At 31.0% G+C, this 71,272-nt stretch overlaps 7 protein-coding genes and 1 non-coding gene across 12 annotated transcripts; 6 read left to right on the top strand and 2 right to left on the bottom strand.

The window, feature by feature from the left end:
- The first annotated feature begins 1,311 nt into the window (after positions 1-1,311).
- Positions 1,312-4,774, top strand: LOC114179288 (IAA-amino acid hydrolase ILR1-like 4). Its single transcript, XM_028065565.1, has 5 exons — positions 1,312-1,718; positions 2,590-2,715; positions 2,800-3,114; positions 3,242-3,370; positions 3,559-4,774. Exons 1-5 carry the CDS (start codon positions 1,353-1,355, stop codon positions 3,913-3,915), a joined length of 1,293 nt encoding a protein of 430 aa, XP_027921366.1. The 5' UTR covers positions 1,312-1,352; the 3' UTR covers positions 3,916-4,774.
- A 12,718-nt stretch (positions 4,775-17,492) lies between these two features.
- Positions 17,493-18,397, top strand: LOC114179735 (gibberellin-regulated protein 2-like). Its single transcript, XM_028066159.1, has 4 exons — positions 17,493-17,665; positions 17,751-17,804; positions 17,893-17,932; positions 18,033-18,397. The coding sequence occupies exons 1-4, from the start codon at positions 17,501-17,503 to the stop codon at positions 18,215-18,217; spliced, it is 444 nt and encodes a 147-aa protein (XP_027921960.1). The 5' UTR covers positions 17,493-17,500; the 3' UTR covers positions 18,218-18,397.
- A 6,633-nt stretch (positions 18,398-25,030) lies between these two features.
- TRNAR-ACG lies at positions 25,031-25,103 on the top strand. Its single transcript has one exon. It is a non-coding gene; the product is annotated as a tRNA-Arg (tRNA).
- Positions 25,104-25,930: 827 nt separating this feature from the next.
- LOC114178813 (DEAD-box ATP-dependent RNA helicase 22) lies at positions 25,931-31,997 on the bottom strand. Its single transcript, XM_028064915.1, has 8 exons — positions 31,560-31,997; positions 30,801-31,088; positions 30,602-30,715; positions 30,064-30,503; positions 28,678-29,005; positions 26,910-27,062; positions 26,622-26,673; positions 25,931-26,462 (listed from the first exon to the last, which is right to left on the bottom strand). Exons 1-8 carry the CDS (start codon positions 31,869-31,871, stop codon positions 26,410-26,412), a joined length of 1,740 nt encoding a protein of 579 aa, XP_027920716.1. The 5' UTR covers positions 31,872-31,997; the 3' UTR covers positions 25,931-26,409.
- A 5,487-nt stretch (positions 31,998-37,484) lies between these two features.
- Positions 37,485-44,310, top strand: LOC114178965 (probable inactive purple acid phosphatase 1). 3 transcript variants are annotated; one of them, XM_028065122.1, is made up of 14 exons: positions 37,488-37,713; positions 37,848-37,913; positions 38,049-38,237; positions 38,356-38,447; positions 38,550-38,616; positions 38,704-38,826; positions 39,350-39,442; positions 40,014-40,143; positions 40,347-40,428; positions 41,578-41,710; positions 42,052-42,257; positions 42,345-42,470; positions 42,766-43,075; positions 43,627-44,310. In XM_028065122.1, exons 3-14 carry the CDS (start codon positions 38,049-38,051, stop codon positions 43,930-43,932), a joined length of 1,857 nt encoding a protein of 618 aa, XP_027920923.1. In that variant the 5' UTR covers positions 37,488-37,713; positions 37,848-37,913; the 3' UTR covers positions 43,933-44,310. The 3 variants fall into 3 exon arrangements, with proteins under 3 accessions (XP_027920925.1, XP_027920923.1, XP_027920924.1); XM_028065123.1 differs by having other exon boundaries at positions 37,502-37,713; positions 37,833-37,913; positions 43,627-43,932; XM_028065124.1 differs by lacking the exon at positions 37,848-37,913 and having other exon boundaries at positions 37,485-37,713; positions 43,627-43,932.
- A 9,163-nt stretch (positions 44,311-53,473) lies between these two features.
- Positions 53,474-56,730, top strand: LOC114176572 (uncharacterized protein At4g14342). Of its 2 annotated transcripts, XM_028061652.1 has the most exons (4): positions 53,474-53,631; positions 53,774-53,859; positions 53,984-54,107; positions 56,314-56,730. In XM_028061652.1, exons 1-4 carry the CDS (start codon positions 53,626-53,628, stop codon positions 56,359-56,361), a joined length of 264 nt encoding a protein of 87 aa, XP_027917453.1. In that variant the 5' UTR covers positions 53,474-53,625; the 3' UTR covers positions 56,362-56,730. The 2 variants fall into 2 exon arrangements, with proteins under 2 accessions (XP_027917453.1, XP_027917454.1); XM_028061653.1 differs by lacking the exon at positions 53,474-53,631 and having other exon boundaries at positions 53,768-53,859.
- Positions 56,731-60,177: 3,447 nt separating this feature from the next.
- On the top strand, positions 60,178-62,429 carry LOC114178165 (protein PLASTID REDOX INSENSITIVE 2, chloroplastic). Its single transcript, XM_028063914.1, has 3 exons — positions 60,178-60,482; positions 60,586-60,681; positions 62,004-62,429. Exons 1-3 carry the CDS (start codon positions 60,219-60,221, stop codon positions 62,196-62,198), a joined length of 555 nt encoding a protein of 184 aa, XP_027919715.1. The 5' UTR covers positions 60,178-60,218; the 3' UTR covers positions 62,199-62,429.
- Positions 62,430-62,859: 430 nt separating this feature from the next.
- On the bottom strand, positions 62,860-69,151 carry LOC114178164. Of its 2 annotated transcripts, none has more exons than XM_028063912.1 (9): positions 68,669-69,151; positions 67,772-67,930; positions 67,165-67,242; positions 66,478-66,558; positions 65,874-65,966; positions 65,654-65,797; positions 64,196-64,303; positions 63,520-63,571; positions 62,860-63,426 (listed from the first exon to the last, which is right to left on the bottom strand). In XM_028063912.1, exons 1-9 carry the CDS (start codon positions 69,002-69,004, stop codon positions 63,398-63,400), a joined length of 1,080 nt encoding a protein of 359 aa, XP_027919713.1. In that variant the 5' UTR covers positions 69,005-69,151; the 3' UTR covers positions 62,860-63,397. The 2 variants fall into 2 exon arrangements, with proteins under 2 accessions (XP_027919713.1, XP_027919714.1); XM_028063913.1 differs by having other exon boundaries at positions 65,874-65,963.
- Between the last annotated feature and the right edge of the window lie 2,121 nt (positions 69,152-71,272).

Below are 71,272 nucleotides of genomic sequence, written 5' to 3'. Positions count from 1 at the left end.
TTATTTTTTTATAACATTAATAATTTTTTATTATAAAAACTAATGAAATTAATTGTATTTATGAGAGTAGAAAATGAAAAATAAAATGAAATATACAAAAAAAAAAGAGAGAGATATCACGTTTATGTAAAATAGATCAATCATATTTCACAGTCCCATTCATATATTTTTTATTTTTAATTTGTTCCTATTTTTTCTTTTCATTTACTGTTAAAGAAAACATATTTAATATTAATATATCTTCTAACCTACTTTACAAAAGGATTTTCACTTTTCACCAAACCAATATGAATGTAAATTTTTACATGAATTAATATAAGTTTACCTTACTTTTCTTTCTACAATATTTCCATGTAATTGATGTAAAAAGATACCTTGAATCAACACTTTATAACACTGTACAATCTGCCAATTTATTGAATGAGTATAATAAACACTGAAAAGAAGCTTCTAGGAAATTTGTCAATCTCTTTACATATTGTAAACTACAAATTACCCATTGAATAATGAGGACAATGTGAGTGTACCAAATTAGTTCTTCCAAATCCACAAGTTAGTTTGTTACTCTTCCAAACTTGGAACTTTGAATATTCTTATGTTATGATAATAAGATTATTCCCTTACCTTTTTGCCTGGTGTGAGGCTGCTATGGAGAGGACCAACTTTACCTTGGATACGATCTTTAAGAGGACATTGCACAAATTCATGGGATTCAATTCTTTCAAGGTGGTTGGATTGTCCTTCTTTGGGATTCAAACAATGAATTTGTAAACCAGACAAAGATTAAAAGTTTATGTGGTCACAACATTTTCCACAAGAAGCCAAAGTTGTTGGGAAGGATACATCCTTAAAAAGCAAACACTTCCCTCTTCAAAAGTTTCATCATTCAAACACCGAATACCAACAATCCTCACATTTCAAATTCCACTGTTTCTTCTTCTGATCATGGTTTGGCCGTGAAAATTTAGAGCCAAACAAATGACACATGTGAATTCCAACCAACTCAACCTTTTTTATTATTATCTTGAATTATGAATGAATTCACTAAATGAGTTAATAAAAAAAAAAATTGTTCTCTCTGAATGCAGAACAAAGAAAAGAAAAAGTTTGGCATAAAAAAATGGACATAGAGTTCGGTAAGGGCACGAAATCACAAACACAATCAGATAACCTTTTACCAGAATAAAGCAATTGTTTTTGATGTGCCAACCAATACTTAGAAGCATGGTCGGATTTTCTCTAACGTGGACATAATAAAATCCAGTCTAGTCAAGGCTTTTCATATATATATATATATATATGCACCAAGCATTTTTCATTTTTCACCTTCTTGATATCTACCACTTGGCCACATGGACCATCTTAGACTTATTCTCCTACTCTTCCTGTTCCTACCCACCTGCTTCTCTTTCACGTTTCAAACTCCTTCAATCAATGAGTTTACCAATCAAAGTTCTTCTCTGAGGCAGCAGATTCTGGAGCTAGCTAACAGTCCTAGCACGGTGAAATGGATCAAGAGAATAAGGAGGGAAATCCATGAACACCCAGAGCTTGCAAATGAGGAGTTCAGGACAAGTGCTCTCATCAGGCGCGAGCTGGACCAGTTGGGTGTTGCTTACCACTGGCCTGTGGCTGGGACTGGTGTCGTTGCCAAACTTGGTTCTGGGTCTCCTCCTTTTGTTGCTCTTAGAGCAGACATGGATGCTTTGCCAATTCAGGTTAGTGTTACTATTTTTTCAGACCACACACAGTCTTGTGTTCTTTCTTAAGGTCTTTGTTCTGTTTCTCACTTTGTTCTTCCAAGCTTTTCTTCTTTGATGCCACATGGACACAACACAAGTGATGGACATGTATGCATGTTCATGTTTGTGGCTAGTTTTGGCTATTGATTTTGTTGTTTCTTTTAGTGAAAAACAAATCAGAAAAAGGATCCTAGCAAATAGTTGTGTTTCCTGGGTGGACAAAAACTGTAAGAGAAATGAACAAGTTCAATTGTGTTTGTAGTCTTCTTGAGTTGGGAATTGGTGTTTGTTTGAATCCGAGGATTACGTGCTGCTTGTTGATTTTACTGATCCAAATTACAAGAGGAATCGGAAAGCGAGTATTAGTTTTGAAAAAAGATGTTGATCATGTAACTGGGAATAGTTTTCAGAAGTGGAAAAAGGAAACAGTGGCAAGATAATTATTATTGAATTCCACAAAAGTACAACCTGGAGTACTGTTACTATATGGGAAAGTTCTGACCATAATTTTAATGGGCTCTGTACTGAAATTCACACCTTATTCCACCATTAACGCTCTAATGGGTTAAATCAGTTAATTTTTTCCTTTCACAACTTCTACAGAATTCCTCCCACACAACCTTCTTTTATTCAGATTTCTGATCTCTTGATTATTTATACTGCAAACCACCCATTTGTGACTAAATAAGATAATGAATTTGATGATTTGATATCAGTATATATCGTTGCAATACTTTATACATTTGTACTAGGCTGAGAATGGGGACGTAACATTCTTTACCAATGCTATCTTCTAGGACAAATTTGGCAAGTAATTGATGCGTTTGACATATGTGACTGGGAACAGGAAAGGGTTGATTGGGAGCATAAGAGCAAAGTAGATGGAAAAATGCATGCTTGTGCACACGATGCACATGTTGCCATGCTACTTGGGGCAGCAAAGATACTGCAAGAAATGAAGGACATGTTACAGGTGAAGTGTAATCGGAAGATGAACATTTTAGGATGTATCGTATTATGTCTTTCTTCCTTTGAAAACTTTTAACTTCACATGCAGACTACTGTTGTTCTAATATTCCAACCAGCAGAGGAAAAAGGCACAGGAGCAAGAGAAATGATCCGAGAAAAGGTGCTTGAAGATGTTGGGGCTATTCTTGGGTTGCACTTGGTGGCAGAGTATGAAACAGGTGTTGTTGCATCTCGGCCAGGGGAGTTTTTAGCTGGATGTGGAGGCTTCAAAGCAAAGATCAGTGGAAAACGAGGCTTATCAGGAGTTTCTCAGGATTGTTATGATCCAGTTTTGGCAGCTTCAACATCAGTTATTAGCTTGCAAACCATTGTTTCGAGGGAGGTTGATCCTTTGGATTCTCAGGTGGAGTGAAATTCTCAAATTGAGTAGTAAAAAACATTTGGCAGGTGCATTAATTAGTATGTATGACTGATTCTCTTCATGGTTTATTAGTTCTACAAAAGTTTACACAGAGATTTTAGTTTGGCAGGTGCTTTCTGTGGCCATGATCAATGCAGGGTATGCTCACGACATAATCCCTGATTCAGCTACATTTGGAGGTACTTTTAGAGCATTCAGCAAAAAGAGTTTCTATGGACTGAGGAAAAGGATAGAAGAGGTAAATGTCTGATTTTGAGATGAAACAACTTTCACTTGATATTATGTAGGATGAAGAAAGTTACACTTGGTTTTCCCAATAACTTGCATTCGAAATGTTCCTTACTCTAGATACTATGAAGCAAAAACTAAGGATAGAAAAAGATTTGTCTAAGAGGATTTTCAATGCATGTAACCTGTTTTGAGCAGGTTATCAAAGGGCAAGCAGAAGTACATAGGTGCTATGCTGAGGTTGAGTTCTTAGGTAATGAACATCCCACAATCCCTCCAACCACAAATGATGTAAGAATATACGAACTAGCACACCAAGTCTCTAGTAAGATTGTTGGAGAAGATAATATAGAATTTGCTCCTCTCTTCACTGGAAGTGAAGATTTTGCATTTTACTTGGAAAAAGTACCAGGCACATTCCTTCTTCTGGGCACACGAAATGACAAGAGGGGATCCACATATACTGCTCATAGTCCTTACTTTTTCATTGATGAAGATGTGCTTCCCATTGGGGCTGCAATACATGCAGCTTTTGCTCTTTCATACCATTCTTAGTCAACAAACTCATACCCCTTGTAATTCAACACATTCTTTGTCATAAGTAGCTGTCAGGGAACATTTTTTTATCTGCTTAATGCATATTGAATTTGCTTTACCTGGCTGCTATCACAAATAACCAAACCTAAAAGGCTAAGATTTTCAGTGTTTTACACTCCTTGACCACTAAAGTTTTCATACACTGTAATTTCACTATCATTTGAGTACAACTTTATCATGTATAATTAGTTTTTTACTTCTACTCTTTTGAAAGTAACATGAATCAAGATATTTTGTACATAAAAAGTAAACTCTTATGATTGTGGAAAGTTTGTGCAACGTTTGAGTGGTTTGAAATGGTTTTGGGAGTCAGAAGTGGTCTGAACATGTGGTTTGAAACATGCGAACAGTGACCCTTCTTTGCATCATTTATTCATTATCAACTTTGGAGGAAAGCCATCAATTACGTCACAAAGAAGCAGATTCCTCAGACTTTAAATAGTGCAATAATAGGTATTGGATAAAGTTTAGTATGGTACGAGAAATGGGAGTGCACACAATTTTGTTCAAATTCACCCGACCAACGTAGGACATTGTAGCTAATTAATGTCCTTTAGGTAAGAAGCAGGCGAAACAACAAAAGGGGTGCAGAGAAAATTGCACGGTGCAAGTGGTTTTGTTGGTCCCGTTTACGGGTCTGACATCATGCCAGCGATGCTTCACTCATCACTTTCAGTCGTAATGAAGCAGAAGAACCACAGTCCAAACAACAAAATCAACCTAGTAACATGGTGAATTTGAATTTCGAGTCATAGCCACCCTATGCTGCTAACTGATGTATCCTTGTCAATAGAACATGAAGTTATGTTTTGCTGCTTCTATTTTTTTTTTCTTATATTTTCACTACTAAATTTTGACAACTTTCTTTTATAATATGATGTGTTATTTTTAAGTGGTTTTGGAAGATTGTTAGAAAAATGAAAAATGAAAAATCAATTAGAAGATGACACCTAAAGTTGTAAGAGGAAGTTGTCAAAATTTAGTGGTGAAAAATCATTTTTCATTTTTTTTAACGTTAAGATTTTTTAGTCTTTAAAATTTAATGAACCTTAAAAAAACAATAAATATTTGTTATATTTAATATTTGATATAAGTCAGGTGTCAAAGCAAATCTGGTTTGCTAGCCCGCCAAAAAAATGATGGGTTTGGTTGAAATTTTCAATTCGTCAATCATTTTTTACTCAGTTTGTTTAGTCCGTCAAGTTGGTGGGTCAAGGACAGATTAGTCCGTCCTTGATTAGCTGGTTCATTTTTATTTATTTTTTAATATTTTTATTTTAAAAAATTATAAAAATTATAAAAAATAAATGTTATATATTATATTTTTGTATAAATGTAAATGTGTAATACTATTATAATTTAAATAATTAACATTACATATTAAGTTCCAACTATTAGTTATAATAAAGTAATTTAACATGTAAATATAATAATTATTTTAATTTATCCAATTAAATATATTAATCGGTCAATTAAAAGCTTAACAATATTTATATGATCAAATATGTTCTAAACTAGTTTTTGTACCCGTGTTGCACGATGGATTTTTTAGATCTTATTTTTTTTAAATGGCAATGAACAATGAGTGCTATGCAATAACCTATATATGAAAATATAATGTCTTTAAAAAATTGTGAAGTGTAGAAATGAATTAAACAAATAATAAAAAACAATATTATTGTTGTATTTCATTTTGTCTTTGGTTGTCTATTTTTTTATCTGCAATAACAAACACAAAAAAGATCACTGATAAAAATGTTAAGCTATGCTGAAAATATGATTTCTTTAAAAAACAATTATTTTCCTCCAATAGACAATAGAACATGTAGTATTATATATTAATTGCATAAATATTCGTTTAAACTTTTACTCACAAAAATATTTAACAATTAAATGTTCTTATGAAAATAATTATGATATTTGTGCTTTAGTGATGAACTTTGTTTGTTAAACTAAATCTAAAATTTACTTTTTACTTACACAAATTCATTTATCCGTTTAAAAAAATACTGTAAAATATATGTAAGTTAATTAATAACTACTAATTTTAATAAAATACTAATAATAATACAAATAATTATTATTATTTCAATATAATTAATTTCTTTATATAATTTTCTTTAAATATATAATCATGTATACTTATAAATAGAATATTTAATAAAAAGTTTAATAATATGAAAAAATTAAATAATTAATTGCAGTTATTTTTTATAACAAATTAATTAAAAATAGATAATATTATTTTATAGTAATATTAAATATAATAATGAATTATATTATTAATAATATAATATATCAATTAATACTGAACTGAATTTATAAACATAAATTAAAGTTACGTTTAGTATAATTATTATTATATCTGGAAAAACATTTATTTCCTATCTTTTTTTTTCTTCCAGATTTTTTTGTTTATATATATAGAATTCATCAGTACGGTGTTTTGATGTTTTCGAGGAAGAAGTGTTCATTCAGTTGTTATAGTTTAAAAAAAAAATTAAAATTGTGTCTCCTTACTAATACGTATAAAATAAGTAGATTTTTAGCTAGGTTCCATGATTTGATCAGTTGAGTTTCCAGTAACCCTTTTATAATATTTTTATTTTATTTTATAATTTTTTTTGAATCGATTTTGGATCTCTTGATTTGTTTCATGAATGTTAGTAGTGGTAGAAGGATTGGTCTTATTATAAATATAATGACTGTCGACAACCTGATCTTTTTGAATTTAATAATGTTTAGATGAATTATTTTACATGTTTAAGTATGTGTTTGATTTGAGTATTAAAAAGTTAGTTTACATAAGGTACGTCGAATGGAACAATAAATTCGACCTCCTTAATTTTAGCTATACAATAAGTTGTAATAAAAAAAATTACCTAGATTTAATTTGATGTATTTTTTAAAGTATATAAAATGAGGGAAACTTATATTTATACAATATATGTAAATACAATATATTTAAAATATGCAATTGAATAATCTTATATAGAAAAAAAATATTTATAATATCTTTTGTTTTAAAAAAATAATATAAAAATTGCAAACTCATAGTAATGTAACAATAAATTTGAATATAAAAAAAATAAAACATGAATACAAATAATATATATATATGATAAAATATTAACAAAATTATAAATTAATGTAGAAATTGATTTCCTAAAAGAATATCATAAATAATAAGATTTTTAATATAATAATTAACTTAAAGATTTCTTTACGTAAAAAACATATTTGAATATTTTTTTTAGGAACCTAATATAATAAAAATTAAGGAAAGAAACAAATAGAAATTCTAAATTTTCTAAAAATTTATTTTATGTCAAAAAAATATATACTTGAAGTCATAAAAAAATAACTATTAATGTATTTTTTAAATCCTAATTTAATATAACTTTAATTTTTTGTTCAAAATTTTAGAGAACTATCTTAAGTGTTGCTTGAATGTAGCTACATTTCACCCAAAGATAAAATTTCTCCCAAAATCTCGCCACAAAATATTTGTTGGCTTAAAATCATAATTATTCATTTTTTTTTTGTCAATTTCTTTATGCTTTAATTTTGAAGTCCACATTTTTGAATATATAACAAAAAATTGTAGAGAAAAGTTATTTTTTTATAATAAATAATGAAATGAAACAAAATTATAACAAAAATAGGAACAAAAAATGATTGTAAATTCTCCTCTAGAATTTCTTCCACATACCATTAAGGATACCTCATTGTTAACCATCAAAAAAGAAATTTTTTTGAAGTGAAATTAATTAAACAATGCTATCGTCTCAGTTTCCAAAACTTTTATTAAATATAAGACAAATTCAATTAAAACTTCAAACTTGGCGATATATCAGTATTTGACAGTGCATTGAGTCCCACAAATTATAATTGCTCACATTGATAATTGATGCTCACATAATTGGAAGATGTGTGTTTGCAATGCATTATCACACCAAAACCCAAAATATTAATTGCTTTGTTCAAAGAAGAAGATGAAAAGTTAATTGTTAGAAGAAAAAAAATTGACTTTGATAAGTGAGAAGATAAGTGTTGGAAAAAGAAGGTGAAAAGTTGGTGAAAGTAGTCTTAGAAAACGAAAAACTTTGTAGTAGTGGCGTTGGCACGCTGAATTAATTTTTTTGGGAAGATGGAAAGTAGATCTTTACTATTGAAGAAGATAGTTGAAATTATGCAAGAATTATTTTTATGGCTTTTTTGAAGATGCAAAATAGATTTCTATTACTTGGCTAGAAGGAAAATTGGATAACATCATTGAAACTTGATTTTTTATTTTGAAAGTTGGCAACATCAACTAAACTTTTACTAACATCATTGTTGCATATAGTATTTTGGATCTTACACAAAATGAGGAAGAAGAAATGTTGAAAGACAACAATACAACAAAAATGGCACATTATGTATTTGTGGATTTGTGAAAGATAAAAAATCAAATGCTAAGATGATAGATTTACCAAAAATAATAAATTTTAGGGATGTCCATCCAATACAAATATTTTGTAGAAAGAAAATTTTTATTGTTCATTGCATTCTAGTGCTAAGACAAATAAGTTTTATAATGTGAAAACTTTTTCATTAGCACTTTCACAACAAACTTTATGATTTGAGAATTTCAAAATCGACATTTGGTCTCATACAACTGTTGGTCTTCATAATAAATAATAATATTAATAATAATAATGCATTATAAATACGCAAAATTTTCTTGTTTATTGTGGATATGTTCGTTGATATGCTTTAATGCATTAAGACCATAAAAAATGAATTGCTTCTAGTGGCAATTAATGTTGTGTGAATTAATGCTTGGTGAGAATAAAATTAAAGTCTCAATTATTAATTAATTTTCATTATATTAGTTTCATTAACAATGTTTGAGCATTAATCATTAAGCAAAGTATTTCAAACATATATTTTCATAATCTGGAAAATTTAAAAAAAAATCACATTTTTCAATTACAACTTATTGTAAAGAACTTTGATGTGGATGCTAATTTCGTTACACTCAACTTTGAAAAAGAGAAAATCTATGCCTTCCTCCAAAGCATGAAGAAGGAATGAGTTAACATAACAATTAAATGCGGACTACACTTACTAAGATGTGAGGGTTTGACATGTAGTTGGACTTTTCAGTTACCAATATAAATTGAAATTGGACTTTTGAATTATTGAAATACAAATTCAATTAATAATTTTAATAAATAAAATAAAATAAAAATGCCTAAATAAAAATAAATAAAAGATTAAAATGTCACCAAATAATACAAAATGCTAATTTCAAATCCTAAAAACAAACTTTTTAGTTTATTAAACTATCAAAAACTGAGTTTTGAATTTTGCCAAAATCAATTAAAGAAATAAATATCATTATATAAGTCAAACAAATTTGATGCTCAATAATTATATAATAAAGATTAACTGATTATATAATATAAATAAATCTTCAATCATCGATGACATTGATAAGTATAAATATATGTTTATTTGTTAATCTTAAAATGTTTGCTATCAGTACTATTGGTTATTGTTTTTAATCGTTACTATTATTATTATGATTATTAGTATACAAAAAATATTATTGAAAAAAATAAGTATGTCTTTTTGGTATCGAAAAAAATATTTACTTTACGCTATTTATAGTGATAATTTCTAATCTCAAATATTTTGTAGGATTCTAAAAGATTGAACATTATTTCGGGTATACATCTCTATTGCATACATTATTACTTTGCATATATCATTATTGCATAAAAAAAAAGTGTTTACATATAATTGAATTAAATTAAGTTAAATTGAATAATATAATATATTATTATACATTATTATTAAATAGTAAATAACAAATGGTCAAATATTAATAATTATATTTCTTATATTAAAATTAAAATAGCAAAATACAACTCATAAAATAATAATCCTAAATAATAAAAAATTGGTGTGAGAAGACATCATGAGAGAGCATTGAATGTTTTGGAAATGATTAACTGTTGCATGCTGCAACCAAAAGATGTGCGACAAGAAATCTTTTGTTATCTTTTCACACTAAAGTATGCTTTGGAAGATGCAAAAAGTTACCTAAAACATAAAAAAAAAAAGTTTTTCAACAATCCACGTATTTGAATCAGTCATAAAAAATTACTTTATACTTTAATTTCAATTTTAAAGTATCTTCGGTAATGCATAAGGAAAAAATATCAAAGTACTTATTTGACCAAAAAAGATTATTATAGTTAAATACATACCTTTTTCTTGTAAATGAACTGTAATGAAACCATCTTTAAACTTTGCAGCTGGTAAACTTAGTGTACTGAGTGTCCATTGATATATCTATATGTCTGCAAGAGATTTGGTAAAGAAGACAATGTAACAAATATATAATTATAAATGTAAAATAAATCCAATATTATTAAAGAAATGAAAAATGAAGAATTAAATAATTACATTTAAACTTAGTAAATATACAAAAGGTACACTTAGTTATAATTAATTACCTTCAATGATAATAAGTAGTCTTAAACAGATGAACGATCCACTAGATCTAAACATATGTCGAGGAATTGAAAATTTAAATCAAAATTGAAGAATAAAAACGTAGAAAAACAAACAACCAAATCTTAGAGAAGAAGAGAATATCAGAATAAAAACGTAGAAAAAACAAACAACCAAATCTTAGAGAAGAAGAGAATATCAACCAAAGTATGAAACTTGTGTACCTTTATTATCGTCGTCAAAGAGTGAAAGGTTAAAAGATTCAACCTTTAATATGTAGAAGAACGAAAATACGAACAAAAAGTAAATCTGAGAAAAAAATACCAATCAAACAGATAAATGCAACAAAGTAAAGTAGATTTGAAAACAAAACATTTATCTAACAAAAAAATAGAACAAAAATAAGTAGATCTCAGACAAAAATACCCATAAAAAAGAAAAATAATAGAAAAAAATAAGATCTAAGAAGATGGTAGAAGAACAACAAAAATTAGAAGTTGTTACCTTGTTTTTAGTACGGTGAAGGTCCTAAAAAATCTCAGAGGAAAACATCAACAACAAAAAAAGTATATCTGAGAAGAACAAATCCATCCAACAATAGATCTGAGAAAAAAACCTCGACCCAACACATTTTGTCAACAAAGAAAAGTAAATTTGAAAAAATCCACCGAACAAAAATAAGTAGATCTTACCGAAAAATATCCATGAAAAACACAAATAATAGAAAACAAAGTAGATCGGAGAAGATGGTAGTAGATCTAAGAAAACAAAAATTAGAAGTTGTTACCTTATTTTTAGTACAGTGAAGGTCCTCAAAAATCTCAGAGGAAAACATCAACAAAAAATATCTGAGAAGAAAAAATCCATCAAACAGTAGATATGAGAAAAAAACCTCGACCCAACACATTTTGTCAACAAAGAAAAGAAAATCTGAAAAAATTCACCGAACAAAAATAAGTAGATCTTACAGAAAAATATCCCCGAAAAACAAAAATAATAGAAAACAAAGTAGATCTGAGAAGATGGTAGAAGAACGAAAAAATAAAAATAAAATTCTTGTTACCTTTTTTGTATTCGTCAAGTTGCTCAAGGCTCTCAGAGCAAAACATCAACCAAAAGAAAGGTAGATCTGAGAAGAAGAAAATCCATCTAACAATATACATGGAAAAAGAAATCTGAGAGCAAATAAACCATTCAAAAGAGAAATAGATCTGAAAGAAAAAACTAAATCCAACAAATCTCGTAACAAAAGAAAAGTAGATCTGAAAGAAAAACATTGATCCACCAAAAAAATAAAACAAAAATAAGTAGATATCAGAGAAAAATATGCATTAAACAAAAAAAGAATAGAAAGAAACACAAGAAGGTAAAAGAACAACAAAAATGAGAAGTGGTTACCTTTTTTTAAGTCTCGTAAAGGTGCTCAAGAATATAAGAGGAAAAAATGAACCAAAAGGAAAGTAGATCTGAGAAGAACAAATTCATCCAACAGTAAATCTGAGACAAAAACCTCGATACAACAAAGAAGATTAGTTAAATATGATAGAAGAATGAAAAATCGCAGAAAAGTTGTTACCTTTTTTGTGTTCTTCACGTTGCTCATAATTCTGAGAGCAAAAACATCGATGTAACACAAAAATAAAACAAATACAAAGTATATCTAAGAGCAAAATCGAGATCAAAACTCGAGACCCAGCAGAAAAGAACCAAAAAGATTATTTTTTGAGAGTAGATCTGAATGTTTGAGTCAGAAAGACAAATATGAAGTCTCGTAAAACAAATACAAAGTAGATCTAAGAGCAAAATAGAGATCAAAACTCGATATCCAACATAAAAGAACCAAAAAGATTATTTTTTGAGTAGATCTGAATGTTTGAGTCTAAAAAGACAGAGATGAAGTCTCGCCATGGTGTGGTGTTCTGTGTGAGTGAGAAAGAGAGAGATGAAGCTGAAGATTTGGTGTTCGCCATGGTGTGGTGTGTGGGTGATCCAGAGACAGATGAGCAAGCTGAGAGGTTTGAGAAAGAGAGAGAAGAAGCTTTGAAGAGGTTTGAGAAAGGGAGAGAAGACGATGAAAAGGTTTGAGGAAGAGAGAGAAGAAGATGAAGGGGTTTGAGAAAGAGAGAGAAGTTTGAAAGAGATGATAATGTGTGGCATACGGAGAGATGAAAATGTTTGTTTTTGATTTATTTTTTAATCTTCAAAATTCTGAGAAGATGACACGTAAACATATTTTCCATATTTTCCTGTTGTAGAAAGAAAAATCTGAATTCAACTGTTTCAGAAATATTAAAATATTGAAAACTTTGCCATTTGTTAGTTCACATTTGTATATAGATATAGATATTTATTTATAAGTATATATATATATATATAAATAAAAATTTAACAAAAAAAAAAAATTCAGTGGCATATCAGTCTGACCCGACCCATTTTTAGTGGATCAAGGACAGATTGGACCAAAACGGGTCAGGCTGGTCCGTTTTGCCACACCAACATATAAGTGACATTTGAGAATTTTTAAAAAAAAATTCAATAACTTATATTTTCTTTCTATTATTACTAATCTATGATAATTTTCATAGAAATTACATTAACAATAATAAATAAGGAAGAAGATGATCACAACCTAAATGAAGATAAAATCTACAAATGAAAAAGAACAAAAATGCGATTTGATATATGCAAAACTAAGTGAAACTTGATTAATTTTTAGTACTGTCTCCTTTAATTAAACTTAAATTTTTATCATACTAAATATTTCCTTTAATTTGTAAAATAACTTAACTTCTAATAACATAGTGAAAAAATATTGGAAACTTGTTTTTTTTATTATATCTTTGAAACATTATATTTTTGCATAATGTAATCAAAAAATTGTTGTCACATTATATCTATGGGAGTATTTTTCTTATGATGTATTATTTGCAAAACTCTTCTTGATCAAAATGTTTAGGTTGCATAACTAGTTGCTATAATGTATTCCACTTTGGTTGTTGAGAGTGCAATGAGCGGTTTCTTTGACGATGATGATATTGTACCATTGCCAATATAATATGTTTGTCATGATATTACATTTTTCTTCTTTCTCTTGATAAGAGAACTTCATATCCTTCACAGTGGACCGTTTGGGTTTTCGGTGAGGCTTCAAGATGAGGGATAATGGTGAAGATTTATTATGAGGATTTTTGGTGAGGTTGGATTTGGATTTCCAGCAAGTCTCGACTAGTGTTCACTTGAAAGGCCTGACGAGGTTCAAGTCTGAAATGGTCAAAGGTTTGATCAATTTGGATGGAAGGCTCCACCAAAGTTGGTGTGGAAGGCTTGATGAGGTTCATTTGCTTGACTGTTTGAAATGTTTAGAAACAATAATGGTTATTGAAATGAGAGTTTTGAAAACGAGAGGGAAAACTTTCATAAATAAGAAAAGTCTTAGTAACAAGAATGGTGATTTATTTTTGGGATATGGTGTTTTCCTTTTTTTTTGCGAAAAAAGAATTTAATGAGAGGGAGTTTTGTTTTAGTAAGAAAAAAAAAAGTATTGAGATGGAAATGAGCACATGATAAAAGAAAATAGTATAATGACATTTTGAAAATGTCATATTTTTGCATACAAAAGTGTGATAGTTATAGAACTGTCATATTCACTACTACTTTTTTGACTTGATAACTCGACCTTTATGTTTCGGTTGCAAAGCAAACGAAACATATAAACACGCAGTGGCGATTTTTAAATTTTTGCAACCTTTTATGCCTTAATTATCATAATATCGGAGGTAGAATCCCTCATTTTGCCTCTGTCCACACAAACCTGAGGCCTAATGCTTGCCAAAATTTTCAACTTTCCCGCTATATTGAATTTTTCAATTTGAATGAAAAGGCTTTTGTCTCGGTTGTCCAAGACCCGAGGCATAAACTTGTTTTTTACTTCGATTTTAGTTGAACCTGAGGGAGGTAAGTTGGTTTAATGATAAAATTTTTTAATTTTTTTTGCTTTGTTTTATGCCCCGTTTGTCTTTGAACCGAGGTAGAAAGGGGTTTTATGTCTGAATTTTTAATTCAACCGAGGCAAAAGAGTTAGGTTAAAAAAGATTCAAATCAGAACAAATTGCACTTTGTCTTCTCATTTTCTCTGTTACGCGCAAGGTGCATTCTCCATTTCTCTACACGTGACCACCGCACCACCCATTTTCTCTATTGTTTTGCCGTCGTGTCTAACAGTTGCGTCTCCTACCGTTGTTGCCCCTTCGACCATCATTTTGCAACGACGAGAACAATTGTTGGGCTACCATGTTCGTTCGTGCATTGCTTGGTATTTTTTGCATTTTTGTTTTGCAATTTAAGTACCTTTTTTTGGGTGTTTTTGTCCATTTGATTACCAGAAGTGCTTTTCGTTTGATTTCGGAGGGTTCTGCATGAACAATTGTGGAAGTGGTGAAGATAGTTGAAGTGATGATTCAAGCTGCTTGGTCTTTCATAGCGTGAAGTTGCATAGATGATTCATTTGGAACATAATAGGAGAAGCAAGATTCATTAGTGTTAGTTGAAGTAAGTATGGAATTTCTTCATTTGGTTGGATGGCTAAGATGAGTGAGTTTTGGTGTGTTTTTGTTTAGGCGTAATTCATTTATAGGTTGATTCAATTTCTTTGTCGATGAAATTTCCTTCATTGGGTGCTGCAATTTCTTGAAACAGGAGGTGCAACAAAACTATAAAATTATTGAAGCTTGCGATTTCTTTTTTAATTTTTAATGCCTATTAGGCCTCTATTATTCTATAACTGAGGTAGTAAGTCTCAATTTTTTTGTCTCGGTTGCCTTTAAACCCGAGGTAGTAAGGGTTGAATATGCCTTGGTTATGATCCGAGGAAGAAAGGTCACCCTTTTTTACCTTGGTTGGATATGCCTCGTGTGTTAAATCAAAGTCAAATGATCAAAATAATTGCGGTCGAAATCCTTTCATGCACTTGTGATTATAAGACAAATTATGGAAATTTTTTAAAACTGTCATGTTAAAATTACAAACTTTAACATTAGTTTTTGTAGTAGAGAAATGAAAAATTAACTATCTTTCAAAATCAACTTACTCTTAAATTATATAAATGGTCATTTTATCATTCATATATATATATATATATATATATATATATATATATATATATATATATATATATATATATAACGTTTTACTTATTTGGATACGAGACTTGAAACTAATTTGATCTTGATTGAAAATGAGATTGTTTATGTTGTTAATGAGATATTACAAAATATGTTGCATAAGTTTCTTTTAGTGGAAATTTCTAAACATTGGAGAGAAAGAAGATTCCAAATCAAGTTTTCTTTAAGAAAGAAAGGATTAAAACTCCTACAAAAGCATTTCGAGGACTTGAAGATCATATTGAAAAAATTATCAAGTCATTCATAGACAAGAAGATGATGGAAATGTTAATCAATCATATTCAAATTCTTCAATGGTTATCATCTCAAAACGACTATAAAGTGGATGTCAAGCTGATAAAAGAAAATACAGAACTGCAATATACATTCAAGTGAAATAGAGTTATCGAGAAAAATTCAAAATTAAAGCCTTGAGCATATATAGTCAAATATAAAGTCTTGTGTGAAAATATTTACTTTGAGAGCTTAAATTTTTCTCTTTTTCTTTGAGAGTATTTTCTCATTTTATTTAAAAGTTCTTTATCTCAAGAGGAGATTAAGAAGGATACATGAAAAGGTTATTTGATAAATAGATGTAGCCCTAAAGTCAGGAGTGAACTAATATAAATATTCTTCTTTATATTTGATATATTTTTTGGATACTTTGATGTCACAACCTATCCCTTTGAGGTCATTTTGAAGGAGATCGTTAATTGTTTTATGTCTTCATTTATTGTGTGCTCGAACAACATCTTGAGTCAATTATGGCCAAAGCTTGTAATAGTTTTAATAGGGCCTTCATGAAATTGTTACGAAATGGTGAATATTTTATTTTTGTATGCAAGTTACCCTTCAAAGGTAGAATGTTGATAGCAATGAAGGTAGCACCTAGTGAACTTCATCATAATAACCGAGCCCTTTTAAAAGCTTTTTCAGTTTCAGTCACTACTCCTAATAAATAAACTAATGTATATGTTTACAGCTAAAATATGGTCTTAAGATCGGTTGGATATCCCAAAATGATGTTCAACCTGGTCTTTTTTTACCATTTATACTTCATCTCTTAAAAGTTTTAAAAATAACTTTTTTATACTGAAATGCTTGCACAAGATTTTCAAAGGAATTTTTCCCCTTGGTTTCCTTATATTAACAAACCTGATAAATTCATAAAACATTTACCTGAATAAGTAGTAAAGGTGTTCTTAGAAAATAGCAATTTTATCTCTTAAAAGAATAAATTGAGCTGACCCATTTCTTAAAGTTTGAAAAGGTTTAATGTCCTCAAATTGAGGGCATAGTTAGCCAGGTAGCAATTTGTAAATGGACCGCAAGGACAGTGAATGAGTAAAAGGGGCAGTTGCTGACACTAAAATAGATTTTTGGACATTTTGTATGATATGTATGCAGCCAAGGGTAGGCATTCATTTCAAGTTTTCTACATTTGTCTTTCTCTCCTTCTCATGCATGCATGCTCCTTCCTTTTTAAAGGCCATCTGTCATTGCTTTATCATATTCTTATAATATATTTTTTACTGCTAAATTTTAATTATTTTTTTATAATATAATATGGTATTTTTTAGTGATTTTGAAATATTAAATAAAAAAATAGAAAATCATTCAAAATATACACATAAAATTATAAGAAAAAATTAAAATTTAATAGTCAAAATATCATTCTCCCGAATATATTTTTCATTTCATTTTTTAAATAATTAATATATAAGCAACTCTAAAATATTAGAGAGAGTTGAATATGTGGATGAATTAAATTCCACCAACTTTGATTTTCGATATGCACACTGCCAAAAGTAATTGACATTAATAACAAAAGAAAGGGTGTCAGTGTAATTGCATCATCATGAACACTACTATAAAACATGCCTCTGCCTTCAGATATATCTCACTCAACATTTGAAGCTCCTCCTCATACCAAATTCACAACACTTCAAATGCAAGATTCTGCTTCAAAAATGGAGAACAAAAGGAAGACTTTGCTGTTGCTGCTGCTGCTCGTGGCTGAATCATTCTTCTGCATGCCAAATGTAAGATTCAAGATACACTCCTAAAACATATATGCTTACTCTTACATCACAATTTTTTTCCATCACAAGAAAGAAAACTTTGCAGGTGACTGATGCTGCTTCTGATGTGAACTTTGAAGGCCATCTCACCCATTCTGAGGTTGCATGTCGTTTAGCCACCTTTTTGAACTTTGTTCTTTGCCTCTTAATTATCACTGTTTTCACTGCCTTGGCCTTCTTTTCTGCAGCTGGTGAAACGACCCACCAGAAAGTTTTTGTCATTTGTGGGTATGTATAATTACTTTTCTCACTTCTTTTTATCTTTTTAGAAGATAAAACTCGAAAAAGATTGAAGATTTTGTCGTTGTTGTTGTTGTGTGTTTGGAAGATTGTGGAGAGAGGTGCAGAGTGAGATGCAGTTTGCAGTCAAGGCCAAAGATCTGTGCAAGAGCTTGCGGGACATGCTGTTCAAGGTGCAACTGTGTTCCTCCGGGCACTTATGGGAACAGAGAGGTGTGTGGAAAGTGTTACACAGACATGATCACTCATGGAAACAAACCTAAGTGTCCCTAGAACACACTCTTCTTCATCTCTCTCCACACACTTGGATCCATCCAATTTCATTTTCTCTCTCTACTTTTCACTGCATAATGCCTTATGTATTTCGTTTATTTAATCATCACTTTTTGTATCCCTCTGCTGTGCCTTAATTATCTCAATGAATGTATAAGTTGTGGAGTAGATTTGTAACTATATACATCTTCCTCCTGTGTTTATGGATCAAACGAAACAATGTTTTTTGATATTTTAACTCAGGTAATAAAGTACTTTTTTTAAATAAAAAAAAGAGCAAGTATTTAGAAGGAAAACGAATTTTTAACAACTTTTAGGAGTGCTTTTGTTATTGAAAAGATTAATTTTTGTATTTATAAAAAAATCAAAATTATTGAAGGGTAGTAGTGGTGGTAAAGTGTGTGTAAATATTTGGTAGAAGTGGATATTAAAAATATTAAATTCATACTTTTTTTCAAATTGTAATGAAACTAACTTCTTAATGAATTTAATTATTAATATTGACATAGATTTCATACCCCAATTAACACGATAAATATTATTGTTCAAATTAAGCATAACAACCTAAAGACTTACTTTACATATTTTCAACTCATAGCATTTAAATGATATTTCTAACTCTACATGCTACTTTAGGAACAAATTAAAACCAAAAGCATTTTACTATACCAACGTTGTTTTTCAACGTATTAACTCCAGAATAATCAAAACACAAATTGCAAATATTCTAAAGGTTAACTGAGAAGAATCAAAGTTCTCAACACAACTAAGAAATAAAATGAAATCAAAAAGAAATTCAAAATAAAATAAATTTATTTTCTTTAAAAATTTAACTGAAAAAAATGTATCCACGTTCTCAATATCATCCACGGAACACGGTTTGATACTAAAAAAAATGAGTAATAAAGTCAAATTTAAATAAAAAAGAATGAAAATTATGAAGTATCACTACTGCATTTACTAGCTATGGTAACATGGGCTTGTTACATTTACTAAAAGTGTTACTGTATATATACTATGGTAACATTTTCTTAAAAATGTTACTGCAAATAATATTAAAGTAATATTGTAACATTTTTAAAAATGTTACCGTATGTCATTATATATATATTTTTTACTTTCAATAACATTTTTTTATTATAATTATTAATTTCAATAACATTTTTTTATTATAATTATTAAAAGCGTAACCACAAAACAATGATTTTAATAAAAATAAAATAAAATTTTTAATTTCTCCTTTTTACTTTACTCTCGGCGTAAACCTAACCTAATTTTCTAAGTCTATCATCCCATTCCCCTTCCAACCCCATTTGAACCATGGTGCATTACACAAGCATTCCAACCCTCAAGCCTCCATTCGAAATCACCTCTATGTCCATTAAGACGTCTCCGAATAATCCATCCCTCTTCACTTTCCTTAAAAGTATCACACTCAACCCTCCCAATGCTAAACACAAAACCATTGTTACCATTGTCGCGTAACTTCACTGTCCTTAAAAAAACCTGCAACCAAATACAATATGCCTTGCATCTTCGCTATCGATTTCGAGGACTGAACATAACACGCAGGAACTGCAAAACCCTAATTGTTTCAATCTTTGACTTTGTAGATCTGTTTTGCAAAATAAAAATCATCGAATCAAAGCATTGTTGCTGAGCATTGAAGATTCGCCTTTGGATTTTCTCTAAATTTGCATTGTTAGTGAAGGCATCGCAAACTAGGAGGGCGTTCTCTGCGTTCGTGGAGATAGTGTGAAGGTGAGTTATTAATTCTCTGTTTTCCTGAAGATAAACAGAGCGGTGTAAAGTGCGACCTTCTTTCTGTTTCTATTGTAGAGTTGTTTGTTTGTGATGATGTTTCCTTTTGGTTGAAAATTATCATATTATTTACACCTAAAAATAACCTCTCTATTTCAGAATTGAGAGAATTGAGGTACTTTCAATATATTGTTGCAAGCCATGTGTTCTCACACAACACTAGTGTCGCACTAATTATATTAAACACAACACGCACGAATTCTGGAGAATTATTCAAATTTTGTGTGCCTACGTACAAAATCCAATTTATTCAGCAAATCTCACAGGTTTCAAGATTTTCCCTTATTTGTTTTTTATTTTTTTGTTTCTTCTTTGCTAGTTTCTTTCACTCTTTCCCATTGTTAATATTCTTTCCCACTATTATTATTCAAGATACTTTTTTACTCAATGATTACCCTTGAATATTGCTTTTTAGATGATAATTCCCTTGTATCCTCTTGTTTAAGAAGTTTACTATTAGTGTGTACTCTACTGTTCTTCTCTTTACATTTGTTTTTTCTGCCTCAGTCATATTCAAGCACTAGGTTTATAAGGAGAAGAAGAATTTCCTGAAGAAGACAACAAACCATTTATAGATTTTTTGATTAGGTAATGGCAGGCCCTAGTCAAGATTTTCTGATAAGGTAATGGCAGGCCCTATAATACTCAATATGTCTTTCATGTAGTACTCAGTTCTTCAACCTCTGTAATAATGGTAAACTTTTAATCTCATCTTTTGAAATAGGCTTGGTTGCTGTCAATAATCCTAACCCAAACTGACCTTTTGTTCTATGATTTTTCGACAGGAGGATAAAACAACTCTCATTTCCCACATGAGTACTATGGCTAGTGTTGTTCTTCCTCTGCCAACTCATATAATGGATTGGTTGAATATGTGCAATAATGAAATTACGTGTACAATTTTTATCTTCATAATAGATGGTAGGTTATTTCTACATTCTGCATATTTAGCACATTCGTGTAAAAGACATAACTTTCCTGCATATTACTCTGCCTAATATATTCAATTTACATCACTTGTATGTTCAGGCTCAAATCCATGAGTGTAAAGAACCAACTCAGTTTTTCTTAATACTTCACAGACTAGTCATATTCAAGGTATGTGCTCCAAATTGAATTTTCAAGTTTTGCTTAGTATTAAAGAAGCACATTCTCCAAATTCTTCACTTTTGGGTTATTTACTTAAGTAGACTATTCTTTCTAATAACTTGGTGAATTGTTTGTTATTTATCAATGGTTGAAACTTTGTGCAGGTTATCCCTCCTAGAATGTTCAACAATTGTTTGTTCATTGGAGTTTATGCCTGAGTGGATAATTAATCGTTTATTGTTGTTTTGCCCAATAGGATTATTGTTGCAACCAGTGAAGTTGAAAGATAAAGAAGACGTGGTTGATTCTTTAATATTGGATCAAGTAGTTGCAAAAGCTTTCTCCCATAATGCTTACAAAAAAAGTGTATACATATGTTTAAGTATTGTTGTATCGTATTATGATGTTTGAATGATTAACGGTTTGTTATTATTTTCATATGGGACTTGATCATAAATTTCATATCGGTCACATTGCTAATATTGTTACATAAAAAAATACTTATATGCACTTTTTAAACAGTTTTCAATTTTAATTCACAATTAAATTGTTGCTTTTATAATATTATCCTTGTAAAAAATAAATAAGAATGCACTTTTTTTCTTATGTTTTTAGTTTAGATAATGATATAGATTAATATCGACACAATTTCAGTCTATTAAAAAAAATTATTTGTGCAATTTATTAAAAAAAGTCATATCATTTTGTTTTAAAATAAAAGAAATAATAACATTTGTTCAATGTTATAAGGTATTTAGATTAGTAATATGTTGTATTTATTTAAAATGTTACCACAAATGTTTAGTAACATTTTTAAAACGTTACCAACTATTAGAAAAAACGTTACAAAAGCTCTTCAATAACACTGGTTCTTTACTAAAAAAACGTTATAAAAAATGTTTACTAACACTTTTAAAATGTTGCCTTTCAATTAAAGAAATATCACTAAAAGCTTTTGGTAACATTCTTGCAAATGTTACTGTTAACATGTAAAAATGTTGCTAAATATTATTAGTAGCATGGGGTATAGGTAACATGTGATAAAATGTTACTAATTCCTTCTAGTAACATTTTTCATGTTTTAGTAACATTTTTTTAATGTTACAAAATGTGATATATGGAGTAGTGTATTAAAATCCAGAAAATAGTCTAAGACTAGTAATGACTTTAAGATTTTATTCATAAAAATTTCAACAATAAATAGATTTTAAGTTAATTTAGTTTTATTTCAAAAAATCATCATTTCTCTAAAAATATTCTAAAAACATTTTTCTAAAGTTTCTTCTACTTTTTCTTTAACTTTATGAGTTTATCTCTCATTTGTTTAACGATCAAAGACCATCAATAGATTCACAATGGAGATATCTACACTTCTAAACTATCATAATCTTAAACAAAGTAAGTTCACTTTTTGATCTACTTTTTTGTTAGTTTAGCATTTTAATACACACTGGTACTAGGATCCATGCATGTCACTCAAAATAATTCAAAGTGAATCTTTGTTTTGTCGTGATTGTTATGGTATGCTTATATATGTAATTTTATGTCTAAGTATGTAGTTAGAGCATCTTGTGAAAACTCGAGTCTAGGAGCAGCCTTCAATCAAGGGTTTTTCTATACCAAGTAAAGGGAAACTAGTTTAATTATGTAAATTGAATTATGTTTGGTGAGTGAATTGTGGTGAGAAAGTGATATTGTTAGTATGTTTAATAGAATTGATTTTTTGTTTGTTCTAATTAAATTAAAATTTGGCTATATGTGGAGTGGAACTGATTAGCATATGAGGATTGTTCAAGTTGATCTATCTAAGGTTTATTCTGAACTAAACTATGGTATTTAACTTACAAGAAAGAGATACTAGCCCAGATAAGCAAATTGGGTAACCTGGTATAGGTAGTTAGGTTCTTTAAAATGATATGGTGTTAGGCAATACCACATAATTGTCAAATGCTAAGCAAAAAATTCCAAGTTCATGACACTTAAGTCATGGTATGCCAAGTAGTCTGAGTGTGAGTTTTGTATGAGGCACTACGAGAAAATTCCTAGATAATGACAAACTTTAGTGACCAAAAATATGTTTAGAGACCAATTTGCTCTATGTGTGATTAGCATAACAGGATTGTTCAATTTGCTCTATTTGAGGTTTATTCTAAACTAAATTATGGTATTTTAAACTGAGGAAGAGATAGTTGCCTAATAAGCAAATTGGATAACATGTTATAGTTAGTTAGTGTTTAAGCATTGACATGGCGTTAGGAAGTATCTCATAATTGTCAGATGCTAAGCAAAAATTGAAGTTTGAGTTAAGGACACTTAAGGATAATGTCAGGGATCCTTAGGGAGAAATCATGGTATGCCAAGTGGTCTATGTGTGAGTTTTGGCAAAGAGATGCAGTTTGAGAACATGTTGTGTTGCTTATGGTATAATTGTAGACCTTTTGAGGGTGGAGACACCGTTGAGAGGAAACGTCCTAAAATTGTCACTAAGGTAAGAAACTTCAAGAAAAAATAGTTATTATAAAAGGTTTATCAAATGGTTTTCGAGGTTAATGACTCCTTCGACACAACTGACACGTAACAACCAACTTTTATGTAAATACAAAAGTGTAAAGAAAATTTTCAAGAGTTGAAGAAAAGATTCATTATCATATTTGACACATTAATTTTGAGTGATTTTTTATCTAAAAATCATATTAAATAATAAAAATATTATTAAAAGTTATAAAAATCAATGTTTTTATTATTTTGTTTGATCATACCCTGATGCCACAATTTTAGAAAATATAGTATTTTTTAGGTTTTAGGTACAAAAATTTAAAAGTCATTAAAAAAGTGAGCGGGTGAAGAATTTATTCATCATTGACTATATTTGAGTCTGAAAATAGCATTTAATGCTATTGATTTAATGAACCCTATTCAGCATCAGAAATCCTATTTCCCAGGACATGCATGAGTAATAATTTCTTTCTTAAAAAATGTGATCTTATTTTTATTATATAGCTGTGTAATCAGGAATTCAAAATATGTTAGAATTGAAGATTTTTAAAATTTATTTTTTCTCAATTATATCTTTATTCAAAATATCTCTTAATTTATTTTATTTATTAATTTAACTTAGAGTAACGACTGCTTTTTTATTTATGAAAATATAAAATACAAAGAGTACAAATAATTAGTTACATTTTAAATAAGGTCGATTATTGGACCCAAATTGATTACATCAAAAGTATAAAAATAAATGCAGATAATAAGTTGATGACAAATACTCTTAAGTTTAGTAGTTCACGGTTATTATTGGAATTAGTTGCGATAAGTAAGCATTATTATTACTAATAATTAGAACATATGCTATTAAATAAAAAATAATTCAAATTTACATTTATTAGAAGTTTATTGACCCATGTGAATTATTCTTAAAAATGAAAAAGAATTGAGAAGAAGGAAGTATACTCTTAAAAGCGTCTTTTATAAAAACCAATCTATAGGTTAGTTGAAAATTGATAATTAATTAAAATATAGGGATATAAAGTTAAGAATCTTAAGTTAATTGATAAATGTAAAGTAGTAGGGAAAAACTTCAAATTGAAAAAGGAAATCGAACAAATTTATGAAGATAAAAGTAAAAAACAAAAACAAAAACTACAAGCTTAAACTAAGTTATAAACTAATTGAAATAGATTGAGACAAGAAATTAAAAAAAAAAAAAAACTTATATGTTAAACAAAATCACTTTTATCACACCAAATTATAAGCTAATTAAAGTATCTTATAGCAACCAATTATAAAGAAAAATTACGACATATTCATTAATATGTATGCATCCATTGCCCAATTTTTTGGTTGATAAGAAAAATGCTAACAATACATGTCAAATTACATGAAATTGAGAAATTTGTCATCTAAGACTCCATGGCCCAATGGATAAGGCGCTGGTCTACGGAACCAGAGATTCTGGGTTCGATCCCCAGTGGAGTCGTTTTTTCCTTAATATATTAAATTGTTACCGAGCTTTTATAAAAATAAAATATCTACATGTAAAAATATGTGAATGAAAATCGTAAAATGAGTTACATATTTTTTAACTTATATGAAATGCATGAATTTATATGAAAGAACGACAACAGTTCTATAAAACAAGTTTTGTTTTATTTCTAAAAAAAAATGTCAAGAAACTCAAATTGAAGTACTATTTTATAAAACAAGTTTAGTTTCTTTCAATAAAAAATTAGCATAATGTTTCAAAGCACGATTTTCACACAGAAAAAAAAAATATTGGATTTGCAGTCATGTCTCGATTTGTCTTATAAAGATAAAGAATCTTTGAAAATAAATTTTCCATTTAAAACTCAACTTACCCATTATGCTAATTTTTTTATAAAATTAATCTATTTTTATAATTACAAATGTCAATTGCAGCAAAACCCTGAACTTTCTTCAGACACTTTATAAAACTAAGTTATATTTACTTTTGTAAAAACATTATAAATTGTTGTTTTACGTTTTTTTTTAGAAGAATTTGTTGATCCATCACTTCCTTTTCTTTCCACCCAATCCATAACAAAATGGAACATTTATTATTAAAAAGTCTTAGCTCTTTTTTTTTCTTTCACCTCAATCCATCCCAAACTGAGATAGATATTTAGTGTTATATGCATTGCGACAATTCTTCAATAAAGGTATTATTATATTTACCACTCAATCTTCAATTTCTAAAACATACAAACTTCAACTCTCGAAAACATAGAAGATGTGATCATTTCAATTGTGCCACAGAAAAAATAAAATGTACCCATCAACAATGTATGCATATAAACAAATCTGTGGATATAAAATGGTATTTGATAGGTCTCGCTGCTTAGAATCTTTAAGCTACAATTATAAGTACTGAGGCAAAAATAAGGAGAGCAATGCAATCGCTCATAATTTACATTAAAAAAGAAATTTATAGGAACAAAGGTAAAGGTTTCCCACATACAGACACACTATTGGATATTTTCCATACTTTAGATACCTTAAAAGATGATGGGATAAGACACTGCTCATTAAACCAACAAAAGGGATTACAAAAATAGTTGTCTGCATTAATTATAACTCTGATATGGAAGATGGCTTCATGGAAATTACATGATCCTCAAGAAATGGCAGGATCCGTTAAATGAGTGTCATATACTGTGAGCCATGTAGGTGCAACAACTAATACCTTTTAAATGTAGTGGCCCATAATGTTCTTCACCTTGTCACTGGAGGATGCTGTTTTACATCCTTGGTGCATTCTAGTATTCTCATGCTAGTACTCTCTCTTTATTAGTTGTTGAATCTCTGACTTTGTTAGTACCTGTTACAAATACAAGACGACAATTGGGACAAGATTCAAAGGCCTTTTCTGTTACTCATAAACTTAAACATATTCGCTGATCATCAATATTCAGGGTATACATATTCATATAGAATGTTTCTTTTTGAAACTTTGTAGGACTAAGTGTTAAAAGTTTACCCCTCTTCTTGAGCTTGTTGCGGAAGCTTCTTTTCCTGCTAAATGCAGTTTCCTGTGGTAAATTGTCAACTATTACTCACAAGTATTGGAATTCATCAATGATTTATAGTGTTTGAATAATGAGTGAAGATATTAAATGTCCTTAGTTAACTCCGTCATCATACATGACCAGCATCAACAGTAAACCTCAAGACCCAATTTTACAATTACAAAATTATTTTTCTCGAAACAACCTCAATTGGTATGTTTTCCATTGCATGTGTAAGGCCAATGAATATTAAAATTTACCACAGGTTGACCACGTTTCTCAGCCCAACGAACTGCATCGACAAGTTCCCTGTTGGATTCTGTGTACATGCTAGTAACAAGTCCAATTTGACCAGCTCTAGCTGTACGACCAACCCTATGCAAAAAGTCTACAGCAGAAGTAGCAAAATCCGCCTGAAATGCATGAACCACATTGCAAATGAACATCTCTATATAATAATGAAACACAATAAAAACAGCAATACAGTAAAAAGCAGTGTCACAATAGCAGAATCAGAGTTCATAATATGGAAATAATAGAGACAGATACGTGCACGGTAGTGTAGTGATTTCAGTCCAGAGTCTCATAGTAAATAGAGTAACCCAGATAAGTGACTGAAGAAAACGAGCAGGGAGGATAATTCAATTTTTTCAGGCTACACTTGATTAGTTGTAAGAATTTAAAAGCACTTAAGTGGTATAAAATAATACTTTATCCTCAGACTGCATTCGTTCCTCCTAACCAAAAGTCAAAACTTATTTAATGTGGCCGACACTTTTTTCTTCCTAAAGGAGTTTGACTTTTAAATCATAAATAGATCCATTAACTCTGTTACTGCCTTCAGTGTGACATCTTTACATCTCACTCTGTCATCATCCTTCAATGGATTTTTTATCACAATATGTTCCTTTCTTCTCAAAGTAATGAATCAATATCGGAAGATGACAATCACCTAAATCATTAAATTACTAGTATACAGAATTACAATTTCCAGTATAAGCTTTATAGATCTTATACTTCTATCATAGTCTCATAAATCAGAAGATGCTGGAGGTCAACTTGAATAGGTTGTTTATGTCCATGTATAATTTATTTGAGACAGTATATGTGAATTGCTTGAGGAATTAAGTATCCTTTGCAGATGAATTTATATACAAATTAATAGTAGTAACGTGTCTAATTATATGAAACAAGAAAACTTTTATCAACTAACATTCAAATCACTACAAAACCAAATCAGATTCTAAAGATATTGTGAATTAGCGGGGAAATACAGCTCTAAATATGAGATATTTCCCTAACTAGGAGATGCTTTCTAACAATTTTAATTCTCAAAAAATAGTGATATTTGTTAGTGTTATTTAATAAAGCAATTTGATAAGAACCTTGGGTGAATCCACCACCAACCTAGCCATAGCAATTGGAGAGCCCAATGTCTTATAAACCCCAAACTAGAATCCCACACTTCTAATGTGGAACCCGAGTCCCGTATCTTACAATTGGATCCTAACATCCTACCAGAACTCGGCCCCAGAGCCCCCCTGGGCTGACTGTGTGCCAACCTTTTGACTAGTCCCAACAAGCACAGCCATGCTGGTATCACAATGTTGTTCATTTTGCCGCTGAGACATGGTGCATAACTTTGATACCAACCATACCACAAAAAGCCAAACCCCACACTTGAATCTCATACTTCCAATGTGAGAGTCAAGACCCATACCTAGCAACTTGCAAGTGAATCTTAACACGACAGATAACAGATCTTCGAAACAAACTACCACCCGTGGAAATGATGCAGTATTAATTGGATTAAAAACTTTGGAATTCTAATGTTTAAGTGCATTGTCTTTCTAATTTATAACATGTATAGTAGTACGTAACACCTTCATTTGATCAACATGCCGTAGTTAATATCAAATGAAATCTTTTATTTTGCTTGTTTTGAAACCTAGGATAAACAGTTCTTATCATCACAATAAAATAATTGAACCATGAAACTACTATACTAGAGTAAAAGGTGAATTATACCTGAATAACATGTAAAACATTTGGAATATCAACACCACGAGCAGCAGCATCAGTACATACAAGAACACCACCTTTATCATGAAAATCAACTAAGGTCTGTGCTCGCTCTTCCAATGTGCAATTCTTATGATAGCGTGAACATTCAATTCCAGATCGGAGTAATATCTTTGCCACAGCTTCAACAGCCTCAACAGTGTTCGCAAACACCATTGTTCTGTGAATGCCACCAGCATTAACCAAATCTTCAGATCTGAAACTGTGATTCACAGCCTTTATGAGTTCATCCACTTGAGTATCAACGGTAACTTCTATCCATTTTTGTTCCAATCTGAAAATTGAAAACAATAACATCAAATTTAAAAAAGAAAAACATGGCCAAAGGATTAGTTAGATCTCAAAATAACACGAGTTCAAAAGATGCAGAGCATATAGTTCATATCTTTTTCAACAAATGGACAAAAATCCTGTGTTGGAGAAGCCATATTTATGCCCTACCAAAGAGGATAAATGAATGATTTCAAAATCTCTCAAATGCTAATTAGAAGGACATCATTTCAATTCTGTTTCATAGACGAGAAACTAATTTGAAGAGAGAATTTAGAAATGGGGAAAATAGACTTTTAGAACCTAAGTTGCACAGTTTGTTTTCATCCAAGTCTAACCACAACTGGAAAATTTCTCCACCCTTTTTAGTCAAAGGGCCTGGCTAGTACTACATTTTCCAGTAACCCTTTTACAACTAAATTTTTCCAGTCACTTGAGTGGAGTCACTTCAATCTTCCAGCCATACACTAATACTGGATAGAAATATAAAACTACTTATTGGCCTCAGTCTAATAACTTAAACATGTGAAGAATTAGTATTTGGTATGGCATCAATGCATCCACAACTGAGTTATTAATTTTTTATTCATAACAAAAATAAACTTTTACCCAAAAGTAAAGTGGTAAAGTGCCTCATTCATGATTCAAGCCCAAAAGGCTCTTGCTATGAAATAATAAATGTTCTCATACAAGCTAAAATGTCTGAAATAATTCTTCACTGTCTACTGATATTCAATTTAAGTAAACCTGAACTATGTGTGAAGGTAGACTAGTGAACATACTTCTAAGGAATTTATCCCAATATTCCAACAGGCAGTAAACTAGATTATTAAAATAGTCCTACAATTTCTGATTATAGTTGTCTTTTAACTTATACTTTTCTCCGCATACATTCCTGTTATCTCATCTCCAGTTCAGAATCAATGGAATCATCATTAAGACATTTAAGCATTTTCCTATTCTAATTCTTGAAAAATACATGTCAATGTTTCACTGGGAGCGGCCGAATAACAATGTGAAAAACTGAGATGCCTTGATTGATAATAAGATAAAAAAATAAACCTCGGATTGTGGCAATGAAGATAGTTCCCACAAACCCACTCAGCATCAGGAAACATATATTTCAATATCCCTCCAGCTGTCTTCTTTCCATTCACTGGAAGTGTAGCAGCAACAAAAACATACTGTTTACTACGCTCATATGTTTTTCTCACTCTCCTCCAGTCTCTTTGTTTAACAGATGTGTCTTCATTATTAATATCAACAATATCATCCTCTTTATCAGTGTCATCCTCTTCTAAGGTGGCTTCGATTTGTAGTTCATCTTCACCTTCTTCAAAAGCATCTTCTGATGACAAGGAAGATTCAGGTTTCATTGAAAACTCTGCTACTGATTTTTTTGATCGAGACAAGACTTTCTCATCGAAGCGGAGCAAGTTTATCAAGCGGATTACTTTATTCTGGAAGCTCCCACATAGAAGCATGTCGGCTTCATCAAACACCTGACAGTTAGAAATATAAAGTAATAACCATACATATAATAAGAGTCATAGTTTAACTCATATATCTTTTACAGTAACACATAAGATCTGAAACATACCACATATTTAACACCACGCATAAATTGCATGCGGCGGGTTCTATCAAGGTCAACATAATTCAGAAGGGCAGCAGGTGTTGTCACAATGACATCAGGTTCCCGAATTGGCCATCCCTGGTCAAAATGATTCTTATTATTGAAAATTCAAGAAAAGCATACTATAAATTCCATATAACCATAAATATTGTTCGATCACTACCTGCCTACCACAAATAGCAGCCACACTGACTATCGCCTCACCATCATCCCTACGTAGACTGCTGGCCATCCTAACTACCTGCTCACAAAGTTGCACATTCGGACAAAGGATGAGCAGAACTTTCTGTGTCGGGGTCCCTTCCTGATCAGACATAGCATGTAGAGAATGTTCCTGGGCATCCCTTAGCTTATCAATAAGAGGAACTAGGTAACTGTATGTCTTACCACTCCCAGTCTCCGCGGCAATAACAACATCCTTCCCTGACATCACAGACGGTACTGAAGAAGCCTGAACACAAATCAGTGATGTAAACATCATAAGCCCCAGCACCCAATAAATAAAAAGGACAAAACATAGAGTTGGGCTTTTAGTGTTCTTCTGCAATCAGACTCGAAATTTCATCTCAGTAACCTAAGCCAACATTTTTACTGTGAACCTGGTTGGATGACAGCAACAAAAACGCCTAAATAACTGCATTTGAATTTTGTCCAGATAAAGAAAGGAAAACAAAAATAAGCTATCAGCTACGCTTCCAACCCCTTGGTCTAGCTTCCCAATTCATTTTGTTTTGGATTTGTTTTCCTAATCTCATCAAATGATAAGTAAGTATAAACACAAAAAGTAAAAAAGATCATTTTTTTAACGAATGGGGTCATTCAATTTCCTGTGAAAAACACGAAGGGAGCATGAATTGACAAAAGGGCAACGTGGAAACAAGCGAGAATGAATACAAGGAAGGTGGAAAAGAGGAGAAGGGACCTGAACGAGAGAAGGTCTATTGAGGCCAATATCAGAGAGCGCTCTAGAAATAGTATCAGAGAGACCGAGTGCAGTCCAGGAAACGTTTTCTTCTGCGAAGAAAGTGTCTCTGCCATTGGAAACTTGTGATGATGAAGCTGATGCAACAGCACTAACAAAGGGTCTGGCATGTGTTTGGCGTAGAGTGGTTAGAGAGAAGGGACGAGGTTTGAATACAGAAGGGAAGGTTGGATTGAGGAAGTGGGAGAAGAAATGGTAGCGAATTGGTGGGTTTTGGAGATGAAGCATCAAAGCAGAACGAGTGACAATCATTGCAACTTTCTTCTTCACTCAAAAATTATCTCTTTCGTTTCAAGGAGACAAACAATCACATAACACGATAATGCTCATGGAATTTAGGGTTTAGGGTTTTAGGTAGATTCTATGAGTTTTTGTCGATGAATAATAAAGAATATTTTGTGCTCTTTAATTCATTTTGCTTCCAAATTAATCATTCTGTACAAATAGTTTTCTTAATAAAACAAATTAACAAAAGGAAAACGATAACTTGACAGAATAATTTTGACAAATTATTTTGTTTTGTTAAAAATTAAATTTCTCAAAGAATAATTTTTCGTTAATAAATTACACGTCCGTAACTCACCAAAATTTGGATCGGTACTTCAAAGTCAAGCAACATGGTACTATCACCACTTTATATATTTCTTTGCGCTGCCTTTTTAAACTAAAATACGTCATATTCCATTTACCAAAAATAGTTAAATTAAGATTATAGTTAGCATTGAAAATCGTAATATGAATAGTAAATTTACTTTTTATAATAATAATGATAAATTGTTAAAATAAAATAAATTCATTTATTAATATTTTATCAAATTTAATTTTACAAAATTAATCACAAATATCTTATAAATGTAATAGAAAAAAGTGTTTTATTTTAATTAGGTCTTATTTTTATTAATTGAAATTCAGTGAAAGTAAATGGTATAACAAGAAATATCCTGTATTTCTAATTTGATTTGAATTTTGTTTAATTAAATTTTTATTTATTAACTTTAATTAGATTTTATTTTAACTAAAATTCATTCAAGGTGAATGTTACCAATAATGTAAAATGTTAATTTTAATTAAGTTAAACACACACAAAATTGTCAATTTTAATAGTATTTATTCTTAATTGGATGGTATGACAACTTATAATATACATAATATTGAATTTTTAATTACATTAAATTTCAATTATATTTATTTTTTATTTAAACAGAATAATTCATCTAAGAATGTGTATAGCAGAAAAAACAACAACAATTTATACGATTACAATTTTGTTAATTATAAAACTAAATTGTAAAATTTTACTATTTAAATCTCAATTTTAACTATTTTAGATAATTGTTTATCATTTGTCATTAAAAATGTTTTTATTACAGTATATGTATCTTTCCATTTTCAAGATGCCACCAGTACTATAAATGATTGATACTTTATGGTAACTTTCAACTTTTGAAATTTCTTATCATAACAGTTTAGCTTTCCTGTCATAGCGTCGTATACACTCAAATAATATTTTATTATTTAAAAATCGTCATATATTAATAAAAAGTTGGATGATGGAATCTGTTTTTGTTATTTCGGTCGACACCGCTTATTTAAATAGATATATATCTAATGGTTGTGGTGACTTTTACCCGCCTACGTATGGGTTATTTTATTATTTTAAAATTATACGGTAATTAGAAGCCCATGTATTTTTGCGTCGCGCTGAATTGGAGAAACATTTTAAAAAAATACAGTGTGTTGGTTCGGTTTTCTCTCATCTTTCTCCTTCCCTGCAACGTTCTTCTTCGACCAGGTTACACAAACACAAAGGTATTTCTTTCCCAAGAGTTTTTTCTTTCCCAAAAGGCTATTCTTCCATAAAGGTTGTTGGATAACGGACTTCTCGAGAGTGGTTTGGGTTGTTGGACGCGACGGGTTTGCCGGAAACTGGTGGGTATCATTTGGTGCATTGCTTGGGCGCACTCTTGGTGGCGTAGTTCTTGGTTCATTAAAGGTCATTCACACAAGGAACATTTGCCTAGTAGGTTATCGTCTAAAACCCCTGTTTGAATGCGGTTAGTTCCGAAATGGTTATTGGTTGAATGTATGGCTTTGATTCCATTGTAGAATGATTTTTCTTCACTTGAAGTCATTGTTTAATTTGCGGATGTGGTTGAAGATTGTGTATGTGGTTTAATGTGGTTAAAATTTATTTTTTTTTGCTTATTTCATTTTGCAATCATGATTGTGGGGTCCTGGTATTGAAATTTATAGAGATGTGGGATGGTGTAAGCAAATTTGATGGCAAATCCCTGCCTGACTACACTACTGTAAGTTTACCTATATAATATATTTTATTGTTTATAGTGTTTCTTTGAAGATTACATTTGATAACATTATCTTCATGTTCTTTTTAGGAGGAGCTGCAATTAATTAGACAGAAATTCGTTTGTGATTGGGTTTTACATGAAGATAATGTCCATCGCGATGAAGTTATTCAGCACTACGATCTGCTCATGAAGAAATAGCTGTTGTAAATGTAGAAGTTTGTGGTTTTGCATACAACATAATTCTGTGGTTGTATTGTTTTGGAGACTAAGATTATGAATTTGGGCTTTGATGGAATGCAATAACAGGATTTTTGAGATAATTGTAGATAGGTATTGTTAGAATGAGGTAAACGCAGGAAATGAATGTACTCATTGTATATTTAGTTTGGAAACTTGGATGAAATAGAAACTGATACATTGGAAACTGTTATTTGACTTGCAATGTGTTATGCAGTCTTCGAACTAAAAGTGTCATTGAAAAACCCACTTATGTAGGCACAATAATATATATTGTTGAATCATTTGTTGGAGTTAATATGTAGTTTGTACATTGACAGATTTATTCATGATTTGATGGTAATCTAACCATTTGAATGTGAATGCCATTGATGACAAATGAAATTTGTTGTGAAAAGACAGTTATACAGGGTGAACAATATACTTAATTTTAGGAAGACAAATGTTAATTTTTTATTGTATTAAATTTTAGTTCATTCATTGACAGAGGTTTACTGATGAATGGTTTATGTGGATGACTTTTGTATTGTCTCCAAACTAGATTTTATGTAAAAATACACTTGAAAACCAGTTCCAGTACTGGTCGTACCAAAACTTGAGTTGAAAAAGACACTTATTGAATTAGAAAAGTACACTTCATTCTCGTACCACAAATGTTGGTTTTTTTTTGTATCTTCATTTGCACTCACTTGTTTAAGTTGTTTGTTGATGATTCAAGTTGATGGAATTATTTGGATGGCTTTTGCATTGTTTCCAAACCAGATTTTATGTAAAAATACACTTGAGAACCAATTCCAGTACTGCTCGTACCAAAACTTGACTTGAAAAAGGCACTTATTGAATTAGAAAAGTGCATTTCATTCTCGTACCAGAGAAGTTATTTTTTTTTCTATCTTCAATTTCAATCACTTCTTTAAGTTGTTTGTTGATGATTCATGGTGATGAAATTATTTGGATAACTTTTGCATTGTCTCGAAACTAGATTTTATGGAAAAATACACTTGAAAACCATTTCTAGTACTGCTCGTACCAAAAGTTGAGTTGAAAAAGACACTTATTGAATAAGAAAAGTATACTTCATTCTCGTACCAAAGAAGCTGGTTTTTTTTATCTTCAATTTCAATCACTTCTTTAAACGATGATGGAATTATTTGGATGGCTTTTGCAATGTGTCCAAACAAGTTTTTATGTAAAAATACACTTGAAAACCAGTTCCAATACTGCTCGTACCAAAACTTGACTTGAAAAAGGCACTTATTGAATTAGAAAAGTACACTTCATTCTCGTACTAGAAAAGTTGGTTTTTTTTTATCTTCAATTCCAATCACTTCTTTAAGTTGTTAGCTGATGATTCATGGTGATGAAATTATTTGGATGGCTTTTGTATTGTGTCCAACTGTAAAAATACACTTGAAAACCATTTTCAGTATTGCTCATACCAAAAGTTGAGTTGAAAAAAACACTTATTGAATAAGAAAAGTACACTTCATTCTCGTACAAGAGAAATTGATTTTTTTTTCTATCTTCAATTTCAATAACTTCTTTAAGTTGTTTGCTGATGATTCACGATGATGGAATTATTGGGATGACTTTTGCATTGTGTCCAAACCAGACTTTCTGTAAAAATACACTTGAAAACCATTTCCAGTACTGCTCGTACCAAAAGTTGAGTTGAAAAAGACACTTATTGAATAAGAAAAGTACACGTCATTCTCGTACCGGAGTAGTTGGTTTTTTTTTCTATCTTCAATTCCAATCACTTCTTTAAGTTGTTTGCTGATGATTCAAGGTGATGAAATTATTTGGATGGCTTTTACATTGTCTTCAAACCAGATTTTATGTAAAAATACACTTGAGAACCAGTTCCAGTACTGCTCGTACCAAAACTTGACTTGAAAAAGACACTTATTGAATTAGAAAAGTACACTTCATTCTAATACCACAAGGAAGACATATAATTAAAGTAGGACCTCATTCACCACAAAATACAAATATCAGATTTAACAAAAAACTTCAACATTCATAACATCACATCTAATTGTTTAAACATCATAGTTACTCGTCACACAAACATTTGTTAACAAAGACAATAATGAATTCATCGGCATTAGCGTGATCCACTTCAAAGAGCACACAATCTCCTTCTTTCAATTGATGTTAATTGCAAAATTCCTTCCAGCCCTTCCCAATTTTGGTGGAGCGGAGTGAATATGAAATTAGAAGTTTGCATACTACATCACCATTAGGACCACTAAGAACGACTTGATTGATATGTTTGCTCCTGATCAAGGTAGCAAATTTGGTGTTAAGGTCCTGATTGGCAAAAAACATAATTTTTTTTAGTATCCCAATTAATGTGAGGTTAACATGTGCTTAATGAAAATAAAAAACTTGACATATAGATGAGACCCTCGACTTTGATATTTGGTCAACCTCACACAAAAGATTGTGTCATGAAACTCAGTGGCGGCATGGCGCAAATACCTCTGTATGTTAAGTTCAGTACATGTCCCTAGAAACACGGTGATCTCAAAACGGTTGTTCCCAGTGTAACGGAACTGGACATGACGATCACCGGAAATGTGATAATCTCTTCGAATGTCCATCCAGCCATGAGTGAAAAATAGGGTTTCAATCGTGGAAGAAGAACATACGATAATAGGGTTTCATTTGGAGAAAAAACAACACAAAAATACGGGATTACAATCGGGGAAGTAAAACATACCAAATTGGCTTTTGATTTGGAGAAGAAGAACACCAAAATTAGGGTTTCCAATTGTCGATGAAGCTGCTCCCAGCGATTAGCAGCGATCGACAGCCACAAAGCCCACCTCTGTTTTTCTTTCCCAAAACCGCACTCTCGCTTTTCTCTAAACCGTAACGTTCACTTCTTTTTTTTTTTTAGTTTTTCTGTGCAGTGCGTGATCTTCAAACCACAACATTCACTCTCGCTTTTCTCACGCGCTATTTCTCTTTTCTTATTTAAAAATTATAAAATAACTCATATCATGTAGGCGGATAAAAATTGGATCAACTAAGCGAGACATTCTATCATTATCCTTAATAAAAAGTTGGACGATGGAATCGATGGAATCTGTTTTTGTTATTTCGGTCGACACCGCTTATTTAAATAGATATATATATATATATATATATATATATATATATATATATATATATATATATATTATATATATATATATATATATATATATATATATATATATATATATATATATATATATATATATATATATATATATATATATATATATATATATATATATATATATATCTGATGGTTGTGGTGACTTTTCGAAATGGAGAGCCTATATAGGATGAAACAATGTGATGCTGTTTTAAATTTTAAGCTTTCTCTTTTCCACCTTTTCTGATAAAATAAAAATTAGTTGTCTGTCGATCTGTTCTTCCCATTGCCACAACTGTTTCTTATACTTCCCTTTTGCATATATATATCTCCACCTTCATTTCATTTGATTCAACTCACATGCCATGTTGACATTCAATTCTCTTCATCTGGGAACTGGGTATTAATTTTTATGCCACCCATTTGTTTGTTTTAAGTTCATACTGCAATTTTAGTGGCTGGAGATTTACCCTGTATGTGTTTCATATTTGTTTCCCTTGCGGCCATCTTTCATCACAGTTAATACTTGTTCAGGTGTTAAAAAGATACTAAACGAGGAGAATTCTCGCAGCAAAAGTTGGAACCTTAGTTTGCAAGACTGTAATGAACTAACCCTTTTCGTTAAACCCGACTATAGCTGGTTTTTTTAATGTTTTATTTTCTTCTGGGAAGAGGGTAGGTGTTGATTAATATGGCAGTCTCTGATTTCATTTTATAATTTTGGAAATTTTTCAGATGATGATGATGATACGTGGGATGTGGAAGTCAAGAGAGCTATTTTTCTCTTTTCTTGTTCTTGCAACCTTTCAGCTAGCAGTGTCAGATGAGCACCAACCTCTCTCCAAAGTTGCCATTCATGAAACAACACTTGCTCTTGATGAACGTGCTTATATCAAAGCCACTCCTAATGTCCTTGGCTTGACGGTACGCTTTGACTGCACTTTTGAATTTTTTTTAGTTTTTAGCCGCTTCATTTTTTGCTCCTACGATGAAAATAAGTTCTGGTAGCAGAAATTGATGGATCCTGCTTGCAACTGTTTAGGGACAAAATACAGAATGGGTTACGCTGCAATACAGTAATCCAAAACCCACTGTAGAAGATTGGATTGGAGTGTTTTCTCCTGCAAACTTCAGGTAGGCTTCACATCATGATCTTGCTCGTGTATAAGTATGAGTTACGAATCAAGAGTCTCGTTCCATTCATTAATTGGGAATCCAATGTTTCACATGTTCCAGTGCTTCTACATGCCCTGCTGAAAACACACGGGTGGATCCCCCATTTCTATGTTCTGCGCCTATCAAGGTTGGTGTGACACAGAGATCCTTAGCTGAAGAAAGTTTTGAAGTTAAAATGTTTTGATGTTAAACTCTTTTCCTTTTTTGATTTCAGTATCAATATGCCAATTTCTCAAGTACTAGTTACAAGACCACAGGAAAAGGTTCCTTGAAGCTTCAGTTGATTAATCAGAGATCCGACTTCTCATTTGCCCTTTTCACAGGTGGCTTGACAAGTGTATGCATATAAACTCCTCTACCCTTTAATCCTCCCGTTTATCAAATAAATATATGTATTATGATTGTAGATTTGTTAATGAAAACCGTTATAATTCAACTATTTGGAGCTCTATTCATCTTATAGTTCAAGGGATTCTAGGCTAATGTCACCATGCTCATACCATCCTATTGTTCATCTCCGATTTATCTGAGCATCTCATAGACGGCTCCATCTTTCATAATATCTGAGATGGTTCCAGTCATCTTCTTGCGCTGTAAAACAGCCATAACTCTTTCTCCCACTTCCCATGAAAAGAAATTCCTACCAGTACGCATACATACATTTTGTGGACTTCTGTTGCAAATTCTATTTATAAAGTATTTGTGACAGTCTACTCCCTGCCCCAACGCAGTGGTGTTAGGTTAGTTTGATTGTTTTGTCCTGTTTGCATATGTAACTATTTTTCGTTTGTGACAAGAAATGTGGATTTTGAGCTGAACCTTATCTTTCTATTTATTCTTTTTAAAATTATTTTTGACAGCCAAAGCTCGTTGCCGTGTCAAATAAAGTATCATTCATCAATCCGAATGCACCACTATATCCCCGATTAGCACAAGGGAAAACATGGAATGAAGTAAGTTTAAGCTCCCTATATTACAATTTCAAAACTGCCTCTTTTTTTATCAGATTTGGATATTATTCGCATGAGTATTAGTGCTGCAGGAGCTTGCTCTGATTAGAACTCAAAGTCTTTCTTAGAATGATGTTTGTTGGTAAATGCGTGTGTGTTGGAGCCCAACAAGTTTATGGGCCAAAAGAGCCAGTGGTCCATGAGGGGCATGAGACACCTGAGGCATGGAGGGTGTATGTGCCTAAAACGAAGAAGGGAAATCCTAAAGTTGAGGTGCCATGAGTAGTGGAGAGGTTGTTAAACATATGAGAGTATTTTTATTATTTAGATTCGTGAGCAAGTGGGGAATGGGCATTCTGTTATTTTTTTGATATTTTGTTAGAGCTATGCTCTAGAACATTGGAGGCTTCGATTTCTTGTAGTTTCCTTTTGATTGCAAAGGATAAATAGTTCTCCACTTTCTTGATATTTTCCGCTTCTGCATATACCACGTTAATATTGGTCCGTAACACTATATATTGGATTAAGAATATCTAGGATTATCAATAGATTATTTACTTTATTCTTGTAACAGATGACTGTAACATGGACAAGTGGATATGGAATCAGCGAAGCTGAACCTTTTGTTGAATGGGGCCCTAAAGGAGGGAACCATGTGAAATCTCCTGCTGGGACACTGACTTTTGATCGCAACACAATGTGTGGTATGCAACTCTTCTGCTACCTTCTAGTGTCAATTTTAACTATATTTGAGTCATAGGTACTTTTGGGATGGAAAATCATGTTTATTGTGTCGGTAATAGTATTTGAATTTTAAAATGTGGATGGCTATTTGCAAATTCCATTCATAAAGAGGAAGTAGTGGAATTGAAAACGTTCACTTTCTTATATTCATGTATATATGTAGGTGCACCAGCAAGAACTGTTGGATGGCGTGACCCAGGATATACACACACTAGTTTTCTGAAGGAGTTGTGGCCCAACAGAGAGTATGTTATATCTTATTTGAGAATAATTATAATTGCTTGCTTGACAACTGATATTCTTAATTTGCTACTCTATTTTTTAATTTCACAATAGGATCTACTTCAACTTTTGGTGAGATATTTTAGTTTCTGATAAAATATTTTATTGTATGTCCACTCATTCACTACAACACAGCTTACGCACATGTTGGCAATTTTATTACCTTACAAAAGCTTCATTTAGTAAGACTTCCTTTTGAGTTAAGGTGCACCTTCCAACCATAACATTACTAGAAATGATCCCTGTTTAATCCATTTGATTTTCACAAATTTATGCAGAACATCATGCAAGATATATAAATTTATTCACAACTACTTTTAATTAATAAGTGCAAACTCTCTGATTGACATATTAGGGAATTACTAAGATAAACTGTAGGCTCTGATGCCATGTCAAATTCAACTTAAAACTAATTGGCAGTAAGTGAGGTTGTCCAACAGATATATAAACTGCACTCTAAGAATTAAGGCATGCAATGCGAGATTTTCCGACAATTAGAACATAAAAAAGCTAACATATTTAAACATGAATATCTTGCAATTTCGGTGTTTGGAATTACTTCTAATTGGTAAGTAATTATGAGTGCTGACGCTGTAGTGTATCAGAATATTATTGTGATGAACGGAAATATATGCTGATGGATAACTTCATTCAGTGAAAACAGGAATATGTATCCTTCAAATTCCAATGTTTGGAGTTCTTATAAATGATTAAATGGGAAATTTCATCAAGATAACCACTGTCAAGTAACTAAGATATTTGATGAGATTTTATTTTATTAGAAAGGATTGACTCCAAATATGCAACTATTTTCCTACGTGACTTGTATTATTATAAGAAACCAAACGCTATGTTGGGTGTGGTTCTATTTGGTTGAAGTGGAAGAATAGCCACTATCATGAAACCAAGAAATTTGCATGTGATTCAAGTAGAAAGGATTTGGCACCAAATATACTTCTTTTTCCCCGCATGACTTGTATTATCATAAGTAACATAACTATATATTGGTTCAAAACTAAATATTCTGGTACGAAGGGACATCTTGATTTTATTAGCAGCAGTTCACTGTGCACGAACCCCAAATTGCAATGTATTTTTTTTTCTATTTTCAGGTACATATACAAGCTGGGGCATAGACTATTTAATGGTACAGTAATATGGAGCGAAGAATACCAGTTCAAAGCATCTCCTTTTCCAGGTCAAAATTCCTTGCAACGTGTAGTCATATTCGGTGATATGGGAAAGGTAATTTTCTTTCCTTTTTATTTTCTCTCGTGGCTCTTCTAGTTATAACCATGTTCTGAAATCTGGAGATACCATTTGTATAAATGAATTCATAATTACATATAGGCAAAAGAGAAAAGATTGATCGGGTTGATTTAAATCTCTTACTTCTTTGTCTTCTTCTGATCCATAGGTTATTCCAATTATATCTACTCTCCTTTATTTTATGTTATTTTATATTTGAATTTAACTTACATATTTTGCATTGTCAAAATATTTATACCCTGGAAAGCTATCAGGTGTTCTTATTTCTGATTTAATTACTGATTACTCTACTTTTTATTTTCTTATCTTACACGCAGGCAGAAGCTGATGGCTCCAATGAATTTAATAATTACCAGCCTGGCTCACTCAACACTACTAAACAGATTATAAAAGACTTAAAAGACGTAGATATAGTCTTCCACATTGGTGATTTATGCTATGCGTCTGGATACCTTTCACAGTGGGATCAGTTTACTGCTCAAATTGAGCCAATTGCATCAACTGTACCATATATGACGGCAAGGTTTGACTTGTCATGCATGAGTTGCATTTTCGTATGTTTACTGCTACTCGATTATGTCATTTAATGCTTTTCATTTGTTGCTTTTAGTGGCAATCATGAACGTGACTGGCCAGGGACTGGATCATTTTATGGAACCATGGATTCTGGTGGTGAATGTGGTGTACCGTCTCAAACCATGTTTTATGTACCAGCTGAGAACAGGGAAAAATTCTGGTAAAATATCTGTATAATTTCAACCTTTCAGCATCTGTGTTTAATAAGTTCCCTTTTATAAAACTCTAATGGACGTAGGCATTTAGCATCTTTCACATGTATTCAAAACATCAAAGTTGCATAGCCGTGCCCTTCTCTTGCACCAAATAACTAAGTTAACCTATTAAACTAAGTCAACCTATTCATAAAAATGAAGTAAATTTTGTTAGCTTCTTGAGTATACGGACAAAAAAATGTTAATGATGCTATTTATTTCCTCCCAGAAAGATCTTCAAAAATTACTTTACTTTGCCAGGTATTCAACTGACTATGGTATGTTCAGATTCTGCATAGCTAACACAGAACTCGATTGGAGAAAAGGATCAGAACAGTATAAGTTCATTGAAAATTGCCTAGCTTCGGTTGACCGACAGAAACAGCCATGGCTGATATTTCTTGCGCATAGGGTGCTTGGTTATTCTTCTGCAGACTTCTATGTTGCAGAAGGCTCTTTTGAAGAACCAATGGGAAGGGAAGACCTTCAATATCTCTGGCAAAAGTATAAGGTTGACATAGCAATGTATGGACATGTCCATAACTATGAAAGAACTTGCCCTGTGTATGAGGTATTTTGTCTAACTTCAGAGATAGATAGTTTTTACTTTGTTCCTTTAGTTCCCTGTAGAAGCTCTAGATGAGTATATGCTATGGCTTGAAAATAGCTTTCTCCATTTGGAAGTGTACAACTCATCTTGTCCTTTTCTTGTTGGTCACTTTACTCACTGTCAGTTTGGTTATCAAGACAGACATTAGATTATGGTCATTTTGTTATTAAAATATTTCTTACTTGTTAGCTTTGTATACTTTTGGTACGTTAACTTTTTACCAATATAAATTTGAATGCCACAATAATAAGATAAATTCTACCACTTTATTATCTAAAATAACTTTGCATCTTTTTTAACTACATGAAGATTAATTTAATACAGGGTGTTATAGTTGTGTCGTAGCTTATGATTATTAACTTCATCATATTCCTGTATTTATGCGGTATCGAATCTGAGCTTTCTAGCCGTCACTTTGTCATCAAGAATCAAAATGATTGAATTATGACACTTTTTTCTTGTTTTCTGTTATCATTAAACATGAAAAAATAACTGCCATTTTCCTTACACAGAACATCTGCACCAGTAAAGAGAAGCACAATTACAAGGGCCCCTTGAATGGTACAATACATCTAGTGGTTGGGGGAGGAGGAGCATCCCTTGCTGATTTTGCTCCCATAAACACAAGATGGAGTATATTTAAAGACCATGACTTTGGATTTGTCAAGCTTACAGCATTTGACCAATCAAACCTGTTGCTTGAATACAAGAAAAGCAGTGATGGAGAAGTTTATGACTCTTTCAGAATATCCAGGGAGTACAGGGATATCTTGGCTTGCACTGTTGATAATTGTCCACCTACAACTCTAGCATCATGATCTACAAAGGTAAAGAAAATTTGTTGGTTAAGTTATTGCTTTTATTGGTTGAATAAAAAGCTCCATATGATCTTAATCAAGTGAGGCAACTGAAGTGTTTGGTTTAAAGTTAAAGTTTGGAATTTATACGGTCTAAGAGAAGCCACTCATTGTTGAAGTCATGCTTGCTTTAAGATGAAAACCCCACTGTTACAATGAACAGGAAATTATATATCACATTCTTGGGGTATGTTAAATAACCACGGTCGCGTGCTCCTTGTTTCAGAGGCTGGAACATCAAGTCATTGTAGTTTTGTTCACAATATTTATCTTTCTCAGAAAGCTAAACTATAAATGAAAGTTTGATATTCATACTTAAAATCAGTTTTTTTGTTGAGACTTGTCATGTGAAATTTGGATTTTTATGTTCGGATATTCCATATCGATTAAAAATAAGATGAGTTTATAATATATATTTAAAATGATCTCAAATTTTATTTTATAAATTAGTTTTATAGAATTTAGTCTAAGTTAAAATCCACTTCTTATCGTACTAATAAATTTTTTAAATTAGAAATATTTGTTTATCATTTTAGAAATTATAAAATTTATTTAAAGTTCTCAAATTTTATTTAGGTTGATTTAACCTAATATGTAACATATTAACCTTATAAATTTAAATAATTTAAAGGTTTATCAATAGAAAAATAAATATTAAATTTGAATATTTATGGAAAAAAAAAGTCAACTGGAAAGTTGATAGATACAAAAAATTGCAATACTGGTCATGTTTGATATGATATTGTTTCGATGAAAATTTATTAAACCGATCGATATCAATTTTCAAAAATTAAAATAAATAACATTATGTGATTTTATAATTTTTAATTTGGTTATGTTAAAATTCTTATATATTGACCAAAGTCAATCAAGAAAACACATTAGGTCAATATAATTAATTTTAAAACTAAATTAAATATATAGACTCGAACTTGATAACTATCCAAACATATAAAAGTAAAGAAATATTGTAACTATTAAGCGACAATTGCATCTAAAATTGATTGCGTGTTTATAAGATGTTATGATATAATTAAAGTATGTTCTTAAATACTTTTCTGAATAAAAGATTATAAGAAATAAGGAATTGCAAATACAGGAAAAGGGTAAAACTATTAAAACATTCAAAGTAACCGAATAAGTATAAATCAATTTGAAAGTGGAAAAAAATAAAGATATAAGAGAAAACTTATAACAAATTATGAATTTAAGATAAAATAAAGGTTTAATTAAATTTTGAGTATTTTTTAAATTTGAGTATTGTTTTATTAAGTTTATGTTTAAAATTTTCGTTATTGAATATCTAAAATATGTGTATTTTTTAATTAAATCTTCTTCGTTAATTAAGGTGACATAATAATAACTTAATCAAGTTTTAAGTTGTTCAGTGAAGTTTTCAATTGAGTTTCTAGTTTTTATTGAAAACTTTAATTTGATTGAATGTTCAAAATTTTTTATATTTTCCATTTAAGAAAGTGTTATCACTTGAAGTACGTGACTATTTGATTTTGTATGTCCAAGTAATCACAAATTTGGATAACAAACTTTGGAACTTCAATTATTTTTGTATCAAATGTTATTGATTATGTCTTGTCTCCACGTGCTTATTTATAAAATGAATTGGTCTCATTTCTGATAAAAAATAATAAAATTTGTTAATTTGATGGGAAAAACGTGTTATTATAAAGAATATAAATATTGTTTACCTATGATTAGGGTCAGCAACGGGACGGGCACGGGTTTTGCTATTCCATACTCATCCCCGTAAAAAAATTCATCTCCATTCTCATACCTAAACCCAACATGTATTAAATTTTTGACACATCCCATCCCCACCGGGTAACGGGTATAATCTCGTACCCATACTCATACTCATTTTCTTACTACTTCAATATTAATTTTAATTAATTTTCATAAAATAATAAAAAAATTATGATAAAGGAAACATAATATTATCAAATATTTAATATTAGAATGATGGTTGTTTCTTCTATATAAAATACTTTAAAATAAATTATAATTGTTTACATTTTATATTATAATACCAAATAAAATTTCTTGAGAACTAAAACAATTATTAAATTTGCAAATATTAATGAAACATAATTGATAAAATTTAAAAATATTTTTTAAAAAATATAAAAGAAAAACAAATATTCAAATTAAAATATAATTTAAATGTTTGTTTACTTCGATCTTTTAAATTCTAATAAATCTCTTTTTTATACACTAATAAAAATTATAATATATCATTTGATCAAAATGATACAAAGAACATAATTGATATTTTAAATGTTTGTTTACTTCAATCTTTTAAGTTCTAATAAATCTCTTTTTTATACACTAATAAAAGTTATAATATATCATTTGATCAAAATGATACAAAGAACAAATAATAATCATAATAAAAGTTTAAAATAAATTATAATTGTTTACATTTTAGATTATAATACCAAATAAAATTTCATGAGAACCAATACATTTATTAAATTTACAAACATTAATGAAACATAGTTGATAATATTGAAAAATATATTTTAAAAAATATAAACGAAAAACAAATATTCAAATTAAAATATATTTTAAATGTTTGTTTACTTTAATCTTTTAAATTCTAATGAATCTCTTTTTTATATACTAATAAAAGTTATAATACATTACTTAATCAAAATGATACAAAGAACAAATAATAATCATAATAATAAAATTTTAACATAAATCTTGTATCTTTTGAACTTCAATTATGTTGGATGGTGATAAAAAAATATTAATGACAATTACATTAAATTATTATATTGTAGTAAATAAAAGTTATTTATACAATTATAGTGAAAAAATTACAGTATGATTGATAATAAGTTAAAAAATAAAAAATAATTAAATAAAATATATCGAAATAGTATTCTACATAATGAAAATAAAAAAGAAATAAAAATATTAAAAAATTAACAAATGTTTACAAACAATTTGAGAGACTATTGAAAGAAATCGTACAAAAGAAAACAAATGTATAATTAAGGGTATGATAAGTTTAAAAATATCTTAGAGATCTAAGAAAACTTTTCAAATATCAACATATATACTCAGTGATTGAGAAATAACAAAAAATGTTTTAGTGAAATAAAAATGTTATTCAAATGAAACAAAAACTAATAATAAGAATAATAAGTAAATGATTTTTTTTTTATATTACCTAGTAAACGAAATGTTTATGCTATTAAATACTTAAATTGAGAGTATTAAACATTTTCATGTGAAAGAAAAATATACATTACATAAAAATATTAAAAAATAATAGAAATATTCAAATGTGAGACATAAAAAATTTTAATTAACATACATATTTTTAACATAATTACATAAAGGTTATGATAAGATGAAAAATATAATTGAAATGCGAATGAGTTTTATGACAAACCAAATAATTAGAATAAATAAAAAATAATATATATATATATATATATATATATATATATATATATATATATATATATATATATATATATATATATATATATATATATGTGTGTGTGTGTGTGTGTGTGTGTGTGTGTGAGTGTGTGTGTGTGTGGTTATTTAATTAATTAGGAATATTTTAATAATTTAAACGGGGACGGGTAATATGGCGGGGATATGTACATCCCCATACCCATCCACATACCAAATTGAAAAAGTCGAGGATTCCCCATACCCATACCCATACCCATACCCAATTAATGCGGGGATTCCCCGTCAAAACGGGGACGGGTTCGGACCATACCCACGGTGACGGGTTTATTTGCCATCTCTACCTATGATAAGATAAAAATAATAATAATAATATAACGTGAAATTTTCAAAATCGGAAAAATATCACAATTGTTATTCAACAATAATCAAATAATAATATTATGTGAAAAGTTGTACAACACATAAAAAATTCTCTCATGTCCTTTAATTCTAAGTATATTCACATTTTTCAAAACAATAATTTAACTGAAATCTCGCAACAGTTAACTACAAAAGTATAAGAAAATTCAAATACAAACTTAAAATGTCTTTGATTTGAGGTAATAAACATCATGGAGAGAAAGATATTTGTCCTCCATGAAGCTCCTTGGAAATGCTGCAACCACCAAAGTACCACTAGACTTTCCTGCACCTTGCCTGAAGCACAGCAGTCCTTGTTGCTCTACTGTTAACCTTCACCGTACACTGTGTGAGTTACTGCGAGCTCCACTATGAAAAGCTCTATGGATCCACACTCGCACCTCGTTGGAACTCCACAAATCCAACTGCAAATTCACCCTGCCAACATGACACTAATAGTGATCCTTCCATCAAATTTCTCTATCTCACATTTGACAACACTTGCAAATGTCATTGCAACTTCAGCAATCAATGATGATTCTTCAGCAATAAGGAATTCATTTTTTCTAATGTGGAAGATCAAACTAAGTTGCAACCATTGAGCATATTAAGAATATCTTATCGAACCATAAACTTTTGATACCACTTTGATGAAAAAATGCAAGAGCATGAAGAACATCATTATCTGTATCCTCGAGAATCATCCAACCAATAGAAAAATAAGATAAAAAACAATCAACACAAAAATATAACATGAAAACTCTAAAACCGAATAAAAAACCACGATCATTGTCCAATGACAACCAAAAAATAACACTCTGTGAAAATTTATACAACATCATATCTCTTGACTCCAAGTACACGCACTCTTTCGAGAGAAACAATTTAACTTAAACTTCACAACATTCTACTATAAGAAAAGTCAAATACAAATTAAAATATCATTGACTTGCGATAAGAAACATTTACTCCCTTACTTATCTCAAATAATATGAATCCAATTAACGACAAAATTGTAAACAATTTGGTTAGGAATGAATTTTTTTAACAAAAATTCAATTTAAAATTGTTAGAAATATTTTAATATAATGTTAAAAAAATAATTAAAATAAAAAACTTACTGTTACTGAAGTTTTTATAGACCTTTAATTTATGGGTTAATGGTTTTTATGGCTAACGACTATATTCTTATTACTATTTACTTCTTTGTCTCCATTTTCTACCTATAAATACCACCTAAGTGCATGACCCAACAACAACAGAAACAATAAAAACTAGAGTTGTCTAAAAAGTGTTCTTCTTTTCTTTTCTATATTATCTTTAAGACAATGGTGTTCATAAGGTTCGGAGATCCTTCGCTGCACTCGATCGATCTGACGGGTTGTTGTATCTTGGGAGAGAAACGCATATGATAAGAAACACATATGATTGTGAATTGATATATTTGTTTAGCCCTGTGCAGTAGGGACGTTTTCTCTCTAAAGACAGTGTTATGCGTGCCTCAACCCAGGATATTTCTACTCCTTACCTTTTATCTTTTATTTATTATTGTTATTATAATTGTTGATCTCTGATTAATATTCATTGTTTTATATATTGTCTCAGTATTATTATTGATCTAATAATTATTATTATATCATTTTATATTTTTATTATTATTAATATTATTTGAGTAATATTTTTTAACAAAAATAATCAAAATTGATGATATACTAAAATATTAGTTTAACCATTTTTTTCATGTTTTACGAAAACACCTTTAAATATTGACTCAATTGAAATCTTAAAGGTTTACCTTTTTTTTCCTTCTTTCTCTTTTTCATTCCAATTGCTGAGCCATTTCTTATTTCTATGTTCTGAAGGCCAAATTCTTTATTTTACTTGTGGTGTATTGTAAAATTGACAAGCCCATAGAATACTTTCTACTTACTCATACAACTTCTGCCCAATGGATTGATTAATACACCCACATATTTTTTTGTTAAATTCTTTGAATGAAAGCTTAGTCAGGGGTGAACTATTATCTAATTTATTGATTATGATATTCATTTAGTTTAACATGATCATGAATGATGATATGCTAAATTTTTTTTATATAAAAGAAATGGCATTTTATAATATTTTTTCTATCAATAGAAAAAAAATCTAAATTTTTTAAATATTTGATAAAATAAATTTTTGTAATAAAGACTAAAATACTCAATTTATATCATATTTACAAACTTAAATAAGTCTAAAATAAATTGTTAGAGAACTAAATAACGTGAAAGATAAAATACAAGAAATATAAATGGCAGGGGGAAAAGTATATGACAAAAATTTATAAAAGACAAAAGAAATTTTGTAAGAATATCATTCTTGATAATTTGTTTGTCATTTTTCCATTTTACAATACTTCTTAATAAAGTATAATTTAATCATCCTTAATTTCAACTAATAAAGTCAATCTATAAGCAATTTAAAATTTCATGTGCAACTTATAATGTTCCATGTCTTTATATGAAAACTCTATTGATTAGTATTTTGGCATAACTCGCATATTTCTTATATATAACTTTTTAATCATGGTTTTTCTTTCTTTTTCTTTCTAACTCTATATGAAAAGCAAATTATTTATACAGAAGACTCTTTTATCAACACTTAATCCATTATTTTGATATCCTTTTTATCTAAGTTTTTTCTTAAAGGACTTTGTCGATTTTGTTCCATCTTGTTGTTTTAGTCAACTAGTTTACTTTTACCCATTCCTTCCTATCAACATATACTTTCAATACAAATTTTCTGTAAAAACATACTTTATTTTAATGATAACCAACTCTACATAAATAACTTTTGTAAAAATGTTTTTAACATTATGAGTTTTTTTTTATAAAGCTTATATTAATTGAAAAAAAAAGTAAAGTAGAGATCCAAACTCACAATTAGTAAAAAAAAAAATGAGAATTATTGAAGATTTTATGGTTTTATTTAACACCTCGTACATATTAGAAAAACCATTTTTGACAATTCTAACAAAATTAACATGTGATATGACACTAATTATTACTCTTTTATTTATATTTTTTAAGGGAAAATATGTTTTTCGTCCCTGTACTTTCAGTTGATTTTGGAAATCGTCCCTGCTCGAAATTTGGTTACATTTTGGTCCCTGCGTTTTCAAAACGTCTGGTTTTTGTCCCTATTTTTGGACGACGTTAAAAACCTGTTTGCGTGGCAAACAACGTTCCACATCAATTGTAGATCTTTTGACACTTGTGCTGACACAGACACATGTCTTAGGAATTAATTTTTATTTATTTATGTTTTAGGTTTAGTTTTACTGCCCAGTGACATATCTATCGAGTTTTTAAACTTGAAGTGAAGTTCTATGGCAAGAGAGATATGAAAGAATTATAAGATAAAAATCACTTCTAGTGAGAATGGGAGATACAATTGACGAAGAGAGGGTTGTGTTGAACGAAGGTTAGTGTGTTGATGTTGGTGGTGGAGGAAGTAAATTTTGGGGAATAAGGTTTCTTGTTGTTCTCCCTTTCGAAATATGAAAGAGTTATGGATCGATTATGTTCAAAAAATATGTGGATGTGGGGAAAAACTATTGCTTTTGAAAGCCACCACCACGAAGAACAATGATAGATTTTTCTAGAGATGTAGAAACTGGACAGTAAGTAGTAAGTATCACTTTTTATAGTGTGCTGATGAGGAAGAACCTGTTTGTGTTAGAAATGGGCTTTAAGCCTAACTCAACTCCAAAAAACCAGCTTGTAAGGTGAGGTTTGCACCTCACTCGATAGCGGGTGGAATAGAATGTCTAAGAAATTTCACTAGGATATACTTTTTTTAAACAATGGCTTTGATACCATGTTAGAAGTGGGCTTTAAGCCTAACTCAACCCCACAAAACTGGCTTGTAAGGTAAGGTTTGCACCTCACTTATATACTATGAAATTGTCTTATCTCTAGTCGATATGGAACTTCCAACAGTTTGGGGCAAATTAATGGAGAAAAAAGAAGAAGAAAATTGTTCTGATAAGGAGAGAATGATTGTGGATTTGCTTTAGAAGAGTGTTAAGCTAAAGAAGAAGTTGATCGAAGAGAAAAAAATGGGTCAAATTAAGATGTGACTTTTCTTAGTTTCATGGGCATTTACTGTTATGGTTTGTGTTTTATTTGTGATGAAAATCAATTGTAACATTTAGTTTGTTCATGTTTACTCTGTAATGAATGGTGTTGAATTAAGATGTTAGTTTTGTGGGTGTTAGCAGTTCATTCCATGGAAGTCTTATTTATTATCAGTTTGTGGTTAATTATAAAAAATGACATATAAATGGTTAAAACTTTGGGCATTTGAAGCAAGACTTGACGGCATTTTAGTGACCAGTTCCTTATGAGTCCATTTGGAGTTTTTTTAATTCCCTTTGGCATATAATTGTGTCAAATTTCGGCGCATAATTATTTAAAATTTTGGCATGAAGTCGTCCATTACTAAGTAGTCCATAACATGTGTTGCAATATTCAGCACAGAACATCTATTAAGTGGTTCAATATGATATAGATATTCAACACACAACATATTAAATTACCAAGATAACATAAATATAAAACCTACTTCATTTCTTAAAACACGTGTCAATGATGTCTCTACACAGGTGTCAAAAGATTTGCAACTGATGTGGAACGCCGTTTGACACCCAAGCAGGTTTTTAACGTCGTCCAAAAATAAGAACGAAAATCAGACGTTTTGAAAGCACAAAAAATAAACAGTGATCAAGTTTCAAGCAGAAACCATATACAAAATCAACTGAAATTACAGGAACTAAAAACATATTTTTCCTATTTTTAAACACAAGACATACTTATTGCAAATTATGATTAAAAAATATTTATAAAAAACACAATACAGTGTAAAAAAATAATACATTCTAAAAATATATTAGTCACATTTTCCTAGGTATAAGTTTCATTATCGTATTACAACTAAACAAAATACAGGATAAAGAAATGAAATGAAACCAATGTTATCATTTCTGTCTGAACAAACTTTTCAAAAAAAAAAATAGCAGAGAAAACTAGAAAAAGTTACATGAAACTTCAACCAAAATTAAAAATAATTTATGATAAATTTTTTATATAATTTTGTAATAAATTTGATATGATTTACTTTTTTCCAATTTTTGTTGTCAAAGTCCAAATCTTCTATCGTAAGATGTAACTTCAGTCGAAGTCGAGTAAATACGATTAAATTTAATTTAACTTTTATAATTTATTAATGATATAATGACTTTACTTAGTTACCTTACATGTCACCTTAAACCTCGTATTATAATTAAATATATTTGATAATTTTAATTTTAATTTATAATAAAATAAGAAATATAAATTAAACCATCAAATTCATTTATTTAGACAAATCCTGATTGAATTTTTTAATATGATATCATTTTAAATAAATATTTATATCTCTCTATTCTTTTCTTTAAATTTTTTATTATTTATATCTTTTGTCTTTACAATAACTTTCAAATCATTTATATATATATATATAGATATATAGATATATACACATTTATCATATTAGATAAAAAATAACAATAAAAAACTATACAACTATTTTATTTTAGTAAAAAAATATTTTTTATTTAATTATTGTAAAATAACCATAACCGACCACACTGTACAGGAATGAAGAAGCACGTATCTATGATTTGCAGGTGAAGCAGAACCCTCTCTTCCCAGCTATATCTATCCCTAAGCATTGGGAGAGTAATTTGGTTCGTAGCAACTCAATTCAACCCACTAATCACACACCATGCAGGTACACTCTTTTACCAATTTATTCCCGAGGCTGCAATACAATTTTTTATTTTAATTTTCAATTTTCCGATCCCTGGGTGAATTGGAGTTAAATAGGGTTTTTGAATTTTTTATACAAAAATTAATTTGGGCGTTTTATGCAGGCCAGTGATAGGTTTAATATCAACTCTCAGCTCGAGCATCTCCAAGCCAAATATGTTGGAACTGGTCATGCGGATTTGAACAGATTGTCAGTTTCGCTCTCACTCTTTTTTCCCTAAAATTCATTCTCAATTTGTTTTTTTTTTTTTTTTATATTCTTTATATAAATTATTTGCCAATTGTTTGTTTTTCTTGCTTGTATGTGTTTGCAGTGAGTGGGCAGTGAACATTCAACGTGATAGCTATGCATCATATATTGGCCACTACCCTTTACTGGCATACTTTGGTATTGCTGAAAATGAATCTATTGGAAGGGAACGCTATAGCTTTATGCAGGTTATCTTTCTCTCTGGACATAACTTTTTTCTTTTGTTTCCCTTCAACTCAGTTTCATTTTTTGTTCTACTTTATAATAGAGGCGTCTTGTCTTCTACCTCTGATATTGAATCAGGTCTTTATCTATATCCACTAGTTTGTTTCACTGTCATCTTAATAAAAGATAAATGCTAGCAATACATTATTTTTTTCAGTGTTCTACTGTATTGGGAGAGTTCATGAACGAGGAGTGGGAACAGTTACTAGTGTAACTGAATGTTAATTTTGCCCAGTAGCATAGACAAGAGTGCGTTGCTAACATTATTTTAGAGTTAAATATATTTCAACCAAACAGGTTGTCTATGGGCTTTTGGGACAAAGGTGAAAAGAAAATCACTTGTTACTTGTAATGCTTTTCTGATAAAGTTGTTGAGTGCTGCTGTTATTGTTTGCTTATTGAGGAAGTGAACTTCGTAACCTTGTTGCATCCCTTTATTATTGTTATTTTGAATACCACTAATCCTGTTATTTTAGAGAGGCTGTCCTTTTTTATTTTATTTTTTCCATTTTTATATGTGAATTTGTTGTAGGTACATAGTTCTGTGAACTATAGATAAATGTTACTTGCTTATTAGTTTGCTATTTCTTTTCAGAGAGTGTTGTTTCTGATAACTAGGATACAAGTAATCAAATAAGGAAATTTGTAAAGACTGCTTGCACTATCATGTTCTATTATCAATTCAAGGGTCATTGGTTTCTATATAGCAAATGCATAATCAGACTTGTAGCCCAATATCCTAATTATGGGATTTTTATCTGTCTATTCAACGAAATATCCCATTTGGACTTACCATGTTCTGATTATTTGCAATCAGCAACTTGCTCATCTGCTAAGTACGAGTGATAATTATTTACAACTCTTTGTTAATTACCCCTGTTTTTTGGAGGGTGTTATTTTTGTGAATGGTGTTCTTAGCATTCTTGTCTTTTCTTTAAATTTGTCCCAGTGAGCTTGTGCTTAATTTCCCAACACTAATGTAAGACTGTGTTTAATAAATTTTGCATTCCTTTGTAACCATGAGAACCAGGCTATAGCTTACGCACTGTAAACGTGCAAAAGGTTTGCCTCAGTTTTTTTCTCAGTAAACCTCACAAATCGGTGGTGGCATGTTGCTCTGAACATTCTGAATGTTGGAGTGAAAGATAGCTAAAATTATAGAGAGTGATGTATAAAGAGACTGAAGTGGTAGAATAATGGAAAAGGTTTCTGTTATAGAGAATGAGAACACGGAGAATGTCCTTTTTTTTAATCGAGAATACTCAGTTTACAATTATCGTTCTCAATCAACTGCACTAATTTTCTGCACTCTACCTAACTCTTGCCTTATTAACTTCCTAACTAACCAGTGCTTATTTTTGTTCCTTCTCAAATAAACTCTCTGGATCCTACCCACCATATTATGTTGAGGCAGGAAATGGGTCTCAGGCCCAATATGGGTTGTAGATCTAACATGATGGATCATACTCTTGTATCATAAAAAATATCAAACAGTATCTTGATTTTATCCTATAGAATATCTACAATATCTCACCGCATCTCATCTTAGATTGTCTTATCTTCTTAGAGGGGTTTATGCTGTCTTTAGGAAGCTATGTGCTCTTTAGTATCTAGAGTCTATTGTTAGCATAATTAGATAAATGAGGCTTAATGCTTGTGTATAATTAAACCTGTAAAACATCCCAATATGAATAGGGTATTATTCAAATTCTTCCTTCGCTCAATAAAACATCATAATTTCAACACATACATTCATAACAGTGACCACCCAATGCCACAATTAGGTAGCATTTGAGCAATGTGAAGCTTCTTAATTGGAGATATGGGATAGGAAAAACACCACCCAATACCACAATTAGGTAGCATTTGAGCAATGTGAAGCTTCTTAATTGGAGATATGGTATAGGAAAAACATTACGGAACAGAGCTTTGTGGTGTGTCTGAACCTGCAACATGTTTATTCATCCTAATCCTATCAAGAGGTAGGGGACCTTAGAATTCTGAAAGGAATTAGCAAGAAGTATAATTTACAATTATCTAAAGAGTACTTATAGCACGAGACCCTTCTCTGATTTTTTCTTGTCATGTTAACCTTGTCTTTGGTGTCGTTGTTTACAACTCGTCCGTCATAAGCTATTCCTTATATGACAAGTTCTATCTTTTGTGCAGAAAATGCTCCTGCCTTGTGGTTTGCCTCCCGAAAGAGAAGAGGATTAATCACACAGTACAGTTTATATAGCCTTTCACATTTTATTGTGATGTGTTATCTGATGGAGGAAACAGATGGTTGTGGCCTTGATTACATATTGTAGTGATCTTTCTTTAGCTTGTGGGTGCTTAAGTATTTGTTAAGGAGCTTGGAAAATTTTCAAGATATGTCAAGTTTAGTTTATTCTTGAATCGTAAGTTTGTCTGTGTTTCTTAAATGGTGGCATCCAAGAAAATGTGATTCTCCCTTGAATGACTTTCATAACATGCACAATTTTTATGTTGCATTTTGAGTTTGAACTCAAGGAACAAGGTACACTACTTGCTAAGTGTATTGCTTGCATGTATAATTGTTAGTTAATATCTGAGTTTTTATCAGAATATGTGGCAAGTTAGATCATATAAGTTAATTAATATTACCACTCAGCAACGGATCTTAGTAATAATTGTTTTCTTCTGAATTTCAATAATTCAAACCCAAATTTGTGTAGAACTTGTAACTCTGCATTACCTAATTCTTTTAATATAAATTGTATTTTGTTTTATTAATATATCACCTTAGTAAATATTGACTTATTTTACCTACCATGATATATAGTTTTTTTTTAAATTATACTTTTAATATTTTATATTTATTTGTTACATTCATTTTTACCTTTAATCTTTTTAAAAAAAATATTTTGGTTCTTTATCTTTTGGTTATTTTTCTTTGAGATTTGGAGGAATTTGGGCTATTCAAAATAATTATTATTTGATTTTGGAACATGATTGGGAACACATTTTGAATGATTGAAATATGTTTTTCCATCCATCAAATGTAGTTGAAATTGGTAATTAAAAGTTACTAAAATTTTTATGACAAGGAATTATATCTTTGTAATGAGATACAAATGATAAGTAAAAATTTATGAAAAGATGTTGGTGCTCAAAGATCATGAGATTAGAGATATCTTTGTGATGAGATAAGTGTGCCCAATCAAAATACTATCAAGTAGATATGTCTAATTGTAAATGACTACTACATAGAGATAATATAAAGGAGATATGTGTTCTACTTCTTATATCGTCAATTGGAAGTCACAATAAATTTAGAGTTAGAATCTGGTTTATCTGCTGAGTGTTGAGTTTTTTTTGTGTTATTCTTTGTTTAACATTAAAAATAGTGTTTTAGTCACTAACACAAAAAAGTCTTTTAACGTCCGATATTTTCGACCTTTGACGTTTGTCCAAACACCGACGTCGTACTGGGTGACGTTAAAATAACGTTGGAAAACAAAACAGATGTCACTTAACGTCGGGGCAATAGGGGTCCGACGTTATCCAACGTCGGGGCCAAAAGCAGCAGACGTCAATTTTCGCGCTAAATGGAACCAAAAAACAGAGCAATTTGACTTCTGTTGGGCTCTGACAGACGTTAAATAACGTCGGCCACAGTAAGCTCAGACGTTAAATAACGTCTGTCAGAGCACCACCAGACGTTAATCTGCTCTGTTTTTTTTTTTAATTTGGTTGTTTTTACAACATTCCCACACCTGAAAATCAGCAAATTTCCAGAACAGTTTCATAATAATTTCAGCACAATTATGGAGTTACAGTTATATCTAATAACACTTAAGTTTCAACATATATTCTAAACTAATATACACAATTCCCATTAATCTTCTTGCTTGTTACACTAAACATTACAAATAAAATAAACACATATCAAAGTCATAAGTTGACATACAAAAATTAATAACTTTAAACTAAATGAGTTCTAACCTTTGAATATAATACTTTAAGTTGTTGGCCTCTAGGCTTACTCACAATTCTAATAAAATTTTGGAAACATAAAACATATGTTAGTTTTTATAACTAAGTAGATACATAGGTTATTGAAAAAAATTAATACTTACTTTTGTAACATGTTTTTCAAAGTAGATGGAATCTTCCTATTGCATAAATAAAACCATACAACCGTGCATTGTCTTGAAATGATGACACATAGTTGCCAATGATACCTACCGTCAATCACAAGTACTTAGCAGAAATAATTAATAATACTTCATAAAATATTACTAGAAAAAAAACATACGCATCAATGTATGGCGCAAAGTAGATCTCTCTATTTGACTCAACCATCCATGTTTGCAAATAAAGTTTGATGTGGTCATGTGAGTTTCCCGAAGGTTGAATGGTTTGAGGTTCAATGAATCCATATACGGCAGATCGACCTTGGTCCACAATGAATCTATAATAAATCTACATACATAAAATAAAAATTAATGCAACAATAATATTAAAAAATCAAATACAATTAGTCCAATTTTACAAATAACAATAAATATAATTTTATTTCGTAATTTTACAAATATTATTATAAAAATTCAATTAAAAAAAGAAATAGGCCAAAAAAACTAAAAAAAATAGTCTAAGATAAAAATTATAATTGCAAATAAAAAATACAAGCAATTACATACATACAATGAAAAAGAGATAACAAGCAAAATAATCTCAAAACGATGCAAATGGGGATGAAAACGTATAATATTCGGTTGAAAACGCCTAAAATCAATCCACAATCAAATACCAACTAGTTTGGTGGTGAAAAATGTTCGAAACTCACCTAGAGGAGGTCGGAATAATGGTCACCAATGGGAAGGATCGCGAAACACTGCAAATGAGGATGAAAACGGAAAATATTCGGTTCAAAACACTTAAAATCAATCCATAATCAAATCCCAACAAGTTTGGTGGTGAAAAACGTTCAAAATTTACCTGGAGGTGCTCGGAATGGTGGTTGCCGACGAAGAAGCTTCGCGAAAAATTGGTGGCGCAACGAAACAATTAGGGTTTATGCGTTTCGCGTAGAGAAAACCCAAAAATTGACGTCAGGGCTGCGTGGTCAGACGTTACTTAACGTCGGTGCAGAGGGGGTCAGACGTTAAATTAAGTCGGGGCAGAGTGGGTCAGACGTTAAATTAAGTCGGGGGCAGAGAGCTCAAACGATAATTTTTACATAACGTCGGGGTACTGTGGGTCAAACGTTAAATTACGTCTGTGTTGAAATGGACAGACATTAAAAAAGTCAAATAATTTACAAAAATGCCACCGGTCATTTTTAACGTGGGACTTTTTCTAGACAGACGTTATATGGGTGACGTTATAGGGCTTTTTTGTGTTAGTGAGTACAGATAATTTAGTATATTTTAAAATTTTAAAACTAATATAAGTGTATTTTGAAATAACAAAAAAAAAAAAAAAGAAGAGTAGAGAATTCTAAGAAGAATAGTAGAAAATTCAAATTCGTATGAACTAAAAATAATAAAGGTATTAGAGTTAAAGTGTTTAAGTGATTGAGAAACAAATGATAAAAATATTTTCGATAATTGCTAAACATTTTATATTTACTTTTCAATCATTAAAAAAAGTATGAACCCAAACAAAATAAAAATTTAAGAATGATAGGAAAAAATTATAGTAAAAAAACAAAATTAGTTATGTAAGTCATTAATTATATATTTAATATAAATATAAATACGAAACATCTACCTCACATCTTACAGAATATTTGATTTTAGATGTAATAAAACCTCATATGATTATATATAAAGCAATTAAATACTTTAACAATAATAATAATTACATAATAAAAAATTAATTAACAACTAGAAAGTTGCTGATTATATTTTAAAGATTTAACTTTTGATTTGGGAAATATTTTGTTATTATGTATAAAGGGATGGATCGAATGAATTTGAAAGGAATATTATATATTTGGTAAATCTAATTAATTTTGGAAAATATTAAAAAAATTGATAATATATATTAGCTTATGAACAGAAGTAAGAACTAGCGAAGAGATAACGAAGGAGGCGGTTTGCAGAATGAGTTCTTCTGCTTCTCTTCTACCCTTCTCAGTTTCTTCTTCTTCAATTTTTTCTTCTTTGCTTCCTTCCGCCACTCCATTGTGCCTCTCTCAACCCCGCTTAATCTCAACCTCTGCCACATTTAAACAGCAAAGGTTTTCATTTCCTTCTGTCAAAGGAAGAAGAAAGTTCCCAACTTTACCATTTTCATCCACCAAAAGGTTCCTTGTCAGAGCTGCTGAGTACAAATTCCCCGACCCAATTCCGGAATTCGCAGATGCCGTGAGTTGTCTCTTCCATTTTTGGCTTCTCTTCTCTGTATTTGTTAACTAATAAATTAACTTCGTTTTCCAATTTCTTTCTATTTTTGTTTGTGTTTTTTCAGGAGACGGAAAAATTCAAAAGCCACCTTCTCCAAAAGCTTACAAAAAAGGATATATATGGAGAATCCGTTGAGGAAGTTGTAGGAATTTGCACTGAGGTTCGTTGGTTTCCTGCTTCATGTCCCCTACTAAACCCTTTTTCTTTAGTTAATTTGGTTGTCCTCATTTTTTTTATTCACTCTTTTTTAAGTTGAGTTATCTAGTTTTTGTTTTTTTTTTTTTAATTTGGGAAAGAAAGAAACCCATAATACCTATTTTGAAGTAGAGAGCAGGAATAAGATTAATGATTAGTTGGTTATAGTAGCATGTTTTCTCAGCATGCTGAAGAATCATTAAAAGCATTTCTTATCACCTTGCATGCAATGTATTTGTGCACCTTTATTGGAGAAGTAAGTGATGAATGATCCTGTATAGATATTTACTGGTTTAGTTTTTGGTTTCTCTGATCTTAGTCACCCAGAAGTGATGCGAATTATACCTTAGGTTGCTCTCAGCATATGAACTAAGGTCTTCTGATATATATATTGAACTAGTACTACATTTTCAAATAGCAATCATATCATGACAAGTTGACAACTCTAGAGTGAGGCTTTCCGGAAGCTCATTTTTCCCTCAATCACAGCTTAATTGAGATCTCTGAATTTGGAAAATCCCTCATTGGATGTAGTTACCTACACATCTCATTCTAAACCCTCAACTTCTCCTGTTCTTTTCTCTGTGCAGCACCCACTCTTCTTTTTATTGAATGTTTATGATGACATGTATTTGAATTATGAAAGTCTTTTGAATTTGTTTGTTTCGTTGACTTTTAATCATGCTATATTTTTTTGAGTCTGACTTCTATTCTTTGGCATTTGAAATTGATAACTATGTTCGTAAGAGAGATTTTATGTGTATGTTATAGAAACCCGTGATAGTTTTTTCTTACAATAAAAAATCTGTCAAGACTATAGAACAAGGTTGGTTGTGTTCTAGTTTGGTTTACTTTCAGCTTTTGCACTTGTTTCATCTATTGTTATTATCAGATTATGGAATTATTCAATCTGAGTTAAACTCCTGTCTTAGCTTATGAAACTAGGGAGCTGACGCTGTAAGGACTTTCAAACAACCAGGAAAAGAAGATAGGGAAGATGTGATTTTATTTGTCTATTTTGTCAATATTACCATATTTTAGTAATTGGAACGGTTCATTCAGAATTTGTCTTTCATATTGCTTGAATTCAGTTCAACTAATAGTTTTGTGCAATATTCCAAATGCCAGCCAATTTGATATGTTTTGCTTTCATAGGGATGTTTGATTTATTCTGTATGGATTGTCTTTGTGCACCACATTGTTATTTTGAGCTGAGTTGACTAATGAAATATTTGTGTTCATACTAACCCTGTTTTGAATTGTGTGATTAAATGTTTAATGGAGTAGATTTTTAGCACTTTCTTACACTCAGAGTATGGAGGTCCTGGTACACTCTTGGTCCTTCCTTTTGTTGACATGGCGGATACCCTGAACGAGCAAGGATTTCCTGGTGGACCAATAGCTGCACGTGCTGCTATCACTTGGGCACAAAATAATGTGGACAAAGACTGGAGAGAATGGAATAAAACTGATAAGAAATAGTAATAGGGTACCTCATGTATGCTTATGCTGTAAGAGACCTAAATGAGCAGTTTTGTGTCTATTTCTTTAGTGCCTTTTTGGTCTAGGATAGGTAGAGTTGGAGAGAGACTTGATTTTGAAATAGTTATTAGCAATTATTTATATTAGAACGTGTATTCTTTTTACCGAGAAGAGATAAAATAATCTGAGCCTAAGATGGACAACAAAATCGGATAGAGGTTTAATCGTTCATTACCATGCTTTCATTCTCTTTTCAACTCGTTTTCAATGTTTGTAAACACTGCCTTAACTCCTCACCATTTGGTATTAATTATTTCTAAACAAACAACTAGATTATTTCTTTAGCAAATGATACCTACCTCTTATTCTCGATAGTTATTACAAAGATATTAATTCGCTAATTTAACTCGTAACAAAATGTTAATGTATAGCTGCACCTGACAATGCTTGTATAGCCACTCATAATCTTATTTTAAATCAATATGGACTTCACTCCCTGTCTGCATGAAATACGAAATAATGACCGAAAATAATTTTTTTTTCAAAGCATTATCTCACTACTACTTATGGCAATTCCAGTTTGAATGATGAAGCATTCAAGAGCACCATTCACCATGACAGACAGGGAATGGTGTCTATCTAAACTGATCCACATCAATACTAACCGTAATATACTCCCAACATCAATTTCATTGGTTAGTAGAGTTGAAAGCATTGGTTTACAGAATATTATTACAATAATTTAAACACTACCGTCCATGTAAATCAGATGACGGGAGATTCTAAATGCAACTGAGCTAAAGCGCAGTTGAAAGAGCCTGAATAGATACAAAATTAATAATGAAAAACATTTTCAAATAAGACGTGATAATATTGGCGTTATTGAACAAGAATCGTGTTTTCTTTAGACTGTATGATATTCTGATCTTCCGTATGCTCAAAAATGAAAATAACGAACTCAACTTGATATGATTGCAGTGTCGATAAGTCGTAATGGGAATCTTCCATTGCGGCCCAAAAATTATGGAAATTGAAAACGCTGAGGCTATAAGTTGCATAACTGCTAAGCCAGGACCAGTAGAGGACTAATCATTTCCTATCCGGAGGTTTGGTTGCGGAATAATCGTGTAGCCAATAAATTAAAGAACAGAGACACTTCAAATTGCGGACTTCTTCCAGCAACAAATCCAACCCAGCAGTTACACACACTCTTCCTGGACTTGGCCATCTGTATAAACAGCGAAAGCTTAGAATGATTCAATACATGCATTTAAACAAGAGATGAATGAATATAAAAGATTAAGGATTCTCAAGACCTCACCTGCAAGGTTGATAGCCAAATTTGCTTGAGCGTCAGCGTCAGAGTTGAAGTTCTTCACAAGGTAAAAAGAAAATTATTTTAAGGCAATGCTTACGTATACAATTCTAAAATGCAAGGCTCGATTATCTAGTAAATTTAACAAGGAAATAATGCTCATAAAGTCATCAAAAAATTGACGTTAGGAAAGCACGTTTTACCAAACAGGGGATGGTGTATATACTAGAATTCAGTACAACAGTTCTGTAGCAGAGCAGATGCAATAAACGATTCTTCTTTCATTGAATTTTTGTAGTGTTACATAATTAATGGCATGACCACTTGGACTAAACTTGTTCCTACAACTTATTTGTGTTTCGCAAGCACAAAAATCAAGGGGGAGAGAAATCACGCCATTAAGAAGGTTACAGGACACATTACCTTATTGCAATTTTTATTCAGTTTTTCAATGCTTCATTTTATACTTTTATCAGCTTTTCAGAGACCATTAATTTTCTCTTTTTGGATAATGTACAATTGTGTATCAGGTTTGGCTTATTTTCAAAATATAATTATTTTTGCCTGCTTGCTAAGAGATCTTTTGAAAAATAAACAATTATTTCTCAAAATAAGTTATAATAACTCATACCAAACAAGATGCAAATCCATATACATCAATAGTTCAGTAAACTATACCTACCCTTAGAACATGGTTGATCTGGAATGAAGAAAATTTGTCCTTCAGTTCTTTTGCCACCTTATATAATGTAGACAAGTTCTCATTCTTGACCTTCCAGGAACCATCAATCTGTTTCGGGCAGTAGCGTGAAAATTGAAGAGAAGCAAATTATAAATAACAGAAATCAGTGATCAAACGCTTGTAAAGAAACAAGGTTATAGGAGATCATATAGATGAAATGCGATGCTTGTCCTGTACTTGGTTGATATTATCCAACGGATAATTACAGTTTGCTGTCATGTGGTTTATCCCACATTCATAGTTGTTACAATCAACTATTTGCAAATCTAATCGCACAACTAAATACAATTCAGCAAGCCAACGATTCATATGATGAACTGTAAATGGATTTAAATCATGATGCATACAAAAATTTGTGAGACTCTGTATACCAATATAAATAACATGATCTATATATATTGCCAGTATAAGAAGGATTATAAGAAAATAGGCCGAATGCAAAAAATGCAATCTTCTTTGTACAATATTTTCTTAGTTGCCCATAATTACAGAATTGTCTGTAATTCTGCTACAATAACTAACTGCAGTTTTCTACTACAATAACTAACTGCAGTTTTCTACTTGTTTTTCGCTGAACAAATAAAATCCTATAGGTGATATATTTTGGTTGTTCATTTGGGCCTTGAAAGGCCATTAATATTTCCTCAAGGTGGAACTCATTTAGGATAATAGCACAGTCCACTAAAATGAGAACCTGCTGTTTTGGTTCGTGCCCAAAAACCAGAAATAAAACATAATAGAAATTGCATATTATTAGAATAATTATGCATTACAGCAGAAGAAACTGCAATACCCCAGAACAATGTTCCTTTTCCACTACAAAATAAGAGTAAGAACTGTAAAACCCCCTCCAACCCCACTTACCTTTTCCCCTGTAAAGGAATGACAAGTGGTGGATAACTAATTACCCCGACCAATTTCGAATTTTAATCCCCTTGCCTCGACCTTTTTTTCCTTCCTTTGTTTCTCCTACAATAAATCTTCTGACCCAAGGCCCATAACTATGTTGGAATGGGTCGACCACAACGTGAACCCTGACATTCATCCACATCAAGAATTTTCAGTGTTTCAAAGACTGGGTCCTTGTCAACAACTTCAGCAGGTAGAGCAATTGACAGAAGTGGACCAGTGTGGGGCTTTAGTGAACACTCGAGGAAGACATTGTGAATTTTGTAAGTGGGGGAGGTTCCGGTGATATGTAACTGAGTAAACACTCAAGTTCCATTTTGCATATAATTTTCATGTGAATATTTAAATCAAAGAGTCCTAAAAAGAGCAATTACATAAAGAATCCAAGGGCATAGAATTACATAATGAAGGAATGTAAATGTCATTAGAACTTTAATAATGCTACTATGCTAGAATAAAATACATAGAAAATAATATAAAATAACCAACCTGCATGCAAACAAGTTTGGAATCACCTCGGATACGAATACCAGTAAATCCCTTTTTAAGAGCATATTTCATTCCCAATATCATTGCACGATATTCCGCAGCATTGTTAGTTGCCACACCCACACCTTCACGTAACCTACAAATCTTTAAAGTAAAAATAGTTAAAGAGATTAAAGTTTTATACTAATGATGACTAGATACAGAAACATCAAATGCCTACCAAACTTCCATCAATAGCTCGCAAAACAGCCCCAGCACCAGATTTTCCAGGATTTCCTTTCGACGCACCATCAAACTCAAGAATACAAGTCTGCTGCACAATGATACATAACTTTGATTAACCAAAAAAAGGGTAGGCAACTATGAGGCTACATAATGCCAGAATAAGAGAGATCTAAAAGCATCAAATGAGTTGATGAAGTATTAAACATTTCACTCCATATTGTACAGAGATCAACAACAGAGCCATCAAATGACCACAGTATAAAGTCAGTCTGCAATAAAATTGATTGATAACTATTGGCTAAAATGCATAGAAGCCCCCTTCAACTATAAATCAATTAGAAAACACCCAGTGGTTCAAAACTTAGCATCTTGGCTTCTTCAGTTTACCAAACCATGCATATTGAGCCTCTACACGAGCTTCTTCTGCAAATTACGTGGATACTAATGTTCATCAGTTTCAACTTTACCAATTTAGATTGCCAGATTCTGAACCAGATGAAGGTTTTTTGCAAGAGATGCAAGTATAATTTTCTGGAAATAGGAAAGTGTCATGCAAACATGTTTTTGAATACATGAGCATCAATATGATTTCAACTTACAGTTGCTTGTGAAGGTGCTTCGGTTACAGCATTATGATCTAACTTGACTTGCTTTCTCAAGGGATCTTCAACTATTGCTTTCTGCAAAGGAAATAAATGTATTAAAACGGTTACATTAAAAACAAGTTTTGACAGTGCACTGAAGTAAAAACAACTGGTTTCACAGACATTACACACAGAGCTACTACATTTTCTCATGTTACAATTGACTTTAGACTCTAGAAATAAGTTTTCATTGGTGGAAACCAAGTGTAGTATCCGATGCAGATGATAGTCCAGTAAAGCTGTTCTCTAAATCTTTTTTTTATCGAGTTATTACCTACTACCAAACATTGACCTAAGTTTTTTAATAAGTTAAATCTTTATGACATACTATGCACCGTCAACTACACGAATTTTATATAGCATTATACAATGCTTCAAAACCATTATAAGATTCCATGATATGCAATCCCATGCAGTCAACTATAACATAAAGTAATGATTTACAAAGATGGTTGAAAGAAAACAAGGTTTGAGAGGATGTCATAAGAATATTTAAATAATTCCAATGGAAGTAATAGAATTGGTAGATGCATATGACTGATCATTGTAACAAAAGTGATAGCTAGTAAGTAACAGATACATAGCCCTGGAATTTTGCCTTCCTGATAGTGATGTTGTAGTTTCAAATTGTACTGAACTCACCTCGTCCTGTCCAAGCACTCCCAAAGATCTCTTTTTAGATACGTCCATATTTGATTTGCCCTCTTTGGTAGGAGGTTCCTGGGACATACATAATAAACCTTCTTATTAGTTTGATTAACAAACCTCAAATTTTAAAGGAAATTTAGAGGATATCTGTGGAGAAAACACAGTTCAAGGAAACAAAATGTGCCATGCCATCTATAAGTATAGATTAATATCTTTATTAGCAAGCTTTTTAAATGCAACAACCGATTACCTACTTCATAGTATAACCACAGAATGGGTTTTGTATGTAAAATTATAATCAAGAAGGAACAAAACCTATGAATTTAAAACATTCTATATATAAGTTTGTCTAGTTAAAATTTCATGTAAAAGAGGACTTATTCCCATCAATCACCAATGCATGGTAATATGAATGTGAAAGATATTTACATTATGAGAACATATTTTATCATCAATTCAAATTCCCCCGCTATTAAAAGTTAGTAAACATCACCAACTCAAAATAAGGATGCTGCCTTTGAGATCAAGCATATATAGCTAATGATAACCTTGCATTTGTTGAAAAGAATTAAAATTCAAATACATTGCAACAGCTGTTTACCTGGAAAGGGCAAGGAACAAGCATGCCCAACAAATCCTCTTTCAAATCAGCAGCTCTAATTGTATATAATGCATTCTTCAGTCCATTCGAGGCAAGATATTCCTCAGTGTCCTTTGACAACGAATATCCCTTGTACACACTAACAGGAGGGTTGCAAACCTACCCAGCGACACAAGGAAGCATATATTTAAGCCTACTACGACAGAAAAAAGTAATAACTTATCCTCAATAGCACAAAACAGATATAGCCTCTGCATCAAGCCAAGCAGATAATAATCACACATTGAAATGAAGAGTAATGTTGAAGCACAATAAAAGGTAGGCAATTTGAATTTTGAATGCTAACAGAAAAAACATGCTCACAAAGATCAGTAACATACTGGCAAATGTCAACTGAATCCCTGCTATCTAACGAATAATGATTATGGTAACCCTGAAATACATTATATCTTGACAATGTAACCTTGTTATCAAAGGAAAACATTACCGATGTATTCCTGCAGGAGTTGTGGCAGGCATTAAAAAAGGCAGGGGTAAAGTGTGAACTTTCAAGAAATCACAAGGGAATAAGAATAATTTGCCCGATAGCATAGTAGCTCTCAATCAAACCACTCAACAGTTGCAATCAAACACTCCTCTCACTTAACAATTTTGCTACCCAAGAAAATTTCAAAACAGTCACAAGTACTTAATCATGTCATTTAAAGAAGAGTAAGAATAAATTGAACTTAACTAGAATGTCCTTACTGTGTCATTCATCACATTTCATCGTGTAGAATAGGATTGTTTACTTTTAATAATCATTTAAAAGTTATATAAGACGATTCTAATACTACCGAATATGAAAATTAAACTCAAGCCAAGATTATATGATGAGGGGTTCAGAAGAAAAATTACAGAAGATCCAACTTGAGCCTGAGAATCAGCGAGACTATTATAGATTCCAACAATGTCCCCTTTCCGAACGACATAGAAAGCGTCCTTCTCCTTCTCCATGACTGGTGCTTCAGGTTCGGCCTTGCGCAACCCAGAAGAACTAGAACCAGTTTTGCGCCCTTTTTTCGTGGAAAAGCAGCGAGTGGTGAACACGAATTCTGAACGGAAAGACCTAATTCCGCGAAACTCTAACAACGTCGGGAACGAGCAGCAGTGAGGGGAACGGTTGGTGATTAATCGAGCGGCGCTTCCGACGGCGGCGGCGGTGTACGATGATAGCAGCGAGAAGCAGTTCATGACAGAGTCAGGTGGCGTTTGGTTGCTGAGAAATGGGAGCAAAATGCATGGTGGAATGAGAGTAACTGCGTGGTAACTTGCAAAGTAACTGTGAATTGGAATTTGGGACTTCAGAGTGAAAGAAGAATGACTAAAAGAATGTGTGTGGTGTGGTGTGGGGTTTTGCTATTTAACATTAAACGGGTCGGGTTCTGTTTTCGAGAACTTTCAGGGTTACTGAACCCAACAAATTTTCAATTCTAGTTTCTGAAAAGTATTTTTCCACTTAAAAAAAATTGAGAATGAATTTTGGGGAAATTTGAAAACTAATTTTCTCTAATTCACCCAGGTCATATATTGGAAAGAAATTGGGAAAAGAGAGTGTACCTGCATGGTCTGTGATTGGCGAGTTGAATTGAGTTGTTAACCAAATTCTTCTTCCATTGCTATGCGATAGTAATAACTTGTTAAAGAAACATGAAAGGCTAAGACATGTAGAAATTTACTAAGAATAATATAAAATAGGTGACAATTTCAAATTGTGGATGATTCATTATTACAAATTTACTATCTTGTTTATTCTTCTAATTTGAGGATCAAATTATTTCTAGAATGGGTTAGGCCAAGTATAGGTAGTATCTATTAGGGTTACCTTTTCTACAAATATCGGCCTTATACTCGAAAATATTTCTAATTTAGTTTTTCTAAAATGATTAAAACAAGTAATACTATAAAGTATAATTTTTAAAAAAATTAATCTTTTTAAAGATAAATTCAATTTTATATCTCTAAATTAAAAATAAAAATATGTAAAATCAAACTTTGAATCATTATTCAATGATTACATTTTTTGTCCTTGATAACTGTGAAACCTATTTCTTAAAAAAAAAAAAACAGTGTTAGCAGTCTCATTTTTTCTTTTTTTAAGAAGATGTGACTCTCTTATTTCTCTCAACTTCGTCCATTTCTCCACTTTAACTCAACATTGATCTTCATCTTCTGCATTCTTGATCTTCATCTTCTGCATTTGAATCTTTGCCCTTTTTGAAACAGAGGCCAAATTTGGGTTGCTGAGTCCTCCTCAAATCAAACTGAACATTGCTTTACTCTGCGTAAGTCAAAACTCCAACTTTTGTCTTCTTTTCTTTGTCCAGTTTTGGATTTTTGGTTTCGTTTTGATCATGATCAAAACCTCATTTTCATCTCTCTGTGCTCTTGTGTTTTAGTTTTAGTTTCTTAAGATGATTTGGGGTTTTAAATCTTAAAAATCATCTTGGGAGTTTTCCTAGTCTCAGTTTTGGTCTACATTTGAAATAAGGGAAGCTAGGCTTTTCTTTTAGATTTTGAATTAAATTGCTTATCCTGGTCCTTGAGTGCGTCTTAATGTGATGAATTGATGAGTGTACTAAATTTGAGTGGTTTGTGTTCTTTTGGGTTTGGATTTTCGATTTTGCATGCTAAGAGCAGCTGAAAATCTGCTATTCTAGCTTAAGCGATAATTTCTAACTTAAGTGAGAGTAACCCTTGTGAAAAAGATCTAGCTTAAGCGAGAGAGAATAGCAGAATTCTACTTTGCTCTTTGTTCGAGTTGTTGCTCAAGCGAGAATTTCTAGCTTGAGAGATTGCCTTTGTCACTCAAGCGAGAATGTCTAGCTTAAGCGAGAGTAATCTCGCCCAATCGAGAAAGACTTAGCTTAAACGAGAATGCTGCAGAATTTTAATTTCTTAATTTTAACATGCGATTGACTAAGTGAATTTTAAAAATATGATGTACGAAGCTATGCATGGATGATTAGTGTAACATCCCTAGGGAATATTACTTAAAAATAAATATTAAAATAATTAATTGCATTAAATAACCATCTCGATAGAAATCCCAACGCGGGAAAATTTTATTTTAATAAGATAGCGCGCCAAAACTCATGAATAAATTTATAAAAGGTTACAAATTCCCAAAATCTGCATTTAGAAATAAATTACAATTTATTTAAAAATCCTAGCACTACTCCCATGCTAGCCCTCACTCCGCCATCTGAGCATCCTCAGCACCACCTGTATCAACATCTGCTCCCGTGTAACGAATTACACGATCATCGCCACACACAAACAGAAAGGGTGAGCTGAGAAAATAAAATAACAAACATATAAACACAAGATAGATCATTTACCCATCTTATTCATTATCTATAAATCTTGGCCAAGACCCCAACCCCAAGACTTAACAGTCTTCAAATCATACATTTTGTTAGCCTTGGACTCGGGAATCTGATGCTCACACGAACCTGCCCG

This window comes from Vigna unguiculata, chromosome 3, assembly GCF_004118075.2.
Source record: "Vigna unguiculata cultivar IT97K-499-35 chromosome 3, ASM411807v1, whole genome shotgun sequence".
In the NCBI taxonomy this organism is placed as follows: Eukaryota; Viridiplantae; Streptophyta; class Magnoliopsida; order Fabales; family Fabaceae; genus Vigna; species Vigna unguiculata.
This window is presented reverse-complemented; position numbering and strand designations above follow the sequence as displayed.

Bases quoted from the DNA above. Each gene is read 5' to 3' on its own strand.
- LOC114179288 (XM_028065565.1), top strand. From the start codon at position 1,353: ATGGACCATCTTAGACTTATTCTCCTACTCTTCCTGTTCCTACCCACC. The intron at 1,719-2,589 runs GTTAGTGTTACT...GACTGGGAACAG, and splicing joins TGGATGCTTTGCCAATTCAG to GAAAGGGTTGATTGGGAGCA. The intron at 2,716-2,799 runs GTGAAGTGTAAT...CTTCACATGCAG, and splicing joins AAATGAAGGACATGTTACAG to ACTACTGTTGTTCTAATATT.
- LOC114179735 (XM_028066159.1), top strand. From the start codon at position 17,501: ATGCCTCTGCCTTCAGATATATCTCACTCAACATTTGAAGCTCCTCCT. The intron at 17,805-17,892 runs GTTGCATGTCGT...TCTTTTCTGCAG, and splicing joins GCCATCTCACCCATTCTGAG to CTGGTGAAACGACCCACCAG. The intron at 17,933-18,032 runs GTATGTATAATT...TGTGTTTGGAAG, and splicing joins AAAGTTTTTGTCATTTGTGG to ATTGTGGAGAGAGGTGCAGA.
- LOC114178813 (XM_028064915.1), bottom strand. From the start codon at position 31,871: ATGATTGTCACTCGTTCTGCTTTGATGCTTCATCTCCAAAACCCACCA. The intron at 31,089-31,559 runs GTCCCTTCTCCT...ATTTGTGTTCAG, and splicing joins ATAGACCTTCTCTCGTTCAG to GCTTCTTCAGTACCGTCTGT. The intron at 29,006-30,063 runs GTTTATTTTTTT...TTCAATTTTCAG, and splicing joins CTTCATTGCCACAATCCGAG to ATTGGAACAAAAATGGATAG.
- LOC114178965 (XM_028065122.1), top strand. From the start codon at position 38,049: ATGATGATGATGATACGTGGGATGTGGAAGTCAAGAGAGCTATTTTTC. The intron at 39,443-40,013 runs GTAAGTTTAAGC...TTCTTGTAACAG, and splicing joins AAGGGAAAACATGGAATGAA to ATGACTGTAACATGGACAAG. The intron at 43,076-43,626 runs GTATTTTGTCTA...TTCCTTACACAG, and splicing joins GAACTTGCCCTGTGTATGAG to AACATCTGCACCAGTAAAGA.
- LOC114176572 (XM_028061652.1), top strand. The intron at 53,860-53,983 runs GTCAGTTTCGCT...ATGTGTTTGCAG, and splicing joins CATGCGGATTTGAACAGATT to TGAGTGGGCAGTGAACATTC. The intron at 54,108-56,313 runs GTTATCTTTCTC...TCTTTTGTGCAG, and splicing joins AACGCTATAGCTTTATGCAG to AAAATGCTCCTGCCTTGTGG.
- LOC114178165 (XM_028063914.1), top strand. From the start codon at position 60,219: ATGAGTTCTTCTGCTTCTCTTCTACCCTTCTCAGTTTCTTCTTCTTCA. The intron at 60,483-60,585 runs GTGAGTTGTCTC...GTGTTTTTTCAG, and splicing joins TTCCGGAATTCGCAGATGCC to GAGACGGAAAAATTCAAAAG. The intron at 60,682-62,003 runs GTTCGTTGGTTT...TTAATGGAGTAG, and splicing joins TTGTAGGAATTTGCACTGAG to ATTTTTAGCACTTTCTTACA.
- LOC114178164 (XM_028063912.1), bottom strand. From the start codon at position 69,004: ATGAACTGCTTCTCGCTGCTATCATCGTACACCGCCGCCGCCGTCGGA. The intron at 65,798-65,873 runs GTAGGCATTTGA...TTTACTTTAAAG, and splicing joins GAGCTATTGATGGAAGTTTG to ATTTGTAGGTTACGTGAAGG. The intron at 63,427-63,519 runs GTGAGGTCTTGA...CTGTTTATACAG, and splicing joins TTTGGCTATCAACCTTGCAG to ATGGCCAAGTCCAGGAAGAG.